We start from the raw sequence: 71,564 nt of genomic DNA, 5'->3' as shown, positions 1-71,564 counted from the left end.
CTAGCAAATAAGAGTTGTCCTCAGCGTATTCTGTATATATACTCGAGGTATAATCTATTTTCATTATACATACTAGTATATAAAACAAATGTACACAACATCTATTTACGTAAATGTTGCGTAGGCATGTTACATTTGATAACGAAATGAATATCCCTGACCCTTTTGCTGTTGCCGGTATCACGAGTCAAACTGTTTGGCTTTGTGTTAAAATATCCGACCCCCACACACATTAACATCCTTACAGACAAAAGCATTTCTTGACGTTTCAAGGTCTCCAATACAAAAATGTAAAAATCTTAAGGAGGGAGTAATTCTTTGATACATATTAGTATGGAGATGGATCGAAATTACAGCTTCTAATATTAAATGTCACGCAAATCGAGACGTCACAATTGGTTTATTTGTTTACGTCAACTCGATCCGTGAGCGATCTGCCTACCGGGAAGAATTTTCTAAACCCCTATTTACATGTTACGCGAATAAAACCCGGAAAACTTCACGTGGTCAGCCCGTTGCCATGAGAGAACCTACGACCAGTGTTCAATAGTTTTATCTATTCGGGCACTGGTAAGCCATCCGGACGAGCTGCTTCGAGAATCTTTCACGGACAATAAGACGAGGATATGTCGGATCCCATCCCTCATTATCACAGTACTCCGAACGGATATGGATAAAAGATCATCTTAGTGCCCAGATGGGATAAAAATTTAAAAAGTAGGGCAGTGTGCCGTTCAGCAGCAAAGGAAAAATTGAAGTGCTCACTACTGGACCTTCTTACACTCTAACCCGATGTGAACGTGCTTAACTGAAGTTGTAGACAAAGACGACAAAGGTCAAAGGTACCGGGTCGCCTGACCAGGTCAAGGAGCAATTCGGTGTAAGTTATCGCTTAGCTGTATACATACGCGACAGGATGCTAATGGTTCCGTTACTCTCTTGCCAACGATATAGAGACATCGTGCTTCCCTCAGTCCGATGATGCGGCTCTCATCAAATTACGTTAGCAACGCGTGATGTCTTTGATTATGTCGTACAGGCATACCTGATAATTCGAAAATTTCCAAACAATAGGCGTATTGAAAACCTAAACACAGTTAGCTTCTCCATCCTTTTTATAGGATACTGGGGTAGCGATATTATGGAATTCTGATGGCATTATCTGGCCTACAATACTGTAATCATTTACATACCTAATAGAATGTAAGTCGAATTTTGTAGTATTATCATTCTTTCTATCATAGCTATCTCGTCTCATCTCTATTTACAAGTCGAATATTTTTCCTCTTAACAACTAGTTCTCAAGGTTTCTTTAACAGTAATTGAGAATTAACCCCTGTCTTATAAATTTCGGCTTTAACTTCCTCCTCGTCTATAATAATTCCTTATGATCTCATCTCTTATATAAAACGATCATCTGTATATAAATTATGGTGACTATTGTCATAATTATAAGCAGGTCCGTCGAGAGGGTGATCAGGAAATTTTTCCTGTACCCGGAGATAAATTAAGGGCACGTGATGGTTCCTATCTAATGTATCCTGAGCCCCAAACAAGCGTATGGGGCTCAGGATAGTCATTCAGTTGTAAGAGACACGGGTAGAGTAATACACTTGTATGGGACCCGAGGTGAAGTCGTACATTTTTATGAGGCCCCGGGCTGGATTAGGAACCATTTGCCATGTCATATATAATATAGAATAGTTAACAAACGTTATTACCTATTTTAAAACACTACTTATACCCTTATATTCTATACTCTAGTCAACGTTAAATGTTTATTTTGGATAAAATTCTTAGTTTAATTTACCTAAAGAATTTAATATTGTATTTGTTAATTTTATTATCTAAAATCTTGACTGGTTTTAATTTATACATTAGACCTACATTACGTAAAGTAAAAGCCTGTTATTACACAAATTCGGGGAAACAGATACCCATTGTCTTACCGTCGGGTAAGTGGTTTCGTAAATATCTATTAAAATTTTTCGTTTTTTTTTAAATATTTAATCGGAAAAGTAATACAGTACTTGTTTTCAGGATGTCACGTATTTGGCAATTGTGTCCCTAGTCATCCGTGGGAAAAACTTGGAGCTGCTAAAAAGAAATTCGCGGAGGTCCTACATCGACATGGTAAAATAACCAGTAAAGAATCACTTATTCAGGATTTGTTCGAGATGCTGAAAGATGACACTCAGTACGTTGTTTAATAAGATATATCAATGGAGATTTTAGGCACAAGCGACATCACCAATAGAGTAAGACAATACATTCAATGGAGAACGTTGGCAACGCTTTCCATTGAAAGAAATGGAGGACGTTGGCAACAGTCGTAATGGTTGCCAACGTCCTCCGTTGAATGCATTGTCTTCCCATCCTCTTTTCATCAATATTGTACAATAAAGGAAGGCGTTGTATTTTTTTTTTTTTTATGCAAGACAATTGGCAACATGTACGAAGACTGCTTGCCAACTTGCCACTTCGAGCACCCGTGCCATAAGGTTGATTGCAAAGATGACATTTACCCGAATCCACACAATGGACTCGCTACCAAGAAACCTTCTTAATTTAGACGAAAAAGTTTTAAAGAATAAAAAGGTGCTATACTTATTAATTATTAGAATATATTTAATTTTTTAGTTAGTCCCCCATTGGGTACTTGCGGATTCGCCATTGGAATCTACTAAATCGTGTATGGACAACTTACGGCAAACTGGAAGTGGTTATGTAGCATATGATCGTATTAAGTAAACACTATTGGTGATCAGCCTGTGAAATGCACTCGTACAGTACATTTAATGTATTAAAGCATATTATCTAATTCTATTCTCCGAGTCTCCGAGTCCAAACAAATAATCCAATCCATATAATAATCACAAATGTATTTAATTTATATATTAAGGTATGGACCCGACGAACAACTAATAAGCGATGCCGAAGGAAGAACGGAAGAAACATTAAGGCAACTAAGTTCCATTTTTGTCAAGGATATGGACAGTTGGTACGGAACGAGGTAAAATTTCGTTAAATTTCGAATATCGTTCATGTTTTACAGCGTTAAACATTACAATTTACAATTTACAGGACACATACAGTGATTATCGTCGATCGAGATGGCAATGTGGATTACATAGAGAAGACCATGCAAGAGCCAATTACCATTTCACGCGAGCCATCGTGGATAACGACTCGGATGTATTTTACTATGAAAGAACAATACATGATAAATTCTCATCTTTAATGTAACTTTAATTAATTATTTCTCTTGAAATTTTGAAATAATTGTAAATAGATAGTATATAGTCCAAACTCCAATAACGGCCACATCTAAAACAGCGGCCATTTATATAACCGTTGTTCGTAGGTTTGACTGTAGTTGTATTATTTACTAAAATATCGCGTAATTCTAATAGTTCTTTAATAATAATTAAATTACTGTTAAATTTCTAATTGGTTATCGGTATTTTTTAATGTTATTATAATCAATAAATTGTAGAATTGTAGCAGAAATGATAATAATTGCCTTGAGTGTCTCTGAAATTTTAAGTTATAGATTATAAATATTGGCAAGATCTCTTTTGCGCCTTTAATAATGTTAATACTGTACAGTCAAATTTCAATATAAACCCACCGTTTGTTTGCCCCTGAAATTCGCTATAAATCTAATGTGGACCCAAACCGAAGATTCTCTCGCGATAAAAATTATTTAAAGTACAGTCGACCCCCCATAACACTGTTGATAATTCCGTTTTATGTGAATTTCATGTTGTACGAGTCACTTAAATTTTACAAATAAGTATGCCGGGCTGTGAACGGCTCAAGTATTTGTAAAATCTAAGTGAATCGTACAACATGGAATTCATATAAAACCGAATTATCAACAGTGTTATAGGGGAGTCGACTGTAAAATGCTACACAAAACTTTGAGGTTTTTGAGAATTACACGATTTATTGGTAAAAATGACCTTTTCAGTACTAAGGTAAAAGTGCGAAACTTAGGCATAATCGAAGATAAAAAGATGGGAACAATGGGAACAATGTCCTTTGAAATGCAAAGTCTTACATTAGTTAATTCAGAGATTACGAAAAATACTACTATTTAACAGTATTAGGTAGCGCTATATCGTACCTAGTTTACCGGCAGTTATGGAAGTATGTTAGTATTAAGCAGGCTTAAAGCCTTCAATTCCAATTTGACGGGCCATACGTGAGGCCCGTCAAAAAACCTATAAAGTTCACTATAAGTTTTTGACGGGGCAGCAACCAGAAAAGGTCCATCTGGCTGCCCCATTGTGGGCCTGGCCGAACACATGATGGGCTTGCTAAAAGAAGCCCCACAGGACGGAAAGAGTTACAAAAAAAACACAAGAAATTTCGCTCATCTCTGCTATAGTACAATAGACATATTAGAGTGCGGACTAAGGAACAACACGACATAATACAATAGAGTAAACGGATACAAATTAAACATTTTACACATTGTAACATCTTTTCTATTTAAATTGCTAAAGGCGAGGGGTTAAACTCCCAAAACTCCAGTTGTACGGTCTTGACCTATATATACATCGTTTTTTAATCTAACGAGTTTCTAGAACACAGTCGTAATGTTTCTATAAATGTTCACGATTGTAACATTTTAAAATGTTTTTGTTAGCATTATTAGCATTTTTCCGGGTTTTGCAGTTCAAGGATTTTCGAGATAACCATAATTTTCATATTACAAATAAAAGAGAGAAGATTTAAGAGCATCTCTTGTCGTTAAAAGGTCGTTAAAAGTGACCTTGAGAATCAAAGACCTTGAGAAAATTCATTCCCCTTCTTTAATGATAAAAACATTCAAGTAAACACTAGAAATTAGCATATAATAACGGTTATTTGGAGCTACTTTCAAAGGATAATTACAGTATCATCATTGATATCATCGGAAAAATTTTAATATTTATCCTCCCCATAATTAGAGAGGATAAATATTAATATTTTAATTTATAATTTTATAATTCGGAATAAGTAAAGTAAAAATGGTATGCAGAGGGACACTTTTTAATCAAGTTACATAATCTAGGGCAGGGAGGAGCCTCAAAAAAATAGTCGACTCTGCCAGTGTTAATTGCGGTCCTGTGGGTGTAAGCACCTTATGTAAGGCCATAGTCATTCGTTAATGTGTTGGTGTAAAGAATGTAAGAAACAGAAAATTATATAAACATGTTTTAATTTACATTTGTCCTTTAGTAGCTTACACCCCTATAATATCGTCTCGAATTTAACTTGTGAGACTATATTGTAAATTTCAAGCCTCAATTGTTTTAATGTATATAAATACCGCGTTGGGCCATTTAGTATCCATAAACACCGATGGGAATTCCGAATGGAGAAGATAAATTAATATTTCGAATAATTTTTATATAAGGGCATTAAGAAATAAATTAAGAATAGAGTTATTCGAAAAACAATGGTGTTTGTCAGGCGAGAGAAATAATTAAAGTTATTATATGTAACTAGGACCAGAGATGGCACCAGGGCCTGCAAAACGCACTAAGCAGCCTATGTAAGGCGTAGGAGCGATCTGCCAAGGGCGTCAACGACAGGGGGCACCTCGACACACAAAAGGAGAAATTTTTAATTTTCTCTAAACGAGTTCTGAGAAACCGAAATATGTTGTTTATAAACATTATAAGTTACATCGGTGGTGACCAAAGGCTAAGTGGAAAAACACCAAAGAGTGGTACTTGATGGTTGGTTTGTGTGGATTTTTCTGGGTTTTATTCACGTTTGTAACATGTAAATAGGGGTCAGTTTCCCATAGAAAGTCCTGAGGGAGTCATCTCTTGTCAGATCGCTCGTGTATCGCTTTGCCGTAAACAAATAAACCTGGACTTAATCCCCAAGGGGTCCCAATTTCCATTATCAACAAATGACAGAAAATTCATGACTTCTAGCCTATTCTGCAAATATAAAAGAAACTAATGAACGATTTTCTTCCATTGCCCCGTGCAACTTCGTTGGATGTTGATCGAAACCTTATTCCAAGGCCAAGTTACTCGCCATGTGCGAGCGCTGATCCGACATTGAAGTTTGATGTTTGTTTGTTAAGTTATAGCAACGCAACACCTGGGCAATCTGCCTAGGAGAATGTCTTCCGGGAAGTCATTTTAAGGGAAATTGGCCCCTATTTAGGAGTTACAGGCGTGGAAAAAGCCCTCTTGACCATCCTGTCCTAGCGCGACCAAACTCACAGTGTTCAGGGATGGAACCGCTTGGCCACTGGTGGGCGATTGAAATTTGAAGTAGAGTTTGAAGCTTCTTGCATAATGTCCTGTTTTGTAGCTTGTGCTCTCAGTTTTTTAAAGTATGGCCGAGTGGTCAAGATGACAGCCTACCGCTCTGGGGGCCCGGAATTGAATCCGAATGGGTCCAAAAAAGCTTCGTAATTTTTCACGTAGTGGTATGTCCAGACAAGTCGGGCACCTTCTTTCACCATTCGGTAGCCCCATTTTGAACCTGGCCAAATCCATATAATGAGCTTGCTAACAAGAGGCCCTCTTAGTGCCCACACAGCAGAGAGAGTTAAAAAAGGGTAACATCTAGTTATATCTCCTTGCAGGGAGACAAACTAAACGAGTGTTAAATAATAATCATTATTTCAAATACCAAACGAGTAGCCGGATTCTTTATCGTGCTATAAGGATAAATTTATTACTAAGCAATTTGGCAAAAGACATGTCGCCGGGCCGCCATCTCTTATTAAACAACAGTACTACTCCAATTTTATTTTTGTATTTAAGTATTTTATTTTTCTATATAAGACACAGCAAATAAATATATTTCTTAATTACCAATTCTTAATATTATCGAATATTATAGAGGAATTTCGCACCGTCACAATCGCGATTCCACTCTTCTATCGTCTTGAATAGTAAAATGCAATCGGGTGGTTATCCATGATTCTTCAGCCGACACATCTATCGGTTCTTGCATAGTTTTTTCCACATAATCCACTTTACCCGATCGATCCACTAAAATTACTGTATGTGTCCTGAAATATATAACTTATAGTTATACAATCGACCATGCAAAGAAATCAAACTATGGATTCAAACCGACATGGCCGCCCAGAAGGTAATGGGAGCTAAGGCAAATTATATATTAGGACTATATAACAAATTAAATTATTATATTAAAGGAAGTAAGCAGAAAATATTTCGTTGAGAGTTCTAATTCCTGGGGCCCACCAGTAGCCGAGTGGATAAAAAAATTGGTTCGTGCCTCGTCAATGGGCGGTCTATAATGAGTTTTCTGTGTTTTTCTTTAATTTAGTAACACTTAAATTGGAGCTAGTTTCTTGTTAAAGACTTCCGGAAGGCATCCCACTCGACAGAATCATCCACGTGTCACTTTGCCGTATACGAATAAAACTAAATCCAGGGCAATTAGCACCTTTCCCCCTCATCTCTGGGCATCCCTGTAAGCGGAATAGGCAAAAATACACAATTTATTCTAAAATACCTCGATCCGTATAAATTTTCATGATCTTTAAAGTAAATTGCGCTGAAATGCCTTAGAAAACTTTCAGACAATCCTTCTCCATCTTTAATTAATTGTTCGTCCGGATAGTATCTTCAAGAAAATATATAAATATATATTATAGAAAAATGTAGACAGGAAGATAAATTCTATATACATACTGTTTATTATCTCTTAACATTTTGAAGAGATCGTCGATAAGTAAATCCTTAGAGCGACTCTTATTCCTGAGTAATACTTCTTTGAATTTCTTTCGAGCCACTTTCAATTTCTTCCAAGGAGCTTTCGGAGCGCTGTTGCCGAAAATGTGAATGCCTAAAGAGCAATTATGCTAAATTAATTCATGCTCAAACTTCATATAAAACATATTTTAAGAGCAGCAAAGTATTTTACCTGAGTGCAAAGTGGAGGGAGGATCATCCTCGCAGTTTGTGTAGTACGATCCTGTCACTTTACCGAACGAGGGCCTGCAAATTATATGATTAATACGTAATTCTTCGCTATAAAAATACTTTAAAGTATTTTTTCTACCTTATATCTACAGTTACCATAACAAAATTGTTGTATTGGTCGGATTGTTTTTGTAAATTTCGGAGATAATTCGGTCCACTCATTTGACTTTTCAGATAATCCACAACTAGAAAACCTTCAAGCGGATAGTTTGCAATATAAGAATTAAATTCGTACATTTAATAACTGATATTTATTTTACCTCTTGATGTTTTCTCTGTAATAAAATTTTCAATTGGTTTAATCTGATTCAAAATGCAGGCCATCTTTCCGTGAATGTCCATGGCTAGCCACGTTCCTCCTTCGTTACCTTCTTTGAAATCCATTCCTGAATTATAGAGTTTTTGTAAACAAAATTTATTAAGTAGTACAGGATGGTCCTAAAAGTCAGTTAACCGTGTTTTCTTGCAAGAAATTCGACAGTTTTTCCACGTGTGTGGAAGCAAGGATCTCATTTTCGGCAATCCTTGCAAAGTTTGTGAGTAATTGAAATAGTTATGCGAGATAGCGAGTTCTTACAATGGTTAACTGACTTTTGAGAATCCCGTATTTGTAGATAGGACATTCACAAAATGTCAGAATGAATTAGATAACTTCTAATCGCTGTTCAATGACTGAACAGTTCGTTAAGCTCGGTATTAATAGAATTTGTTCTACTTTCTAAACTACTAAATAATTAATAACAACAGGGGTTATTTGATGATGTAGATTGCTTGATGGTGATGAGTAAGCAATCATCTCAAGCAATCTAATCATGTTAAACAGAGGCAGAATCACACAATCCACGGGGGATACCTCGCTTGTTTGGATGTTTATATCCAAGCAGCCAGTCATAAGATATAGTTTTCACGCAATATAAAGAAAGGCCCATTGCTGTTTGTACTTTCTTACATTGGTAGGGCCTTAAAATGTTTTAGGGGGCCTTAAAGATACAATTAAACCATTGCAACTGAAGAGTTAAGCACTGTAGGGTTATAAATACCATTCTAAATCATCCTAACGATCCTAAAATAAAATTATTTATTAAAAATCATGTCTTACCTCCGACAATTTCCGGATTTTTCTCCCAAAAATGGCAACATCTGCTTGGTCTTTCATAGTATTCGTCCCTGTTGAAGGCTAATATAACTAAATATTCGTCTTTTTCCTTAATTTCTTGATTCAAATAAAGGAACAGCAGGCACATGATGTAAATGCACTTCTAAATAACATCACTCTCGCTAGTCTATAAAAATAGGGCGAAAATTCGTGACGTCAGAGTCGAATTATTTCGTGATAGGCGGTTGAAAAAGAAAATTCAGAAATACGTCACTCTTTTCGTATTGTTTTAAGTTCAAGGATATTAAATAAGGAAAATTTACGTATTAATTATAATTAAATAATTAATTAACTTTTCTTGTCTATCGGATTATCAATGAACATCCTTAATAGAAAGGCTGTGGAGGCCCTAACCTGTAGGTTAGTACTTGTTCTCCATCCCGTAATTTTATTATATACTACGTAATTTACGTAATTTACGTAATTTTCTCTAATTGCTTGGATCCAATGACTTTAAAGATGGTTCGCGATTCACTGGTTGAGTAACGACGACGTTGAGGAATATAAGATTATTTCGCAAGGTAATTCTGGTGAAATGGCAATGTAATACGTGACATAAAATCTATATTATGAAATGTAAAATATAATAATAATATTCATAAAAATCGATAAATGTTTCATTTATATTTAAGGAAAATTCTTTTATTCTCAATTGTTTCCTGTGTATTTATTTTATGAGGTATAATAATAGTAAAATTTTCCTGTGGGATTGTGTAATAGTTAAATGATCAATTAATAAAAAAAGAAATGTTTAATTAAATGGTTGTAAAGATCATTTAATTCATCCTTCAATTAACTTTAATTCCTTTAATTCAAAATGCAGCCTTCATATATTCAGTTAACCTTTATATATTTATTTAAATCATTATACAGCAAATTTCAGCCTTGATATACCTGACTAAGCCTTTATAAAGCACAGTGTAGCCTTTGTGTTATGGGTTAAGCTTATATAAGGCATAGTTCCATCTTAACTTTTTGTAAACAACGATTAAATTATACGAAAATAGAATTTTAAATAATCTATTTTATACGAAAAATAGAAAATTCAAATTAGTGCGTGCCAATTATATAAAATATATATATATATATATATATATATATTCCAACGACATTATATATATATATATATATACAATGACGTTGGAATTATTAAGAATATAGAAAATTCATAAGTAAAAACTCTCAACTTCAAGGTGAAATATTCGAGTTTACAATAGAGAAAAATTAATTTAAAAATATTTAAAAATTAAAAAAACGAATTAAATTATGTTTTCAAAACAATTTAAAGTTTAAAAAATAAAATAAAATAAAATAAAGCATAAAAAGCCTGTTAAGGTGTTTTTCACGCCAGCATCCTTTTATCCAGCATCGATTCATCCAGCATCCATTCATCCAGCATCCATTCATCCAGCATCCTCTCATCCAGCATCCATTCATCCAGCATCCTCTCATCCAGCATCCTCTCATCCAGTATCATCCTATCCTGCATCCATTCATCCAGTATCCTCCCATCCAGCATTCATTCATCCTTTCAATATACAACTCTATAATGATATAAATTATATAAAATTACATTATAAAATTAATTATTATATTAAGAAATATATAATTTATTTTAAAAAATACACGCCAGTTTGAAAAAAAAAAAACAATTTTAAAAACGCAGAATTAAAGGAAAAACGTACAAAAATGAAATTTCTAAGAAGATATTCAATAGATTTTCACTTTAAAAACCATTTTAAAAAAAGTAATTAAAATTTAAAAAAAAAATCTGTATAAAATCATAAAAGAACGAATTTAGAACTTAAAAAAATGTAAAATAAAATTTTAAAACTTCGTTAAAAACCCAATTAATTCGGCGCCATTTTATATATAAAAACGCAATTAAGCAATGGCCAAAAAAAAAAATAATACAGAATTGTATTTTAAAATAATTGTTAAGTTTTATTGTTAATAATTTAACGAAATTCAAAATAAAGTGAGTTATCGGGGTCAATAACTGTAATTCCCTGTATGGGAGGAATTAATTAATGGAACCGCGCGATTTAAGAATAGAAGCGTAAAGTTGATCGAACTTAATTAAAATAAAATAAATTTTTTATAAAAAACAGAGCGTGATCTACCCTATAAAATTAGTAACACGTTTTTAAAAAGTACTTTCTAGGAAATACATTTTTATTTATTTATTACGAGTGTCATAAAATATTTTATGGCATTTGCGTAATAAATAAAGGAATAATAAATATTTTTATGTAATAATTTGTATTAGATCCTTCCTTATTCGATCCCGGGTCCTCCAGAAGGGTAAGATAGTTGGTGTGCACCTGACAGATGGGAGGACAGTTACCTATATAAAACCAAACCGAAACCCTACCCCCATCGAGAGAGCGATAGAGCACACTTTGGGAATCACAATTAATGTATTATTTAACGTGGCTTAATTCCATTCAACAAAGGATGGGAAGGGAGAAGGTCAGTGAGATCGATACTAAAATTTAGGACCCGGGTGGTTTTTAATCCGCTACTGGTGTAGAGGTGAAGAACCTGTGGATGGGTCCTTATTTATAAAGATTCACTCCCCTGCCTTAGACGTGTTTTCATTAAATTATACAAGAATTGTGTTCTTATTCTATCCTTTCAACAATGACATTGATTAATTTAATAAAGGACAAAGTTGAAACAAGTTAAAATTAGAATATTCAACTGTTATCCCCCATTATATTTTAGCAATAAGAAATATAAATTATAATTTTAGTGTTTTTATTTGTCATTATAACGAAGTTTAGTCTTTTAAACTCATATTTTCTAGGGGAGGTCTCTATTTAGGTGTTACACTCGTAAACCCCACGTGGCCAACGTATTAATCTCTGACTAATACGTTGGCCCGAAAGTCAATAAATCGGTTTATTTATAATGGATACAGTTTACGGATAGACCCGTTACAATTGGGCCAAGGAATTCAAGGATAAAGATTTCTTGGGGCAACGACCACACCATTGATGTCAACATTATCTCACAACGATAGACGATAATACATTGACAAAGTGTGATACAACCACACAAAGCGCCAGCACATAGAGCAAAGAGGACATTCAGAAGCTAACTAGGCCGTGCCTCATCCACCTTACAGCTTAGACTTGGCGCCCTGCAGAACCATTTTGTTTGTTTAAGTTACGGCAACCAATGTTATAACTGCTCATTTTATAATTATAGAGTATTTACAATTCTAATAAATGATCCTATTTGAACACAGAAATGTGATGAATAGTCCTAAATATGTTTGATTCCGTGAATGGGAACATTCTGAAAATTATAAAACTGTATGAAGAATCACTATAATAATCGGTACAATGGGCGTGTAAATCTCTACTATAGATAATAGCGAAGAAAAATCACTTGGAGTTAATCGGGTTTCACTGTATCTATCAATAAAAATGACTTCGTAATAAAGAAGATTGGAAGAAATTGCTGCTGTGTAACAACTCGTCATCAACCACACTCTTTAAGCAACGATATCGTAATGACTTCCAACACCTAATTCACGTGGTAATTTAAACAGACAAAGGAAAACAAAGAAATTACGAAGTATAGCAGTATAATATACACAAAACTAACTTAAAAATATACATATACTATAATATAGATTACACACTAGCAGAATCGATAGATATACTAGTCCTTGAGAGTAGAGTTAATGTGACGGGTTGCCGATAGCTGGCGTTAGAGTCGCACAACGGCGAGAACTTGGTTTATCTATTTGGTATTTTTACCGTTTTCAAGCATTTTTGTAACTTTTTTTCTACTGTTTTTTGAAAAAACTTATTCGTAATTACATTTTTTTAAATTTTATATCATGTATAAAGAAAGAAAAAGTATACTTGATTCAATATAGTGAGAAATAGTATTTGGGATAAAATGGTTTTGTATTTTTCACATGAGAAATTACATCTCTTATGACACACACATCGAATTTACACATTTTAGTAATTGGGAAAAGAATCCGGATATAATCGGAGGAAAGTATATATTTTTGTATTAAGTCTACCATTATCGAACACGTATTGAAAAATGTTGAATTAATATTATATTATTATCTCTATTATCGTTCATTAGGTATGGATTTAGAAGAAGGTAAAGAAGGAAGAACATGGTTAGCTATGAACACCGAAGGAAAAATTTCTCATATTCTTAATTACAGCGACAGTATATGGTACTTGCCACTGGAATTTTTGTATTTCTGAATGATACTTTCTTAATAAGTGTCCTTAATGGTAAAACCACCGAACACCTGTAGTTAGTTTGTCCTGGGTTCGGACATGGCCAATGGGCTGGCCACGTAGAGTAACGCCTAAATAGGGTCCAGCTTCCCATAAAAGTCTTTCGGGTATACATCCTCCTCTGCAGATCGCTCACGTGTCGCGTTGCGGTAACCAAATAAACCAAACTAATTCTAACTAGCGATTATTTATTGTGAAGTCGTCAAAATGCCGGGCTGCAACTTTTCGTCAAAGGTGTTCTCGATTCTTTTAGTGGTGCATTTCCCTTGTAAATCATACTTTTCCTGTTAGCAGTAGAATCGTGTGGGTCATCTATTTAACTCCGTTCAAGGAAAATTTTCGGATCGGAGTAACGTGACTTCCGTTCCAAACCAAAAGTTTGTATATGGTTAAGCATTATGGAATTATGATAATTACAAATATCAGAATGCATATTAGTATATTTTTCTAAATTATTGCAGCAAGGTTGCGTAACGTGAAAACCGGGATACATTTCCTCATTATAGTACTTTCCGGCGTATGGGCCATGATAAGCATTGTTTTTAAATCTCTGTCCGTCCTGTGAGAAGTAGTGTTTTCCCATGCCCATTAGAGGCTGTCTATAAACAAAGTATTCAGGTATACCACGCCTAAGCTTTAAGTGAAATTTTTGTTTTCTCTTATATTCATCACATTTATTCGGATCCTTTAAGATAAAATGTAACGTTAAATCTGACAATGCTTAGTAATAATTTCTTTATTTATACTGTAGCCAACACTACTGGTGGATTGCATTGAAATTAGATCAATCAACACATCCTGAATATAATTATTCAGTTCTCTCACACTAAAATAAACATAAAATTATTTTCCAACTTCATCATTTCGTCTAGGTTCTTTGGTTGGGAATTTGTCAAATGTACTAGTGAAACTAGCATCATTTTCGTCACAATTTGTCTGTAAATCGAATAATTGTTTGTAACAGAATTAGGTAAATTATGGGTAATCCCCTAAAGCTGACAATGGCTGCGTTCGGCAGAGTCAACAATTGTAACTGAGAAATGCTATTATATAGTTACATATACGTTTGAAAAGGGGAGGAGCCATCATTGGTCAGTTGCTGTAGCGTAAATGAAAGACGCTACCGAATGTGACATCAAAACACCAACAATGTTCCTAAACACAGCTACTGTAGATTAGCAGAACAATGCCAAACAGCTCCGAAACTTTTGAGTCTGCCGAACGCAGCCATTAGCGAGGTTAAGGCCGAACTTTTAAACGCGAAAACGTGTACGTCGGACGTTCAGCGCCGCTTTCCTGTAAGCCTAGAAGTTTGACAATGGTATTTGAAATGTCGAGCATGATTCCATTGACTATCCAAACACCATTTTCAAACTTCTAGGCTTACAGGAAAGCGGCGCCTGAACGTCCGATGTACACGTTTTCGCGTTTAAAACTTCGGCCTCAACCTCGCTATTATAAGTGCATAAAATTTTTTTAAATTTTCAATTAAGTATATTCGGTATATTCCACAATATACATATATAATTTTAACACCTTCCGGCGTATGGCCATAAAAGTAACTTTTCGCGTCCATCATGATATCGGCCATGTCAGAAACGAAGCGGGAGCAGGACCGATTCGTCAATTGAATCGCATTCAATTTGAATTATTATATTATATTTTTCTAAATAATTAATTTAAATGTATTTAAAAAGTAATAATTTCAAATTATATTTATATTTTATTTTACAAAAATAATAATTTCCTCCGTGAATCATTTCGACATTTGTAGATGGCGCATTATGGCGACGTGCTATTTAGAGTCGAAAGTCAAAAATCGTTTACCGATCGTCAATTCTATAAAATCCGTAAATAAATAAAAAGGTAATTGTTGAATTTTACGTATTTTAAAACTCGCATATAATCTTTTATATAAAGCAATTAAGGGAAGTATCCGTAATTGCGGGAAATTGTCACGTGCAATGAATTTTATCAATGTAATTAGCGGGAAAATTCATAAACGTGTGCGTAAATTTGCTAATGCGTGACGTAAAATCGGATTTAATTTCATCAATTGGATTGAATAATTATTTAAAAATCGATATTGTTTTAATGACAATTTATAAGTTAAAACACAACAAAATATATATATAATTTTATATGGTTTCTTGCACATAAAAATTCATAAACGTTAAATGTAGCACGAACATTGAAAACTGGAGGCTCAAACGAGGCGGTTCGGAGCCTTAGACCGTGCCCGTGTCGCGCCATCCCATCGGCTTCTTTCGCTCTTTTACTCCCGTCGGCACGGTCTACGGCTCCGACGAGATTCCGACTGCGTCGTTCGGAGCTGCATTTGTATCGACTTTGCCCCGTGTGTAAAAAAGTCGTTGCCAGACTTTTCCGCCGAGGTGTCTGTAATGATGTGTGTGCAAAATGGAGTGACGAAATTTATCCCCGCTTTGTCAAACTCTCGACCGCACGTCCGTGTGGCTTTTTCCGACGGTAAAGTCATAGGTAGATGACGGCCCGAGTAATAACCGACTACCGGAAAGACGGATGAACTGGCGAGTTTGCCAGACAAAGACTAATGATGTTCGACTTGCACTTTGTCTCCTTATCTCTGTCGAAAAATATATAGGTTGGGTCGCGCTGTGATGGCCTCTGCTCTATGCTGGCATTCTTTGTTTTTGTCCTACTAATTTCTACTATTATCTTTAACTCTTCAGATTTACACAACATTTCTGATACGAATGATTACTCGTAAAGTAGTGGTCATTTAACTGTTTTAAAAATATTGTCCTCTTCCATCTCTTCAACATATAAATATCTTTTGGTCTAATTTCCGTGGAAAATATGATTAATAACAGAAAACGATATTTATCTCAAATAATTTTGTAATAAAATTAGTTATTTATTCTTTTATCGACCCGAAGTTGGGGAAAAACTGTTTCATTAATAAAGTTAGAACTCAATTGGTCTATTCTATCAAAACTTATTTTAAAACACATCAAAAAAGCATTAATATTGGGAGTAGGGTAATTGTTGAAAACATTTTCAAAACACCTTTACTTTTTAATGAAGTAAAAACATTTATGAGTTAAAAAGTTTCGTAATTTTGAGATGTGGCCCTCATTTACTTAATTAATATCTCCCAAACTAATGGTCCAGTTTTCCTGAAAATTTATAGAAACATTTTCCTCTAATATACAAACCACCCTGCAAAATTTCAGAAATTTTTGACAAAAGGCAGAGGAAGATATATACATCTTTTTTTACAGAAAGTGAAAAAATAGATCATTGAAGATTGTAAATTATGTAGGTTTGTTTTGACAGCTGGCATTGTTTGTAGGTTTGCTTTGATGCCTGACATTGTTAATTTTAAGTAACAAAGAGAACAGTTGTCAAAATTTGTTGTTTATCCTATTGTCCTGAATTGTATGAAGTCTTTTTGAGTATAGAAAAGTCAAAAGATAGCTTTGTAAATGAGAAATAATTGCAGTATTGTAAAATGTGGTGCATTCTGTTTAGCTACAAACATTGTGCCCTTTGTTGTTTTTAAGCTTGCTTATAATTCCTGACACAATATTACCTACCTACAATCTTTAACACAATTAATTTATTGTACATTTGATTAAAATTTTTCAGATATATTCATTTCTTCACATAGTTATTTTTATGGTTCTATACTCTGCAAACTGGACTGTTTGGCATTCTCTAACACACTTCTAAACTTAAATTCTGTCCGGTGACAAAATTAAACGCATCTACAAACATTGTTGATCTGAGATCTGCATCTGGATTTAAAGTTTTATAATGGAACATTTCTATCCAAATGTTGGCAGAATACAAATGTAAAATATCATTGAGCCAATCGGTCATTCATACTTTCATGCTCTTGGTTGGTTAAATGATGATTTAATTTTCGTATTCCACTGACATTTGGATTGAAACATTCCATTATAGTTCAGCTTTAAATCCAGATGCAGGTCTCAGAAGGAGATCGAAAATGTTTGCAGATGCATTTAATTTTGTTATTGGATGGAATTTAGGTTTGGTGGTATGTTAAATGTTATTTTTATCTCAAAATATTGTTTATATTCCCGACATCTTAAATAATTTACAAGCATTTGAGTATCACATGCACGTGGCTGATTTTTATTATTTTTGATCCCCTCACTCGTATAACAATTAAAAGCATTGCATTGATCCATTTTAAATAATACTATAACGTGAGTTTGAATGTTTGAATAAATGGCATGGGCTAAAAGTACAGTTCAGAAGTTCAGATATCAAATTAAAACTCATATCCTACAGATAATGCTGCTAAAGACAGATTGAGTATGTGCAATGGTTCAGGCAGAAGTGGCAAAGGTGCAATGTTAAGTCTATGGGACAAACATGTCGGGGTCCCACTTCCCTGTTATCTTTAGTCTGAGCAATTTTTTTGTGTTATGCAGTTTCATTATTGTAAATACTGAGGTCAATAAATGTACATTTTAGACCATTATTATTAAGACCATTGTTTTTATCACTCTCTCCCAGCTCAATCTCACCAATTCCCACCTCTGAAAAGCTCATTCAACACTGGGCACATGTATCTATTTTAATTTAACTGAGTAACTGAGCGAGAACATTGTATTATTGTAAGTTATAATTTCTCAATTATTTTGATGTTATTTAATTATTGTTTGTATACTTATAACAGCACTTGCTTTGCCGAACATTGTAGTCACGTTAAGCAGTGTCGTTATCTTCAACTATCACAATATATGCACGGTATGGTAACTGTTGTATAATATGGTAATTGTATTCCTATAAAGTCTTGTTTAGTGCAAAATCATGTTATTTAAGAGTAAGAAAAAATACATTCTAAAAGTAACAAAAATATATGACATTTAATTTTATAACTATTGGAAACTTAATTTTTATTGAAAATACTGGCAACTGAACAACAATTGTCTTGCAAACTGTCATATAAACTATGAATATAAAAATATACATCAATCGAAACCCGATATCTTAAGCAAATACACCTACAACTGCCGTAAATGATCGGGCTAATATATATATAATAATAATATATACTATATATTCAGAATTTAGCCTAATCATTTATGGCAGTCGTAGTTATATAAACTATGACTTGGAAGAATAAGAATCAATGCACTTGACATTGACTCTTCTTCTTCCAAGCTATCTGTCAGATAACGTATGTGTATTTAATGCTTCTATGCTTTTACTTGATAGATCTTTGCAAACTTTGTGATATTGCAAACTCACGTGATAATAAATCTTCAATAACATTCAATGTCTTTCTTCAGGTAAGCTTTCTGTATCATAATTTAAGTTTTCAATGATCTCCCAATCTAGAAGTTTCAATCTACAAGTTACATTTGATGGTAAAATATTAAACTGTTATAGCTGTCAGAGCACTAATTGTTGAATGTCCACCACAGTTTTGATAAAAAGAATAATTTTTCTGTTTACAACAATTGTGCAAATGTCTAATTCTTTTGGCTAGTGAGAAAAAAAGCTACATCATTCATGCTATCTTATTTTCAGTATATTTTATCCGTAATGTCTTAGCATTAAGGAAACACTGAGGCATTGTTATAAATTGGAGAAATCTTTTAAAGCAGTGTTTCTCAACCTCTAATGAATTGTCGCCCCCTTCAATGTAGTATCGCCCTTTTCACTATAAAATTCCGATGCCGAGGGACAAGGCTATCGCCAAATTCGTACTGCATTGAATAGACTAGTATAATGTTATTTGTTTAATTATTGTACGATATAGCGAATAAAATATCTAATTATTCTTAATATAATGTTTTACTATATCGCCCAGAAAATTGTTTTTTGTCCCCCCAAAATATAAATTGTTACAAATCCCCTGAACACGGAAAAACGCCCACATGGGGGTGATATTACCCCCGTTGAGAAACACTGTTTTAAAGATTTCTTAAAATTTATAACATTTAACATTTATAACAATGGTAGTTTCTCATTTTTTTTATCTTTGTTCCATAAAGAACAGTTATATGTTCTTTGCTTTTTTTTTTTTTTTCATCTGTGAAACCGTTTTAAATATGTCATTCTGTCTGAAAGACATTTAAAAAATAAGCCATTTTTGTGTGTGTCAAAAACATCAAATTCACTGGCATAATTAGAAATTCCTTTACAAATACAACATATCCTTTGTTGTCGTATTATTAGATTGAACTAATGAAATAAGGTGATTGAAGTCACAGGAAATCTGCCAAGGGGAGTGCATCTCGGGAGAGCTTTTTATGAAAGTTGGATTTCTATTTAGGTGTTAGACATGTGAAAAAAACTGAAAAACTTTGTACCACCTGCCTCTCGATGAGGCTCAAACCCTCAACAACTACCGGAGTTCGACTGTTTTATCCGCTTAGTCACTGATGGTCTATCATATTATTGGCTAACTATATACAGTTTTTCATAATTTTTTATTATTATTATTATTTATGTAATATACTGTTATAGTATTGTATAACGTAAAGTGTTATTTTGCATACCAATTACACTTACCATATTGGTAAGTGTAATTGGTATGCAAGTTAAGTGTAATTGGGGAAAAAAACCTGTTTAAAGTAAGTAGTATAAATTTATTTAAAATTAATTGTTTCTAGTCAGAACAAACACAAAAAATATTAATACTTTTTAATAAAATTTTCATATTTATGCTGTTCTTTATAAACTGTGCCTAGGACCCTGTCTGGGTTTCCTTACATCATTCATTAAGCGCCACTTAACGGTACTTAATAGCAGTTATCACACTGTCCAAGTTATACTTTCGTATAGTCTATGATAAACTTTTTAATCAATCACTTGCTTTCTGCACTTTGCCACAGAATTTGTTGAAAACTATTCTGTGCCACCTCTTAAATTTATCAGGTCACTTGCTGCTTCATTTGATTCTGTTAAATCTTATTTGTTGTTTGAATTATTCAATATTTTTCTCTTAAGTTTTTCGTCGATGGCGACATTCTTGTCTCTATGCTGTACAGAACACTTCGGCACATACTGTACTTTCTTTGCATCTCAACACTGGCATTTATGCTTACTTTTCTCTTCTGTCTGATTCTGCCTTCCAAAATTCTCTCCTTGTTTTTCAAAAATGTAAAATATTCAATGGAATGTTAAATTCTTTGACAATTTGTGTTTTTTCTTTTTGCTTTCATTTATGGCCTTCATGGTGTATACCTTTCCTGATTGCAAAATCTTTAGTTTTCTGTTGTTTGCCATTTGTCTACTTCATAACAAAACTGTCGATTAACTGGTCACTGTCCATAACGAAACCATCAACATGCAATTTAAACTTTACAGTGAAAATTATAGAATACGAATGTTTAGTTTAAGTAAGAATCTGCATATAGATAAACTTATAAATTAAATTTACCGATAATTTGCTTTATGCTGTTCAATTGGAGGTTATGTCTATACAGTACAATTTTCAACTGTGATAATATTGTCCATATCCTCTAAAACATAAAAGAAAACACACAAAATTAGACATAAAATAGTCTCAAGATCACATTTTTCTGTTTTTACTTATAGGAACACAGAATGCATTAAATGTATGGGAGTTAGATTGGGATAAAAATAAATTTCGAGTTAAGGAAATTTACTAAGAGGCTACCATATATATATTATAACATTTATAAATGTTTGTACATACACATAATTTATTTTATTTATAAGAAAAATAATATATAAATGCATATTTTGAAAATGATCGCAAGCCAGATTACATACATTTGTGTACCAGAATTGGTCCTCGGGCCATAGGTTGCCTGTCCTAATTTAGAAAACCAAACAGTTTGAGCTACTGTTTAATTCTCTGCTCTCGATAGATAGCCTACGTTTTTCTCATCGTCTCTGCAAACGAGTCTATATTACTAAAGTTTAAAGGCAGAATAATAACTGTTAAGCTTAATAAAATTAATATTAAAATCTCTAAAACTATTTGTTTAAATTGCTAATCAGTAAAGATTGAAGATACGACTATAAAAGAATGCCAATATATTTAACGAAACTCAAACCTTTACAACAAAGTTAAATGGTTTTTCTGAATAAACAAATTTCTGTTAAATCGCCACATGTAATTAAATATATAAAATTTTATTGCATAAAACACAGAAAAAATGTTAGCTAACGGAATAAAGACGGTAAAATAAGTTTCAAAATTAACAATATATTCTATAAATAGTGATATTTGGATAATATTACACAAAGTAATAAAATTTACTGTTCATTGGCAGCATATAAGCTTGTTAGTGCCAGACGCCAAAAAGCATAGTAAACAATTAATTTGCCAATGTTAAATAAAAACAAATCCGAAGAAAGTAATGCAGTTTCTTGTTTAAATAAGAAATGTTTTAAGTCAGTTTATTTTAAAAGAATTTAAAGAGAATTTATTTGTATACGGATATATTATCTAAACCACTTAAAGTAGGTCATTGGTAATTTATTTAATTATTTTATTAAATGAGAATTTAATATCTTAAATATATACATACCCTACATATATTTCAAAAGTATAAGGACATAATATAAAGTTTGAAACATGGAATATAAACTCTGAAAGAAATTATTGTAATTAAAAGTTTTTGTTTGTGTTACATATCAAATGCAGCCAGCCGCTCTACACACAAGTTTAAGCTGGTTTGGATCCTCAGGATTTTTTATAGGTTGTTTGACTCCAATGTATCAGGATCCACCTGTTGATTTCTATTCATCCTGCTGTGGATCCGGCCAAATATATAACGAGCATTAAAACAGCTCCATAATACTTGTGGAACAGTGTAAATTATTATTAACATGTTGACCATCATCCGATGCGCTGGTGGTCATGCTGGTTAGGGCCATACAGAGCCATTCAACCGCCCGACTTCACTATAACCTATATAGTTTCACTCAAGGTTAAATTATCCTGGCTTCGTAAGATGTTCTTTTACATCCTCTCGCGGATATCTATAAAGTTGGCTCCGACCGCCGGCGGTTGTATGGCTGTTTGCAGGCCTGATTGGTACGACCTCCGGTGCATCGGATGGCAGTTAATGTGTTAAATAGATGATTGGTTGAAAATTTGTGATTCTTAATTTGCTGTGACATAGACAACATGGAGAATATTAAGGATTGGTTTAAATATTTTGATAGACCTTTTTTGATACTGTGCATAACAATTTTTAGATCAAGCATGAGATGAAAAAAGTTAAGCACAAACGTAGAACAAAAGTATGCAATGATGACACAGTGCATCAAAGTAAGAATGGCAGAAGTGCTAACCATCTCTGCTTCCACGTACAGGAATCTTATAAATAAATGAAGGAAGGTGTCATGCTTTGAAGAACACTGTAAATCATAGTAGATAAGAATTTATAGCATTAGTTGTAATCCATTTTACTACACGTTATGATTGATAATTCTGAATTTAAAGTAAATTTAATATTTCTAGATAACAACATGAACGATCCCGATTTTGAAAAACAGTTAGAATACGAAGCGTTAGAGAAACAGAAACAAGAACATGGAGAATGGCAGGGCGATTCTTGCGTTTACACGGATCCAAAGGACGGAACCGTTTACGAATGGAACACGGAAAAACAGGCGTGGTTTCCAAAGGTAAGAACCATAAGAGAATAAAAATTATTTTGAATTGTGCAACATCGTTTATTAAATTATTTTACAGATCGACGACAATTTTATAGCGGCCTATCAGGCCAATTACGGTTACGAAAACACCGCCACGTCCTGCACTTCGAAAGAGGAGACTGCCAGTTCGGCCGTTCTTAAACAACCTCAAAAAGGAGAAAAAAGAAAAGTGAACAGTGAACCTGGTAACTTATTAATTCTTAAAATGAGAAATCAAAGTAGAAAAAGACAAATGCCATTAATTGAAGTCGACTTGAAAATAATTTATCAATGAATTTAATAGTAGAGATAAGTAAAGGGAATCTGTTTCTAGATTTTCTGAATTAGTTAATTAAGATGCCAAGATAATTCCATTTAATGAAGTTATCATCAGATTGCACTTCCATTTTACTTTCTAGTGTTAAATTCGTTAATAAATTTAAAATTAACTCGGAAAATGTCTTACTAAGATATCCAGTAATTTGGCTTACGTTAAATGTAGGCTTGGATAATAAAAGACCAAAGAGAAAATTGACAAAAACATTAATGCATTATTATAAAATAATAATTTAGTGAGTTTATTTTTTTATATTGTGAGAAACTAAACACTGGGTCCATATTTGAAGTCCAGAACGAGTGTTAGGTTTCCCACAACCTAACAATAAAGAAAAAAACACAATGTGTTTCCAGAAGAAAAGAGATAAAAGAAAATTTTGTAATAGGTTATTTATAGCAAATTATTAATTAGTTAAATTATTGTAGCAAATTGTTAATTAGACTATGTATTGTGTAATTTGCGTTATTTTAAAACAAAATATAAATGGCCGTTTTTGCAAAACTAAATTAAGTTGCCGTCGTTAATTCCGGTACTTTTCTTTCGTCAAATATAATTAGACTATAATAGATGGATATAAATGTTTATTTCAAAGTTATGTTGTATTTATTCATAATTCCGGACTTAAAGTAGTGATGGTGGCTTAAATTCGAGTACACTTTTACTATTTACCGAAAGGTTGTGACGAAATTTGTCATTGTCAGATCAATCTTTCAACTGTATTTATTATTTATTCAAAAATGTTGCGCTTTTTCCAGGATTCACTTTGTTTTCAAGATAGTAATTATGTCGATTATTATCCGAGAAATATGTGATGTATGCAGATTGATCGAGTAATTGCCCAAGGATTTTGTCTTCCATCCACATTCGAACATCTCGTAATCTACTAACTATCTAAAACAAAATGGCAACTACACCACAAACTTTGCATTGTGTGGTTTGCAAAGTTGGAGTCAGTTGTCTTTGCATGACACGTGTAATCTGTGGAGCCTTAGAATTGTGGCCATTGCGGGAGAAGCGACAACAGATACGCCACGGCGAGCATAGGAAGAATTTGAGTGTCGGTCGGAGGAATGCTGCATGAAGAAACATAACTGGCAAACATAAAACTCGGATGGTTTTCAGANAATTCGTCGAACTCATGAGTAAATGCGGACTGGTCATGAAAGATCCGGATTCTGGTCAGTTCAAAATTAAATTATATCGCAATCCGGATGGGAGTATGAAAGGAGACGGGCGTTGCTGCTACATAAAGGTCGGTTGCATTGTCATTTATTTTGGATGCAAAATTTACGTGTAATCTGTGGAGCCTTAGAATTGTGGCCATCGCGGGAGAAGCGACAAGGATATGCCACGGCGAGCATAGGAAGAATTTGAGTGTCGGTCGGAGGAATGCTGCACGAAGAAACATAACTGGCAAACATAAAACTCGGATGGTTTTCAGATGTTTTAATTTACTTTACGACATTCTTGGATAATAATTAGCATAATATACAATAATGGAAATGGTAACATTTTTTTCGGAAGTCCTGTATTTTAAATACATAAGTAAAAAGAATTTATTTAAGAGCAAACTGTTTAGTTATTAGTTCTAATTATGATTTAATTTTCTTCTGAAAATCTCTTTTTAAATCATGAGTGTGTCTTAAATTTAAAACATTATAATACCTCTGAATTTTAATTTTTCTGCATCGTGTTAAAAAATTTTATCTATTATATAATTTTGTTTAGAGGTAAGTAGAATGTGTTTCTAAAAAAATCTGGCTATATTTATTTATTTATCTGATTAAAGTCAGAGTTTATTCAGTTGTTATGTTATAGTTCGGGCAGATAGTTTGAGTAACAAGGTGTTATCCTGTCGTCAAGCTACAGACCGTGGAGTATGATTTTGAATCCGTGGTGTCTACGTAAATATCGAAATATTTGAATCAGTGTCATGCATAAATATATCGTTCATTAGTCTCTTGGCCATAACGTGCAAGTTCAATGTTTGAACATGCGGTGCGAGCCTCTTGTTGTCATTAGATACCGAAACTTTGGTGTTATCGAAAGTAGTTGAGACTTAGATCTTTCATTAAGGATTTTCATAATTTATCGAGATACGATACAAGTTGGGATATGATTTTTCACCATTATTCGTGCCACTTGGCCTTATTGCAAATCTGTCGGGTCCACCCGTAATAGATGTAACAGCATATTTAGTCGACAATGTGCCAACATTTCGTATTAGTTTAGCAATCGAGCAGTTATGCTCTAGTTATTATTATTTTTAGTTTTATTCAGATAATTTATTATATGATTACTACTAATTTGCCGAAAGGAGACAATTATATTTTAACTTGCATTTTTCTTTTGCCGTGCGATCATCTTGGTATTTCGAATTCCAGCCGTGTCCTTTCGTTTAAAATTAGCTTCTGGAAATAAATTGTTATGAGAAATATTCAAAACCAATTTCTATTTGAGGAACAAGCACTTACTTAGACACACTAGTTTATAAAATTTTTGCCAATTATTATTTTGAAAATTAAGTTTCGGTTACACTTTACGCGACAGTCGAACAATTATTCGAAAAAGTAAAACGTAGATTAGTATTTATTTAAAAAAATTAAAACAATTGAGAGTTGTATGGAAGAAAGTAAAATTTAGTTTAATCTTCAGTTAATTCATTAATTGTATGTAGATTTTAGTCCAAGTTACTTAGTTTTGATGGTTAAAGTTTAGTCAAAATATAGTCCAGTGTGATCCAACTTAAACGTCAACATTTAAGTTGGATTATTTATAACAGCACCTGTTCTTTTTGCTTTAATCTCTTACTTCATATTTATAAAAATTAAGAAATTTCAGCTTTCTTTTAAGAAGTCGTAAATATTTTTGGAATTTTTTGGTTCCGGTGCCAGATTGGATTTTGAAATCAAATATAAAGGTCTAAGCATAAATAATCAGATTACTTTTGGTTATAAGAGTGGTCGAACTAACGAATGTTGTTTAAGGGTAGGTGATTGATTATTTCAATCTATAACAATAGAGCATAAATTGATAAGTTAGTCAATTAAGAAAGTCAGGCTTTGTATTTGATATATGTTGAGTATAAAGATCTAATTACTGAAACAAAACCTTGATTTTGATTCAGTTAGTTGTTGGATCAAAATACATTTTGATTCAACTAATCTCTTTGTGTTTAATTTTAAAATCTGACGTTGTCCGCCAGCGCCCAAGTGGATAAAACTGCTAAACGCCGATGGTCAGTCTCGGGTTCTCATATCACCAAGCTGGCTGTCGAGAGTTTTCTGGGTTATTTTCACGTGTCTAATGTCCAAACAGGAGCCCGTTTTCTGAAGAAAGACCTTCTGGAAGATACGCCCCATTGGTAGATTGCCCAAGTGTTGTGTTGTCTTATTTTGTCAACTTTTAAAATCCGATCCAATGCTAAAACGAAGTTCCAGAAGTATTTATTTCCAAGTTTTCCCATTTTACAAGTAGATATTTATTAATCGTTACTAGATGATTTACTAATTTTCATTTTAAATAAATCCTATAAAATTTTTCTTGCATGTTAGTTTACATCGAATCATCCCCAAATATATTACTGTCGATTTAAATAATAAAATATTAGTTTATGTTTTGCAGGTTTTACATCTTTCTGTGATTGTCTAACCAAATCTGTTTGATTGGATGCCATTTAATTATTTTTGTTATTATTAAGTGTATTACTTTTACTTCTTTAAGGTTGGTTCGAAGTCGACGATGCACACAACACGAACGTTTACGTATCGAACTTGCCGCTGAGCATGACAGACGAAGAATTCGTCGAACTCATGAGTAAATGCGGACTGGTCATGAAAGATCCGGATTCTGGTCAGTTCAAAATTAAATTATATCGCAATCCGGACGGGAGTATGAAAGGAGACGGGCGTTGCTGCTACATAAAGGTCGGTTGCATTGTCATTTATTTTGGATGCAATATTTCGTATCATGTAAAGAATCACATTTAGCTACAAGCAAGGTGCATTTTTTCATTAGGTAGAATCCGTCGATCTTGCTTTGAACATTTTAGACGGGTATATTTATAAAGATAAGGTGATACACGTCGAAAGGGCAAAATTCGAATTGAAAGGAGCGTATGATCCGAGCAAAAAACCAAGAAAGAAAAAGGGGAAGGAAAAGGAGAAAATGAAAAAGAAAATAGAAAAGTTGGTAATTGTAAGATTCAAAAATAAAATAATAACTTATTTTGTAAATTTTTAATTTTATTTTATTAGGTTATTTGATTGGAGACCAGAGAAACTTAGAGGAATGAGGGGAAAGCACGAGAATGTTGTAATTATATACAATATGTTTGATCCCATCGAATTTGAGGTGAGATTTTTATTATTATATAATCAATTTTTTTAAGTATAATACCATAAGCTTGGAGATCAATCATACTAATTTTTAACCACTTTACATCATTTGTAAAGTGGTTAAAAATTAGTATGATTGATCTCCTTAGATTAGTATGATTGATCACTTTACATCATTTGTAAAGTGGTTTGTCTTAATTTTACTTGTGCTATGGGGGTTTTCTACAACATGTTTTCACTTCATTCTGGTCAATAACAAGAAGTCCAAAGTCTTTCATAAGTTAAATCTATCGTTCAAAGTCGTCCTTGGTCTTCCTCTTCTTTTGTCCATTTAATCCCAGTTTTGGAGGTTGTATTGATATATATTCTGTCAGACATTCTTGGTGCTTGGTGATAATGCCTCGGAGTGTGAATTTGATCATTTGATTGTTAAATTGCATAAGTAATAATATCATGCAATGAAATGCCATTATTACATGTTCCATTTTGAACTATCTTCAAAACACAACTCTCGACTTTATTTTTACTTTTCCTATTGTTACGTACATAACAAGGGAAAGTATTGGAATTGCGTCAAATTTAACCCTCTGAATTTTTTGTTCTCCATGTGTTGAGATCTGAATCCAAAAAAGTGAAAAAATTGCAAAAATACTTCCATGGATTTGTGTGTGTGTGTTGGCTTAAATCTATTTCACTTAATAGTGGCTTGTATATAAGGGGCATTGATGCTTTAAATTTTGGTGGTGTGAAAGGTCAAGGGGGTGGTGAAAGGTTAAACTTAATGATGATTTTACTCGTTATTAACATTTATACTTTTTTATAAAATTCATCTCTACCCTCAGAATTAAGCTTTTTGTTATTTTATAGTAATTATAAATATAAAAAGTTTTATAGCGTTAAAACCTCCTAATAAAATCATATGCGGCGCTATCTGTTAAGTTATATTGTAGAGAATCGCACCTCAATACAAAATTTCCAGCAAAGGAATTCAATATTTTAACGTTTTCAGCCGCTATTTTATTGGCCCTCTTCAGGAACCATAAAGCGGAAAAACCGTTCTATAAATAGAATGCAGCTGCATTCTAATTTTAAAAGTTTCAAATAAGTTCAAATAAAGGCTGTGACATGTCTTATATTTCCTATAGTTTATGAGTCTACATACTATTTTCATGCATTTGGTAGATGAATGGCGTCAGTGTTGATGCAGGCTCCACTCCTGTCCACCCTGTAGATCTCTACAGCTTCTAACATTCTAATGTTTTGTCAGTCGAAGACACTGTGTATTAGGGTAGCTTGGTTCCAACAGGAAAATCCCCAGATCGCTGGAGTAACGTGCCAGAACTGTATTAATGTTTCCTTTTTTGTATGTCATATTTGTGATCTTTTAACCTGGCTTGCTGCAATCTGTACATGGATCTTATATATGTTACTATTCTGTGGAACCTGTCGTCCTGTGTGGGATGCAATAAACCACTGGTGCTCTTGTGTCCTCAGTGCCATCTTTGCATTAGACAGAAGGTGGAAAACGTTGGGTTTCCTTTTGTACGTTATGTGTATGCTTAAATCTTTTGCAATCCTTCTTTATGAGTGATGAAGGAATGGATCATAGCTTAGGACTCCCAATAAAGATTGGCTTTGACTACCGTAACTTTTCATTAGCCTCGAGCAATTGGAAAGTCTTTACTACTGCTTAAAAATTAATAACAATAGAATATGATTTTATAAAATCAAAAGCATATTTGAACAGAAAATAATGTTTAGATGTTGAAATTGCAACATTAGTTGTTGATTCCGAAGCAAATTGGAAGCAATAAAAAGTTTTTAAAAAATGGAAATTTCCAGTATTTATTTATTAGAAATCCTGACATACTTATTAGTAGCAATTTATTTGGCAATTCTAGCCAAATAAATACTTCTTACTCACAAGTTTAAAAACTCAATTGATGATTAAAGTAAAACCATTCCATCTTACTAGATAATAGACAGATCTGTCATATTCTCAATGTACGACTAAAATGATGAAGAAACTTCGTAATGTTCGCCTGTCGTCTTACATGCGGATAATGTCTCCTCGCAATTTGCCCTTTGGCAGTTTAAAATTTACCGAAGAGGTAATTGAACTTTTGACTTCAAATGTAAAATGGATTTGGTTTTGGAGACGTTAAAATATGAAAAATATGTGGTTTAGAATTGAAGAAATACGGTAAATGTGATCAAATTTCAAGTTTAAAGTCAGTGACATCGGACTTAGGAACCCAATCCAACACCTTGCAAAGAGTATATTGTGCCAAAGTAGTTTGTTGACATTGTTTTTCGAATCGGATTACAGACCGAGTGAATAATATGCGAAATAGTATCGAGAGACAAGTGTATTGTTTATCGATTTTTTGATAATGCCAATACTGTAACAATTTGCTCGAGAGAAATAATCATGAAGTAAGGACTTCATAATAAAATAAAATAGTAGTAGATGACGCTAATTACCAAAAAGTTAATTTTCTTGCGATAAAATCTTTGTATACATGAACAATACTTCATTAATTAATATGTGACATTGATTGATATTGTCTAGAGATTAATATTGTGGAAAAGTGGTTCTGTCATGGTAAAGCCGAGTTGATTAATTACTCAATATTGTAATCAATTTTAATGAAATTAAAAACACTTGTCCTTTGATTTTTTCACTTATACACTGTTGAGCTTGATGTAATGGACTAATAGGGGAGCGTGATGATCTGATAATGCTGATTGTCTGTTGTATTTGATGTCATAATCAACTACAAAATTGACTGTCTATGAGATATGAGGAATAATCTATTTTCTGGCAAATATGAGAGAAGCAAGGACCATATTTTCAAGCAGGGTGTAAACAATAGCTACTAATACATTGGCATCCATCTCATATCTAACAATTCTAGTCTGGCGTTCCAATATGTTGTACTTTGACTACAATGCTTCAGAATGAGTGGATTTGGTCCACCGTTTCTAAACATATTCAATCGAAATACCTATTTTTTATGTCCATTGTGAGGTTGACTTAGCTCGTAATAGTGTTCGACGTATCTAGACCGACTTACCCAAAAAAATTTCCAAGCCACCCGAACTCAAACCTCGGTCTTACAGAGAAGAAAGGCCTATTCTATGCTTTCTCAGTCGTCCAGCTACTAATATTATATATTTATAACAAAGTTCTGTTTAAAAAAATAAAATAAATAATTTTTAAATGGTTTTCTTTCTGTTTAGCAGAATCATATTGAATATGTGTAGTTTTAACAACTGAAATATAATAAAATGGATTCATTTTTAATGTGAGAACAATTAATTAATTTATTCATTGCTATTATATATTATGATCTGTTAATTATAATATATGACAGTGATATTATCATTACCTCTATGTATATTAGTCATAGCTAAGCATTTTTGTTTGACTATTCTGTCTTCCCACCAAATTAATTGAAAGTTATTATGTTTGCTGCTTCCTTGCTAAGTAGTAATTTCACCTCACTTTAATTAATTAATATTAGTATGTTGCATTAATATACTAAAATCGTGCAGATAAACAAATATTTTCTTTCCGAATGATTAAATCTACCTTACTTTGCAATAATCTGGCAATCTCCTTAAGCCAATTCTGTTATGGTTCCTTATATGTCGGATTATTGAGATTGTACCGAATATAGTAGTGGTAATTTAGTAATTATAAGAAATATTTCAATTTTCCTAGATTACTAGAATATTAATTGACAGTGGTATCAACAAAATATGCATTCTAACATTACATTATAGCATGTCGTAGTTGCATAAGTTCAGATTTTGGTTTATAATTCCTTTCTCGATTTAACAGTGTGTTCATTTGTATGTAATAATGCTTGACTACACTCATTTGACACTTCGTTTGCCTCTACTTCTTTATTGTAGACAATGCTTATAAAATGAATGCACTGTTGAAGACAAAATGTATTTCCATGCAACTCAGTGTTTAAGTAAATGTGATGTGTTTATAATTATATCTGAAAAGTTTTTAGTTTGTTATCCTTTGCTCAACTTCTTGCAAATTGATGCAGTATTTCAGAATTATTTTCTCAAGTGAAATGATTTTTAAGAATTCCACGAAAATGAATTAGTAGTTTAATAATTCAAATAATAAAAAACACACAATTAAACATTATATAAAAAACTTTTATTGAATTTTATCAGAGAGATCCATCACTTATTATGGAGTACCAGAAGGATGTGAGAGAGGAATGTTCGAAGTGCGGAGAAGTTAAGAAAGTCGTAGTCTACGACGTAAGCCAAATTTTTAATTCTTTTATTGTAATGAAACATTAATTTAATTTTTTAATGTTAATTATTCTATTTTAGAGGCATCCCGAGGGGATCGTATCCGTTTCGTTCAAGGAAGTAGAACAGGCCGACGAATGCGTCGTCCTGATGAACGGCCGCTGGTTCGCCGGTAGACAGCTGAGAGCTGAAACTTGGGACGGGAGAACAAAATACAAAATCGAAGAGTCTGCAGAAGACAGGGAAAAGAGACTGGCGCAATGGGACAAGTTCTTAGACGGAGAGGAAGGAGAACCAAAATCTGCTTCCGCCAATCCCACATTGTCTAACACAAAAACGGAGAAGAATCCTGCTTTCGGTACCGTCGCGGTAGAAAATTCTAAAAAGAAAATTACTTCCAAAGGAACCATGTCAAAAGACGAGGCAGAGACCGAAAGTTCCGGCGATTCAGAACCGGATCTAGACGACTCGGAACAGAATCTGAACGGAAAGTCGAGCACGGCAAACCGGAAAAACTGAGCGCTTCCTCCTCGTGGAATGTTTAACCATTATTTAAAAACATACCAGCAGTCCTCCCACGCTTTTATAGACTAAAGTCGGCTGCCAGACCATTAATTAGACTCGCGCTGCCATTCAAGTTACCATATCCACTAATAAATAATAAAGTGTTATGTCAAAATATGCCAGATACACGCCACGCATCTCGGAAACTGTACAGAAGCACTCCTCAAACTCTAAAGCATTTTACACTACAACAATAATTCCATTTATTGTATGGGAGCAAAATTATTTTATTGAAATTGTGCAAAAATTCTTTTGTTTTTATTCTCCACATCATTTTTTTTTTTTTTTTGTAAAGAAGAGATTCAGCATATATATTTTTCCCTTTCAAATTATTAATGGAATGTCTACATTGTAAATAAACCTGGTATGTTAAATTCTGTTTTGTATATTGTTTTCAGCGTTTAAAATATATAAATAAATGTTTTAACCAGAAATCAGCTTTGTATTTTCATATTTCTTCCACCTTCCCATTTTAATTAACACACAAAATATACAGCTGTAGTTCTTAATTTCTTCGACAGATAGCGCTGATGTCTCGTGGAAATTTAAATCTAACGCACACGTCACAATTTGAATTCCGTCACGGTTTCCGAGTGTTTATTTTAAATGCCGACACCGGATTGGCATTTTTCTTTGGGGGGTAAGCACTAAAATTTATTAATTAATCTATGGATTATTTACTACTATCATCGCATGATTTAATATTAAGCACTACAATTATAGCTGCGTGTGACGTCGGTACGGTTTAAAATTTAAAAATCGTGATAAAATCCGATAACAGATGGCGCTAATCGGTACGGAGCAATTCAAAATTGTTTACTAATTATTTTTCTCCGAAAAGTTTTCGTACCGACTTTTGCCACCAGGGTCATAAATTAATTTCCAGTTTAGTGTTGCCAACTCGCCGACGAGTACAGGAACGGGCGAAATGCGATTTTTGATCGCTAGCCGAGAGCAAGAATGGAACGGAGGAAAGAGTTTAACAATCGAAACGAACTACTAGCCGAAAAAATCGATTATGCCGAGTAAAAAAAGGCCCCATCGACTTCAATAAAGTGGGGCCCTCAAAGATATTATCCGTTAAAAGGTACGCGTTTCGATTTAGCCAACTTAAAATACCGTTTTTTTTTTTTTTTTACCCGCTTAAAGCGACTGTTTTTTTATATATATATACGGTTTATTTTCTCCTGTGTTTTATAGTGTTATAAACTATGAAACGAAACAGGTAGGTAGACGGCCTTATTGCTATATATAAACGTGAGCAATTATGACTGTACTAAATTTGTATCCGTTGGATTATATTTAGATTTGATGTGTAACCCTATCGCTCTCAGACGCTAATCACGGTCTGTAAAGTCGCTAAGAATTTTTGCCCGCTTACGAAATTTTAATTAAGCATAAAATCATTTTAGCGACGGTTATGCCGATTTTTATAAAGTATTAAGGGGAAATACATATATATATATATTTTTTTTTCAGCGGGTGTAACTTTATACCTGTGCAATGCTCGAAGCAATTCCTGGAGAAAAGTTGATGTAAGTGGAATCTGTGTTTAACTATGTTAAAAGGATAAGAACTAGGTTACTTGTTTTAGAGGGGGATCGACGTAAGGATGCTGTATGAATGAATGAATGAATTATGAGGCCCCCCGACGTGGTTAAAATTATTGCTGAGCATCGCATCGATGTTGCAATAAGTTTAATTAATGACGGGTATGCACGGAATTAGAATTTTAAATTGGGTTTTTAAGCTTGGTTCCTCTTTATTGGACTAACCTGTGTTAAATTTGCGTGTTAATTGCTACTGTTATAACGTTAATTGTCTTTTAAATTATGCATAAATATGTTAATTTCGAGGAGCCCAGTAAGAGTTATTTAATTGCAATTAATTTAGAGCATTTTTAAATCGATTAGTCAGTAAATCTCGAGGTAATATTGATGAAATTTAGCACGTTAACGTCCCTGCTTACGTGAAAATTAATAAATTATAATAACACAAAACATTTCGCGCTATAAAACCGGATTTATAACCCCCCCAAAAAAACACGAGGTTTCGAGTCGAGTTCGGTTGAGTTAGAGAGCGTGGCAGCGATAAATTTGGAAGAAGAACAGTTTAGATTTGAGATAGAGCCGAACCGGATTTAAAATCATGCAGGAAAAATTATTTAAACAGAAGAGGGAAGTCGAAAAGAAGGAAGAAGGAAAGGAAAGGAAAAAAAACGGCGCGCACATCCACCTGCTCCTGGCGATGCCAGACACTTTGGCATTAAATAAATTCCATCAATCATCCTCTGCATATTGAACCTATCCCTCATCCAACAAACCGAATGCACATCTCCCTCTTGGCCCTCTTCAACACAACGCTTCTTGTGCTCTTGTTAGATGGCGCGTAGCTAATGCGGACGGTAGCGCAAGCAGGCAGAAAAGTTGTTGCAGGTGCCTCTGCAATAAAGCATCCCTATGTTCTACCTCAAATTTTGTAAATTTTGTTCGGTCTTCTTTCCCCCCGTTCCTAGTCTTCCTCCTCCTCTCCCGACTCGCCGGATAGCAGCCACGCATCTGTTCTCGATTGATATAGGGGGTGATCTCGATGCGGTTGACACCCCGTAGAGTAACAATAGTACAGTACATCAAGGCTTATCAGTTGCAGTCTTACCTGCTTATGGGCTCTACGGGGAAGCCATCTTTGGCCTCCCACGTCGTACAATACAGACGTCTTAGCTATCTAGCCCCATGTAAATATTTTCTGCCAGTATGACGTATGGATTCGTAACACACAAGGGAAACATTGTGCATCCTGACCCCACCGCACATCGCGTGTATATTTAGGTAACAATAACCGAAAACTCCCGTACGAATTATAGGTACCAGGTGGTCCGACACACGTCATACCAAATCGCCCAATGGGGGACGTCCGATACGAGAGGATAAATCATATTTAAGCAACTCTTAAAGGGTGATTAACATATTACCAGTCGGTGGAGGCGGCCACACCCTCCGACGCCACGTGACCGGCTCGGGCGTGGCTCTCTTTACGGATAACCAATCAATAGGCTCCGAACGGGGTGGGGAATGATGACGCGTTCGCACCGATTATAAGAATGAAAAATGCTCTCCGTGGCCATTTTTTAATATATTGCCCGTTTTTGTATAGGATATTAATTATTTTTAAGCGAATTTTTTTACGTTTATACGGCCGATTTACTTACGAATCGAAAGCCGAAAGCGGGCTAACAACTCCAGAATCTTGTATAATATTTTACACCGCCATATTTCAGGATAATTTTAAGAAAAGCACACACATATACACACACACAGACACATACGTGAACTACCACACCGGCGTAGAAGTTAATAATTTTTAATATTTATATCCAAAATACTTTAACTTTCGCATCTATCGAGAGAGACGAACCTCGTTAATTTATAGAGAGAGCCTGGGATATTTTTATTTAAAAAGAAAAGGGGGGAAGGAAGCCGAGAGAGAGCAAATTAGTGGTGGCAATTTTAAGAGAATTCGAGCCTAGGAATGGGAAGGCAAAGCTGATTAAAATCGTAATGAGGTTATTACGATTTCTGAGGATATTTAGATGAAAACAAAAATGAGAAATGCATTCGAGACGACTTAATTAAGTTGTATTAATCACGAACAAAGAATTTGTTTATCAAAAGTAGCGAAAAATGGCGACACTTACATCTGACCTTCCGACTGCATATTTCCGGCCTTCTTTTCTTTAAAACGAGCCGCTCAACAGGCTAGGAATGAACCTCACATCATGCCGGAAATACCAAAAGTGCAATTTCTCCTTAACTGCTGCAGCAGCCGCCTTCAGAATCCCAATTATCACAAAGAGGGTACCTTCTCTCTCTCTCTCTCTCCCTTTAATGAATTGCCTTCCACTATGTAATAAGGGTTATACTTCGAAGGCAAGCTAAAGCCTGTTTCGGTCTCGATAAGTACTACTAAGACGCTTTATCTAATTAGAAATAATGCATTTTTCTAACCTCGTATCTAAATCATAAGCAGACTGTTTGAATGTTATTCCGATTCGTTCTTAGTTTTGCCTTAAGGAAGCGGCTTTAAGCCTACCAAATCGGGCCTTTTATATAAATTACACCTTTGTAAATACACGCTAGGCCTAGTTTTAAAGTTATCCTAAACATCCTACAGGTAAAGGCTTTGATTTTACAATCATTTACTCATTCTTAAAGCCTTGGAACATGTACAAGAGCTTATAAAATTAATTTCTAATAGTAATTACGCAGGCCTAATCTATCTTAGCCTTAATATCCCGTGTTAAAACTCCTGTTTGTGTCCTTAAAGTATTGTCTGCTTATGTTTATGTATGCAATGCTTTACGCATTCAAATTAGAGGCTTTGAAAGTTATTAATTTATAACCAAAACTCTATAAATATATAATTAAAGTCCTATTTAAGTGGAAATTATGATGTATTTATACCGTATATTTACATGTGTAGACAAGGAGTTTCTACCCTAAGCATATGTCTTACAGACAACATAAGTAAATCAAACACTGTATGTTATATAGGTTATACTTACTATACATAAATGCATACCTTTATACATACAATTAGATTCTATATTAGGATCTACGGGTGTGGAATGTAAAGTATAAGTCTGTAGCTTGTACAGACTTGTGTTTTAGAACCTGCACACGCTCATAAATGTATAAGGGGATAAATGTAATTAATTTTCAGGGTTTAATTTGTAAAAAAAGAGTGCAGAAGAGGCACAGTTTACAGCAGGCCTATACGAAATATGCGTTTAAGATCTATTTTAAAACTGATATCGCTACCTCCTGGGCTACAAATAGGCCTACTATAGTACAGCTAGCGCCTAGACTATTTATTCGCTCGTGCACAATACTCGAGACGGAATTAATTTAAAAAGAACAGCGATAAATTGGAAATTAAGACGAAAGAATGGTGTTGCGCATCATAAAATGCAAAGAATTTCTTTAATATTTATAGAAGGCCCGAATCGGATTAATGTGGCCTCAGTTAAATAGACATAGGGCCCACAATAGGCTTGTTTGGTAACCGCAAGGAGTCGCCACTAAAAATAGAGGCCGTAGTTTAATTTAAAGGAGCTTTTTTCGAAGGTGTTAAGTAGAAATTAGATGTTTGAAATCGGGTGAAGCCTGCTACCTCCCCACGTCTTTATTATGGATTTAGAAGGTATAAGGTTACCGAGAAGCGCACGTGAAAAAGCAAAGCTGTAGCACGTTCCATTAACTTTAAGACAAGTCTGGCGAATCCTATCCATCAGCACAGTAAGCCTAATCTTGCCAACTCAGCCAAGTGTAGCGTAAAAGGTTATAAATCACCGTCGTTTATACAGAGATTCGCTATAGAAACCAAGATGCCGACTGTACTCACCGTAGCAATCATGTCCACCAAAACCCGGCATGAGATGGGCAATGACGCTTCACCACCATCATTCAGGCAGCACCTCTTCTCTATTCCCCTATTGGTCGACTGTCACGGGTGGGCGGATCCCCCGACGGGCGGAGAACGAAGCGGCCCCCAAGAGGCGAGGGGGGCATCGATCAAGTCTGTCGGAGGGGTGGGGAGACCCTTGGAGGGAAGGTAGAGGACCAGGGTCTGCAGTGTAGTTGACATCACTGCAGGATGACCTGCATCGACATTATGTATCAGCCGTACGCGCAGTACTTCCCTTACCAGAGGCCGACTATCCAGCCGTCGCTAGCGGATACCAAGGTAGGTGGCAAAGGAAGCAACCATTCTAACAACGCTCTGCTGACAGTGCCTTAGATACAGGCACTTCATTCAAAAATTTCATTACTTGCCGGCTTCACATCTCTGGCCACATTCTGGACGCTGAATTGCTCGCATAGTTGACGTGCCTGGCATTACATTCTCGACTATACGACGTGGATTTCCAACCACGCCGAAAAACAATTGACTCCCCTTTGCATGTACATAGTTTTTCGTCCCTCCCCGGACATTGTTTTCATACTCTCCTCCCTCGATTATTTCAGAAATACGGAGACCCAATGACAACGGATTATTCCGAGTCCAACCAAAGTAAGGACAGAAAGTATTGCGGCGATACCCATTTTCTTTCTGCCAATTGCATGGTCGTCACTTACTACAAGGGCGACATATCTTCCGTCGTGGACGAACACTTTACACGGGCATTGAGTCAGACTGGCAGCTACGCACCCGATCCGGGCAAAGGATACTGCAAAGGTAAGCCCTTCTTTACTTTCTCCCACTTACACTAACACGTCGGCATCCTCTGTAACGGTAGTTACCGACCCACCACACGTATCGGTAATTGTAAACCTGTCTCGATATTCGATACCCGCACAGGTTGTACTCGTCGACATAGATAAATGCCCCCTCTTTCCACGCAAACTACACTCTACAAACATTAACAGACTGCTAAGAAAACAATCCTTGTACTTTGTATCGTGCCACAACTTTTACCTAAATTATTAACGTTAAACACTTCTCGGTAACCTTTCTACGTAAATTAACCTGTAAAATTCGCCTACGGATCTCCAATCACACTAAATTAAGTGTTAGAAAATTCAATTCTTTTCGCCATAAACACGTGAAAATGAAATACATTGTTAAAATTACGTAACAAACATTACAATGAATCGGTTCCCGTGTTTACTGTTAAATTACGTATTAAAATTTCAATCAGCTGGTTGAAATAGAACATTGAAATGAAATGTACAGCTGATACAGATGAAATTTTGCATCCGAAATACAAGTCGACCCCCCTATAACACTGTAGATAATTCCGTGTTATATGAATTCCATGCTGTACGAATCACTTAGATTTTACAAATACGTGTGCCGGGCTGTGAACGGCTCGCGTATTTGTAAAATCTAAGTGATTCGTACAGCATGGAATTCATATAACACGGAATTATCTACAGTGTTATAGGGGGGTCTACTGGATAGGTTTAAAAGGTAACTGAAAAAGTACATTTAAAGATTTTAATTTCCTTACGTAAATTACAACAGCTGATTAAAAAATCGAGTATTTTCCTCCCGAAATTTAAATGAAATATGAATATTTTAAAGGAATTAACAATAGGTTTTATCACAGCCGATTTAAACGTAATTAAAATAGAATTTCGTCTCTCCGAAATGGAACACGTAGGCCGTTTAAATCCTCAAAAAATGGGAGGATTTTTGAGGATTTAAACGACCAAATTTTAAAACAAAACACTGTACGAATTAAACGAGCCTACAAGATACACATTGTCAATTTATTAGAGGTTTAATAACCGACTTTATCGTAATGTTTTTTTGGGGGGTGGTGGAGGGAAGAAGGGTATTTACGGAAAGGACCTTATTTAATTCTCGAATTGGCCAACATAGCGTTGCTATTTCTTTAATCGTAAGTGTGAAAATTGCCGTCTAACACTTCATTATTATTCTTGTCTCGCTCAAAAATCGCATATTTCACAAGAAGTGACAAAGTGATGAAAAAAAGAGGTTTCTTTGTTGTCCTGTCTCACTTTAAATTCACTCAATTCTCATAAATCACTCAGTATAATTACTTCTGTTGTTTTACAAGTATATCCATTTTTAGACGTTAACCGATAGATTAACCTTTCGGCCTCTCGCTTGTCTATAAATTATGGATGATTAGTTGGGCTTTTTTTTTTATTTCTTTCTTTTTTTTTACCGACTCGTTCTTTTTAACATTCCTTAGGCGTGTTTTTTAACGGGTTACTTGTCATAACAAATTGATTGTTTAATAAAGTTAGCACACACACACACACACTCCTGACGGAAGTGTTTCGGTATAAGGGCGGTCGAGAGAGAGAGATAGAGAGACACACTCCATTTAGCGACCTTTCTTTTGCTCTAGGCTATTTGTAACCGTTGAAAGTTATAACAGGTTAAATAAGTTTAAAGAATTCTATCGGCCTGTAGGCCACCACCACCCCTATAATGACTCTTTTCGGGACATCTCCTGCCAACTCCACCATCTTCGTTTTATTCGCTCCAATGCTAAAATTAGGACAGGGTCTACGTTTTCTATCGAATCTTTTCATAAAGTTGGGTCTTTCCCCCGTATTTTTTTTCACCCGAATCAGTTTTTAAAACCGTTAAACGTCAAAGTTCGTTGGCCTAAGCCACAGAGGAGGAGAAGGAGGGAGATTCGCCTTCTTACGAGACGTTTCTCGATTTAAATTTCGGAGGATTTCACCGGGGGAAAAATTCGGAGGATTTCAACGGTCATTTCGGAGGATTTCGACGTTGAATTTCGGAGGATTTTATGGAGTAAATAGGAGTTTTTTTTAAAGGTGCTGGCCTATTAATATACGAGAATGGTGATAATTTGTTAAGATGAGGCGAGGAACAATAGTTTTTTTGTTATCACTTATCTCTGATGCTGTCACGAAACTAGAAGGTCTACCGCACACTGTTGACTCAATGATATAACGACTGTTAAAAAGAGTAGGGGTTTTTCTCTCTTTGTTTACCTTTTCTCTTAACTGAAATAGAAGCTGGTCCACAAAAGCAGTACGAAAGAAGATTGGGTTTCGGGCCAAAGTGAAGAACGTCAATCAAAGGGCAAAAGATAAGCATATCTCTTTACTAGGTTCGGTTTTCATTGCTTGTCATAAAACACAGTTTAAAGTACTAAAGTGGAGTTGACATTTTCTCTCTCTCTCTCTCTCTTCCTTAATTGTTTATTTCGGTGTTTATTTCTGTCGCCCCTTCCTTCTCCTACTGCTAGAATTATGGGATTAAAGATTACATCTGTAACGGATTACGTATAGGGTAAACAAGCGATTAGTAATGGAGGATTTAGATTTATTTTATGAGCTAAAGTATAATGAGGCTATAAAACAACAAAGGTGAGTTATAGGCTAGTATAATTTATGTTACGGCAGATCATTTTTTTAAGTTAGGCGGTAGGTGAATTATCGAATATAGAATTTAGAGCAAGTTAAATGATTAATTATCCTACGTTAATTAGTGAGCATTAATTCTAAATAATGAAATTTAAAAAAAAGAAAAAGACTGTAGAGTTATAAAAGAAGTTTTCTCTTGTACAGTACAAAGGGTGTATTTTAAGTATAGAATAAAAGAAACTAAAAAGGTATGCGAGAGTTTTATCTCTAGTTAATTTTTCATTAAACGTTAATCAGAAAAGAAATGGCGTTTTTCTCCCCCCCCCTTCGTCTGCGTCATTAGAAAGGTATTTTGTCGCAGAGGTTCCAACAGATTTACATCTCTTACCGACGAGAAACGAGCAGATCAAGCGAGACTTATGCCAAAAACTTTCTAATCTGTAACAATGCCAACAAAAAAACGAAAAGGGCATTTAATGGCATTTTCTTTTGTTGATTCTACCACTCGATATCGGTTTATCGATAAATGTAGCAATGCGACTCTACTGCACTTTTGTACTTTGATACAGAGAAAATGGCAGAAAGGATGTCGAATTATGGACGATTTCCTATTGTAAACGACTTTCGAAAAGTGTAAAGTTCTAATCGAAACCGTAAAACGAGTCTATCGATTAAAGTTTAAATCGTAAAACTTGGTATATAAATTAACCCCCCCTAGCTAATGTAAATAGGGGGGTGGAAAAAGTCGGTGTAATTAGCATAAGCGTAGTGTTAAAACACGTAGCAAATGTATCGTGTACTAAACTCTTCTAAATTAACCACACTCGTAACCAACTTTAGTAACAATCAGCTCTAAAAATGAAGATGCCAAGACGTTTGAAAATTTCAACAATTGTCAAGCAGACAACTTTCTGTTCTGCTTGATTAAAAACATCATACTGAAAATACCATTGACAAGAAGCCAATGATACGGGCGAAGAAAGAAACGATACATAAGTAAAAAAGAAAAAATACAAAATAAATAAAAGAAAAACCACTTGCTATAAACGGAACGGAGGGATTAAAAATAAATAAAAATGAAAAAGTAGAAAAGAAGAAGAAGAAGAAGAAGGAGGAGGAGGAGGAGGAGGAGGAGGAGAAAGTCAGATCATAGCTGTACCTTAAGGCCTGTCACCTGGGCTAATCCTCCGCTTATTTTAGTTTGCTTTAACAAACAATGCAGACAGCAAAAGTCAGTCTTCTATTAATAGACATACTCCCAGACTCTGTTTTGGTCTATTAGAAATTGCATATTGCAAGAGAGATGCTTCCAAATATGGGAGGATGGCTGGTTATATTATGGTACCAGTCGACCCCCCCTATAATACTGCTAATTATTCCGTTCTATATGAATTTCGTGTTGTACGAGTCACTTAGATTTTACAAATACACGAGCCGTTCACAGCCCGGCACACATATTTGTAAAATCTAAGCGACTCGTACAACATGAAATTCATATAAAACGGAATAATCAACAGTGTTATAGAGGGGTCGACTTGTATTTTTTTTTTTAAATCGATTCCGTTAGTTTAGCGGGTTAAGAATTTAACCTTTTGTGTTAAATTTCCGTTAAGGTGTTTTGGTACCGCGGCAAAAATGATAAATTCCAAAAGGTATTTATTGGCTTAACGGGCCTAAAACTTTGGGAGATTTATAACGGATTCTATCGGTACAAAAATTGTTTTAAGTGGGGGAAATATGCTATTTTACGTGATTAGAGAGATGCTAATGTGCTTCTAATTAGCATTCTGTAGTAAATTCCGACATCCGGTGGAATCTTCGACCGCATTTACGCTTCATTGGTTTGCAAATGATTGGATTCTCTACCAGTCGCTTCACTGCTAAACACGAATAGAACAGGAGAAGTTCACCTTTGTTTATCGCCATCTTAGAAAAATTTCCACCCTTTTTAAATCATTAATTTTAGATAAATTTCGCATTTCTCCACCCGAAAACTGTAAGAAATGTCCACAAAGTAAGAGTTAAAAGGATTGTTTTTTCGAATGGAACCTCTAAAAATAAGATTTTAATTCATAAAAAATCCATTTGTATCTATTCGAAAAAGCCTTCTACTACTTACCGAAAAAACTCCATCCCTCTTCTAGTTATATTCGTTAGATTTATGAGAAACAATTAGACTTGGTTTTCTCTAATCCAGATGTCGGCTTTCATAAAGATATACTGACTTATAAATACATCCTCAAAAAACATTTAGCTTGACCTAATTGAGGGAAATTTACTCGAAATAGCATTAGGGGTGTCGGTTTTAAACATCCTAAACACAACAAATATACTGTTTTTAACCCGTGGAATCTCTTTATGATGGGAACCATATGGTAAACTCTAATGAGTAGACACACTTCGAAAATTAGTGGCTCTTAAAGACGTTTCGAGGTGGTGTCAAACGGGCTATTATTATTGTCTAATTTGGTAGGTATTTTTTTTATACATTTAGTCTATAAATGTGTGGTGTATCTTAATACAGCTTACGCTTTAATATATTTTATAGAGAAAGGTGTGTTATAAACTAATTTATCTAAGAGTAATTCATACTTACATTTCAAGTGTTCTCTCTGTGTAACCGATAACTAAGAACAATTCTTAATGGTTTTTCCTATAGAATTCTTGAATTAATGGCTTGGATTCTGTAATATATTTTACATAATAGTTATAAGAAAATGCTTTATAGTAAACACTAGATTTTCAGTTAAGGTATAGAGCGTATTGATAGGCCTAAGTTACGGCTAAAAACATATGAAATTTTTAACTAGAATTCACAGAATAATTGAATAAGATACTCATTAAGTATATTAAAAACCCTTAAAAGACAATAAGTTTTATGTATACAAGCTAATCTTACGTAGAAGGCCCGCGCCGTGTGGTGGAAAAACGGTTATTTATTCGATTTTAAAATAGACTATAACCTACACTACCCGTTTACAAATTGAAAAAAATAAAAATAAAATAAATAAATAAATAAATATATATATGTGTGTGTCCAACAACACATCCCACGTTAAAGTAGAAGCGAAGAAAGGGCGAACTATTTGTCAGGCGGTGAGTGTAATTTGTGTATGAAAACCTCAACATCTTAGGAAGCATCTTCACATCATTTTATTCAAATATACAAGAATGGAATTGGATATCTGACAAAATTCCAGTCACGAACTGTAAAGTCCAGCTGCAAAAAAACATTCGTAAAACGGTTTTTTTTTATTTTATTTTTTATTTTTTGTATAGAATTGCTCGGGCCTTTTCAGAAAACTTGTACAGTACGTCCCTCTTTGTTGATAAAATTCGTGCCTTTTTTGCTTCTTCTCCTCTACCAAAACGCCAGCTTTTTCTATTACTAGAAAAGACAGGATAGAAGTACTATTGTCTTGTAGTTTTGCAGCCGTGAAAGTGATAAAGATGCTTCTATAAGGATGAAGATGCCGCCTACTGAACAATCCTTGTCTATGCGGCAAGTCTAGGGCCACTAATTATACAACTTGGGCATTCCTTTCCTCGTAAACATCTATCGTTTGTGTGCGCTCCACCATTTATTATACTCTCTCTCGCTTATTCTTTATGCAATCTTTTCTTCTTCCTAAAGCCTTTTAAAGCAGTCAGACGTTGTATACACCTCGGTATAACGCTAATTTTATTAACTTAGCTCATAAAATAGTAAAAGGACTTATAAAATATTCCAAATTTATTAATTTTTTAGCCCTTATAAATGCCTAATTGCCGTAGACCTCATTAGGCTTTCCACACACAATCTCATACCTTCAATAGAACGTCTTTAAGTCCTTTATCTTCTTCTTCTTCTTCTTCCCTCCGAATATATTAATTTATGGCTCCTATTTTTGTAAATGGCCTTCTATTAATTATGTAAGCCGTCATATATCAGGTTAGAGTTATGGATTTAATAAAACCGAGACTTAAATTCTTCCCGAAATAACCCGCGTAGGTTGGGGTATGGTTTTATTCGCTAAGAGAGATAAAACTGTAGAAATATTCCGTGTATAAATCGAATATAAATACATAAAATCATGCAATTATACCATAGTACAGGGCCTGATGTACCAGTAGATCCCTCTATAACACTGTTGATAATTCCGTTTTATATGAATTCCGTGTTGTACGAGTCACTTAGATTTTACAAATACGTGTGCAGGGCTGTGAACGGCTCACGTATTTGTAAAAACTAAGTGACTCGTACAACATGGAATTCATATAATACAGAATTATCAACAGTGTTATAGGGGGAGGTCTACTTTGTATTTAGGCTTTTCTAGATAGAAATCTAACCATAGGCCTTGTATAATTTAGGATTTTTTTACAGTTATTACTAGCAATTTCACCCGAATTTCGGGCTAGACGTGGGTTCGGATCCCGGGTGTGGATGTTTTCCCGTGTTATTTCTTGATGAATTTTCGTTTGGTAGGCATAAGCGCGAGTTGATAATAGAGGTATATCTTAAAAGGATAAATGAAGGGTGGCACGAGACCTACGCCTGTCCTATCCTGTTCCGTAACTCCTTAAGAACTATAATCCTGGGTGACAGCTAGGGTAACATCTATCTCCGAGATGATTTAACGCATCGTATCTGGTTGGTAGCTTGATGAAGGAGGCAGAGAAAGCAACCCAGGCTGAACACATTCCAGGTCGCTACACGCATGCAAAAGCAAATAATAAGATGATTGCAGCAGTTGCGTCATGCTTGGTGATTTCACCTTTTTTTTTATATTTTTTTTAATACCTCTTTCTTGTACATATGGGTGTTTTATTTTACTAACCTCTATGTGTGAGGTCCTCGGATGCAGACGGATGCTGTTTTAAATCTGACCCTCGGGCCGTCTGCGTTATGTCGACATATTTTTCTACGTTTATGCATTTCTTCTTCTTGCGTAACGCGCCTTTTTTTCGACTGGCGGATACCAGAAACGTTTCGCGAAGAATTTGAAGGAGCGCGCCTTAAAAAAAAAAAAAGAAGTAAAATAATAATCAAGTAATCGATCTAACAAGGCCTTTTAAAACCACGCTCCCACACCGTTAAAGGTTTTTAAAAATTAGGCCCTAAATTAAATAGGAACCGTAAAGATAAAGGCATTTAGAACGATGATAGGCCTACTAAATGCTCCTTTTATATCAACGGTCACGAAGCTATTAAAGTATTCTCATTATTCAATAATAAAAAAAAAGACACCCTTCTAGATGACTTTCTACCGGGACTTGTTCAGGTTTTATGATAAAAATTAATTATTCTCTAATTTCGGTCCTTAATTGCAAAACTTCTTTAGATCGAGTAAAGCTTAATGAGTATAATTAAATAGATTAAATTAATTATAATAGCCTCTTAGCTCATAACTTAAAACCTTCTTTTATGTATATATATGTATGTGTGTGTGTGTCTCCAGGCTAAAATTTTCCGGATAAACAGCTTATTATGCCGTCTTTTTTCGGCTTTTATAGGGTCGTGGGGATATTTTTACACGTTAAGATTATAAACTTTAAAAAAATTAAATTTTTTAGGGGGGAAAAAAGCCTCCAAATTAAACACCGAATGATTCATGGCTTCGGTAGCTTATGTTTATTTTACTTAAGCGTAAATTTGTTTCCCTTTCCATCAAATTTGTTTACAGTTAAACTCAATCTGTTTCTTACTTTACGTGACCCAAAGAGGCCTCCCTCTGGGCGTTTAATAGCACGTAATAAAGGCCTAGGAGACAAATATTATGATGGATGATATTATTATTACAGGTTTGCGGTTTAAGACACACAAACAGGCACGCAACCGTTTAATTATACAGGCTATCCGTCTACTTTATTTGCATTTCGGGGATCGGTACTACTGTAATTGAGTTAAGAGAGGTTCCTAATGAGTCAACCCCCCCTCCTTCATTAATAAACCGTTAAAAAGTATATAATAGTTCGGGCTTTAAATTCTACTCTGGGATAAATTTAAAGTGTAGCTGCTTAAATGGGATTTGTTGTAAGGATTCCAGGATGCATTTCTAGGCCGTGACGTTTAGTTTATCGGGATGAAAACAGTTTAGAAACTCAGTGTAGGTATACTAGATGTATTCTTATCTCGTCGAGTAATTGGAGAAGTGTTTCGTCTTCAGTAGAACAAACGATAAAACTCCCGAAGAGAGATAACCTAAACACTCTTAACAGATCATTCTTGCTTGCTTACACATGTAATTACTGCAGAAAACGGGGAGATAGGAAGTAGAGGGAGGGTGGAAGGAAGAAAAAAAAAAGTTATATTTAGTCCGGACTAATGTGGACATAGATAGATTAACGGGAACAAAGAACTTTTGTCTATCCACAGATGGGCCGCCAATGTCACAGAGGAACTTCCCACCGTCTTTCTGGAATCAACCAGCCACCCAGGCTCTGGGAAGTGCTGGTCATCCCCCGGACCTTTCCTACACCGACCCTTATCACGCGGGGACCCTACACACGTCGCTTCACCAAGGAGATCCCTGGCACTACACCCTATCGGCACCACCGACTTCTGCCTACCGTCCCGAGTTGACCTATCCTTCTGCAAACAGATTCAGCCCGCAGTATGGATCGTTCCTCCTTCAACCTTCGGTCAGGACCACTAGATTGAATCCCGTAGCCGGAAGTTGCACCGCACTCGATAAATCTACCGACACCTGGGGTGCAGCCAGGTATACGGACACCTTGACACACAACCTGGGACACATGGAGACAAATTACGGTGCTGCTTACAGCCCTATGGGAACCATGTCAGGCAAGTGTTCTTCTATCTTCGCTCTTTAAAACAATAAAAATAAAATAAATATATGTTTCAATCTTAAAGTATCTTGCAGGGGCGAAATGGTAGCTCGTCTAGTCTTCCGTAATGACCTTTAACCTTTTTTTTATTGTTATTCGATACGTGTCCCTCCTGTTTTTTTTTAATTCTCTGGCTCGACCAGCTGCTATTTTGACCCGTTTTCAATGTTTTAAGTTTTGTAATAATGAAACTCCTCTGTAGATGCAACTAGTGGCAACTACATGTTTGAACTGTACAAGATGCACGCGCCACGTTCGTGTCGATGAATTCGAACCCATCGGGGCAAATCAGTACGTCATTTCATCTTTTATCTAGTCGCGTGGTGGTGGTGGCACTAACTAACATGCATGACTAGTTTAGGGGTTCCGTTGTTAGGATTTTAACATTGCTTGCCTGTTTTTTACTCTTTTTAAGCCACTCGGAGGGTGACTTTTACCCATTTATGAGGTCTAAATAATTATTATAAACCTTATATACGCCTATTTTACGTTACAAGTGCTTCTTCGAATACCATTTTACAGGATCGGTTTAAGCGTATTTGCTCTCTCTGATCGTTTCGCATGCACTTTTTAAACCTAATTCGAGCCTCCAGGCTTAATTTTATATTAAAAAAAAAGAAAAAAAACCTCCGATTTTGTAGGAATAAATTCGTTGAAAATCATCAGATTTTGTTCTGCTGTAATCCTTACGTTCGCCCCCGTAACTTATTGCTAACGCATTTTACACACAAAAGAGCCTGCGCCTTAAGCTTATATAGATTAAATAAAAGTTCCAACTACAAATTTAACCCAAGCAGAAGGCTTTCAATCAAGATTCGCTACAATCAGAGCAGTTAAAGTGCGATTCCTTTCATCCGTTTTTATTGAGAGCCTCCAAAGCAATAGAGGTCCTCCTATCGATCCGAACATGTCTGACAGTAGGGGGTCTTGTAATTAATTATCATCCCTCCCGCCAGAGAAGGAGAGAGAGAGAGAAAGAGAGAACGAGAGAGAGAGAGAGAACGAGAGAGAGTTTGGAGGGTTGTTTTTAATTACGACACATTCCTGCCTTCATATACTATAGAGTGTTTCCATGGGTAGTACTCGGATACTACCACATTATTAATGCAGCTGTAATGATTGGAGTCGGCTCGACTGCACTTTTACTCACACATAATCCTACCACTTATCTTAAAATCCGCAAAAAAAAAAGATAGCCTTTCGGGGTTAAAATTGCGAACAAGTAGGCTTAAAATGAATATTCTAAAGGCCTCATAAATGCTTCTAACCTAATTTATTTGCCTTAATATAAATACACCCCCCAGAAAAATGAGGCCTACAGAGAAATTTAGTAACTAATCTTTCTCCTTTTAGATGATTTACACACGCTTTAAGCAAAATGCCACAACTATAAGCTATAAAAGCTCGCTAAATTTTAATTTTTTGATTAAAATTTTAACTTTTAGATCAAACTAACTATTAAAACTAACAATACTCGACTCAGTTTAAACTGAACGGAAATCCTTTTCAGGTCTAGAAAGTCAAGTAGCGGATGCCAGTAAGGACTTATATTGGTTCTAGTGAAAACACCAAAGACTTAAAACAGGGATTTAAATGGTAAGATTAAAAGAAAAAACAAGCTTTGGATGGAAAATTCTATATTTCTACAGCCGTCAGTTGTATATAGTTGCTACTATTATGTGTTTTACTTATATACATTAAGTGCAATGCCACCGTTTGGCATCACACTAGTGATATTTCTACAGGGATCCGAACCCAGTGTTGTGAATAGTGTAGTCTTTTAGTGTCGTAGACTTTAGTGAGTTACGTGTTAATTCTTTCAGTTTTTGTACAGTTCTACCTCAATCTTTGTAAATACGTGTCTCTTCGTGTGTGTGTATGTATGCGAATAATACTATATAAAAAAAAAATCAATAAAAGTGCAGTTAGTATAGCAAATAGTGGTGTTGCTCTCCACTTTCTATACTTTTATTGAATTATTAGAAGTCTGACACTAGATCTTAAATAATAAAACACGGTTTATAGACAATTGTTTCCAATGTTATAAGATGGATAGCGTGTTATGTGGGTTGTAAACCCCTTATATATTTGCAGAGCGACAAGATTTTTTGGGGGCATTATGCACTATATTTATGTCATCCACATAAAAAAAAAATAATCTCCCACTAAGCTGGTCTCAGCTGTCTTTTAGACCTTATAAAAACTTGACGTACTTCGCTTGGTCACACGATAAATATTAAACAGAGTCGACTTTATAACACGAAAATTGTCCACGAATTAAATTTTACAGTAGGAATTACGCTTTACAACGTCGTCCCCTCCTGTTTAATGAAATTCGCACCGAAGATAAATTCGTATTTAGAAAGAAATTATGAGATAAAATAACTGAAAAACTGTCTTCGAAAGCAGGACTTATAATAACCCAAACACAAGGTTTAATTGTTTAACTCGACATACTTCTATACCCTCTTCTGGGAAGTTGCAGACCCCTCCGCAACGTCTCCCGCATCGTTCGTTCGACTTATCCAGCAAAACACAACTTTTCCGCACTACTGTTATAGTAATAAAGCTGAAAAATGTTTCGGTAACGGATCCTTCGTGGAAAAGAGTAATAAATCACGCGATTAGAACTTCAACTAAACTCAGATCTTAACAGATAGCAAAGTTTTTGACGTAATACCAGCGGCTGGTGTATATATGATCCTTCTTATCTCCCACTGGTGGAGGAGGGGGGAAGGAATTAATTACCGCAGAACCATCGTACCTGGCTACCACATGACTATGGCCCGTCCTGCAACGAAACGAAAAAGTTTTATAAGTATAAAAATGGTAGAAGACGAGACCTATATATAGGAGTGTAAGTATGTGCCGAGTGCGACTTCTGCTCTCCCCCCCTTGACAGATGAAGCAAGCTCTTGGTGACAAATGAGCCATGCTATTGCTCTGGACAGCCAACATGGGTACACCCTCCGCATTACGGTTATTCTGAGTAGTGTATACTCGCCAAGACTCGTTTGGATACGAGAAACACAGAAAGATAGAGGAAAAAAAAAGAGGAAGAAAGGAGGAAGGGGGAGAAGAATCGATAGCGCTAACTCCACTTTAACTTAAGCTATAGGTGTCATCGAATTCTTAAAATTCTTTAAACTTTTAAACCCCCTCTTTCATTTCCTCCGATTCCACCTTTTAAAATGCATTGATGGAGCTTGAATAGAAAGGGGTCCTTTTCCAAAAGTAGATTGCAAGTGAAGACAGTGAGACACGACAGTATGATTGATATAGGAAGAAAGTACAAGGATAACATCATCCTGGTGTTATTCGTCAGGAGGACAAACGGATTTTTGTTTTACTTGTTTTGTTGTCGAGTCTCGGGTTTTACGAAAATGGTGTGCCCTTTATATATAATGTCTCTTGTCTGTTTCGTTCGCGGTGGATGTTTCCAGACAGGTTCCAAGATAAATTTATACTTGAGCTGATAAATGAAAGCCTTCCTGATAAAGATAGCATGCGATATCGTTCCTTTTAAATAGTAGAATATGGCGACAAGAAAATGCTAAATTTCGATTTAAACATATTTTAAATGTAATCGGTAATAAATCAAATTAATTTAGTTTCGTTATAACTCGGAAATTTAACGGCGAAATTCATCAAAATTCCAATTATTTGGCCGCTTATTAACCGGATTGCCCCTCGAATTGAAATAGACATGCACGTATATTTACTGTATTTGCATGTAATGTTTTGTTTTCTTAATAATGTAGAACATAAACTAGATTTCTTTATTGTTTTATTTGTATTTAATTATGTACAGTACACTCGTACATAACATGGTGTTGAATAGGGTAAAATTGGAATATTTTAAGCAAAAAATCCGATTATCCGGACGGCCCGAGGTTCCCGATTAATTCGGATAATTGCAGTTTTATTGTGTACACGTTTCTTTTGCTGTGAGTTTATTATATTTCAGTATAAAAGAAAAACCGGAAATAATGTTTAAAATGAAATAAATCTATGAAAAATACAAGAAATTTTATTTATTGTAATTGAAAATAATCGATTACCGAATCCGCTAATAAAAAATAATCGATTACTTTTCTGTTAAGATAATCGATTATTGTAACTGAATCTTTTATTAACGTAATCGATTATTTCGATTATTTATCGAAATTTCTTCAATAAATAATCGATTATTTTATTTAATCGAGTATTGTAATCGATTTATCTATTGAACTCGATTATTAAAGCTAGGTTTTTTTAAAGCAAATCGTTAAAGCTTAATGGAAATAAAAATAAATCGCTCGAATGTAATCGATTCTCTTCGAAAAAAATATATATTTTTAATCGATTTTTTTTTTATTAATTAATGCATATTTAACAACATTCTAACGTTTCTACCCTCCCGAATAATCGCCTAGTCGGTCGGCATGGTCGATTTTTGAGTTAAAACATTAATCGCCAGACCGACAGATCCACTTTCATTTTTACGAGGAGGAAGAAGTTGAAAAAAAGGACAAATCAATCCAAATATTCACCAACAGTCCACGCCGTCTAACGGGTAATCAACGAACTACTATTGTCTGAAAGGGATGGAACAATAAACGCAGGAATGTATAGCATGTTCCTTCTGCTACGATTTATGACATTGCCGACCTAATATTATCTGTGCTTTGTTTGATGTGTCTGTTCCTATTGGTCAGATAACAATGACATTATCCATCCCATTTGTTAAGGGGAAATGAACACCTGCTTGGAGAGAGTGAAAGCCACTTTCTCGCATATCAGATCAGGTGAATTATTAAAGGAAATATTTAATTAAACATACGGTGTCAGATAAACGATGAGACGATAACAGACGAGCTTGGATGACCTGATTAACTTCTATAATTAGTGAATGACTAGTCCCGATTAAGTAAAGTAAATTAAAATTATATAAAAATATTCGTCCCCGTGATTAAGTAAAATATGAGTAAGAAATTATTATTTTTGCTAGATTAAAACACTAGTTCTGTAGACAGAACGATGGGGTGTATGGAGTGGGAAACACGTGCAGTCGTAGCGTGAAATGAAACGCCTGAAAAGGACAGTCTCGTACGTGAAACGAAGCTTTAAAAGTAGAGGGGGGAAAAAGTGAATTGAAACAGATAAGCGTGAAATAATGGGCATAAAATGGGTTAAATTAATTTCTAGAGCACGGAAAGATTACGAGAGATTGTTTTAGTGCATTGTTTCAATTGTCCACAGTATTCACTCCTCGAAAACAGGAATGAACAAGAACAGAACCGAAATAACCCCCCTCTACCATGTTCTATAGAGAAAAATGTGCAATAACGGCAGATTTGTACGGTGTTTCTAGGAATTAATCGTTCAGAAAAATTACGAACAAGAGAAAGGAGACGTGCCGAAGAACGTATCGAACATGAATACATAAATCACACGAAACGAAGCGACTAAAACATGATTTAAACACGCGAAAATAGATAGAGGTACGGGTGAAATGAAGCATTGAAAAAAGGAAAAAAAAAAAAAAGAAGCAAGAGGGGAGGGGAAAAAGTCACGAAAAATATAATTTGCAAGGATATTTTTCCGACAGACATTTAACGTATTCTAACAGAGTTACAGGTATTTGAATCGGTTAACAATATATAAAACGAGACCACCGCCACGACAGTCATTAAAGTGATACTACTTTCTTGATCTTTTAGGACCACCAACGAAGCATCGAGTGTCGGAATTGTTAGCAGCAACTAGTTCGACATAATGAAAGTAAAAAGAGAAGCTTTTCCCGATACAGGATGGCCTCCTCTTTAATGGAGGAGGAGACCTTTGAGACAATCGTGATTGGAATAGATGCGAGGGACGAGATAAGATCTCGGTAAAAACCAGTTAAGTCGCGCGAGCTTTTTCGGGATTACGTCCGGGTAAACGGGGGGGGGGAGCGGAATGGAAGCGTTTTTAGGAATTTTTTAAAAGTTCCGGATGATAGATCAGAGAGTAATTTCGTAATTCTCCATCAATTTTTTCTTGTTCTATGCCGGCTATTTCAATGAACCATAATCAAACGCATCGCTGCTCCTTCTACCACGTGGTAATAAATGGTCCAATCGTGTGACTTCATGAATACATATTGGATTTGATGACACGTGACACGTACTTGTGACCAACACGTGCAACCGCCACTATTGTTGTCTTCATAGCAATTATGACGACATAGTTGTCCGATTAGCGCACGTGCTTGGTGAAACTAATCGGATTAGTAACGCTGCTGACGTCATCGATCAGTAACGTTTCGTCCATTTTACTGAAGGTGAACAAACAAGAAGCGAAAATATTAAAAAGTTAAATGTGCATTTTAAGCGGTGTTTTTGATTTATCGTCCGTCTTAACGAGGTTTGATTGATTCTTAGTAACGTTTATTAACGCTAGATGGCGGTAGACCTCCGGTTGAGGCTGTTATTAATTTTTATATTGTACCACGTGTACTTTATTTCTGTCAGATTTTACTAAGAATTTGAATTATTCTTATCATTTGTAAAATAAAACGTTGTTGTTCGTGATAAAAAAAATTATATTAATTAATTTATTATTACTCAGTTTTATCAACAAAACTGTTATATAATTGTCACATGTACAGTACAGGCCCGTATATTGTCTGTCACATGTAATTCTCTATAGAGATGTAGGCTATATATAATTATCACATGTATGGGCCTAGATATGGCCTGTAACATATAGTCTCGTATTGACATGTACAGGCCTTTATATGGTAGTTACAGTCGACCCCCCATAACACTGTTGATTATTCCGTTTTATATGAATTCCACGTTGTACGAGTCACTTAGATTTTACAAATACGTGAGCCGTTCACAGCCCGGCACACGTATTTGTAAAATCTAAGTGACTCGTACAACATGGAATTCATATAAAACGGAAAAACCAACAATGTTATAGGGGGGTCGACTTGTATGTATAGAAACACAGAAATATAGGCCTATGTATATATACATACATAATCGTCATATGTATGACCTGCCATATATAATCCCGTATAGACATATACAATATAGTCTTATTTATGATATGGCCTGTCATATGTAGACCTGTATAGACATGTATAACTTATATAATTGTCACATTTATATAGGCCTATATAAACGTTTCGCTTATTTAATTAATTACTAATAGAGATGTATAATTGATAATAAATTAATTAATTAACTTGCGAAATTTACTTTTAAATTGGAGACCTATAAATTCCCACTGTCGTCCGTCCGTCCGTCCTTCTTTAATCTCGAGAACTGAGTTAGATAGACGCAAATCGCGAGCAGATACGGAAAGGTTAGAGGTCAAAGAACCCGATTAATTATATAAGAACTTCCGGCAGAGATCGGAAGTCACGTGATTCTTTTAAAATTAAAAGTACGATTGAAATTTTCAGCCCGGTATTACGACCGTGTCACAGTAATTAATTGCTCGTTAAAGTTTAAAAGAAATAAAGGTAAAAGGTAAAACCAAGTTTAAAGTGTTAAAATAGTAGCGACGTTTGTAGATTCAAATTTCAATTTCTCTATTGTTTTTTTCTTCCACGAGAAGAATGTCATCAAGATGTCTGTCTTCACGCATAATTTCACTAGATCTGTATCTACGTGCAGGCATAATTTTTGTAGAAAAAAAGAAACTAAAAAAAGGTGTGCATGTATGTCTATGTCTGCGTGTGTGTGTGTAAAAGAGAGAGAAAGAGAGAAGGTTAATTGTATTTAACAGACGAAAACGGAGGAGGTAAAAAGAAAAAAACGTGTTAAGTAAAAATTAACAGATCAGTTTTAGGATGTTAATTAGTTAGTTTCGGCGATGTAATCTCTTAATATTGGAGACAAACCAAATGTTGTAGATCCATCAAACTATTTTCATTGCATAGTCTGACATTTAACTGTCTTATGACTTCATCTGTTTGCTTGGCATATATATTTTAACTAAGGTGTGCTTGGAATGTGTATTTAATCGGCGGTATTTGTCGGCTAACTACAAAGAGCAAATTCTTGAAATTTTAAGACTAATTACTATATTTTAAGGTCCTGAAGGATCGTTCAAATCTGTCTTTTCTTCTCTAACTCTCCGAGATACTTCAGTAATAACTCTTTCTAGATGATAATTTCGATAACAGGACTATAACGGATAGCGGGTGTTAACGTCCTAAACGATAATTACATAAAACACAATTAAAAAAACATGCTAAAAAGTAAAAAATAATTTTAAAAAAAAGAAAAGGAAACTCCTTAGCAATTTTAAGAATGCTTAATGGGAATTTTATTCTTTGTACGTATTCATTGTTCCTTACTTAACAAAACAATTGTTAACTTTCACAGCCAACTCCTTCTTAGTCTATAATTTATTGATATTTGTATTTTTTACAGCATCGTTATAAAATAAAATGTATTAAAATTAGTTTTAACCTCATTAAAATTTTTTAAATAAATTTTTTTCAAACGATAAATTTCGTTTCTAACGTTAAGAATGGCTTGGATCTTCTAAGTTTAGGACAACGTCACCTCTTTTAAAAACCCGAATTGTCTTCTCTGCTTTCGCTAAATACAAACTACCGGATACAAAGGAACTTGCGAAGACAGAAAAACCAAAACAAAAGGGTCTAACTACACAAGGATTTTACAGTAAAACAAGGAGACAAACACTTAAACAAGAGAAAGGAAATTCAAGTGGATAACGCAAACACTGCCAACAATTGTTATCTAACAACGCACCCTTTCATTGGTCGAATTGATCTGAATAAGGTAACCAATTGTCACACTTCCTTAACTGACGTAAAAACAGATAATAATAATAAAGACTCACAGAGAAAATAGAAAATTGTCTACCGGGAATCTCTCTCTTAAACGTCACAAAGCTAATTGAATTTCGAATATTAGACGTGGGCTATTTTTATTTTCGATTAGTTTTTAAGTTGAAATTCCACTTCCAATTTAACCTACAGACTTAATTCAATATTACACTTGTATTTTAAGAAGAATTGACAATAAATTAGATTCATTTTTTTCTTGTGGAATTGTTTAAAATGTTATATACGAAAATTGTTGAAGTTATAAATTATACGCGTGAATATTTGTTTACTCATTCCTCCAAGACAGAACTCGGTGTCAAGTTTTGACCTATGACAGTATTAAGTTGGTGTTAATTCCCTCGAATGGTCTCTTTGAGTGTAGTAAACTAAAATATAACCGAATTATTAACGAATGCGAATATATTAAAGGGGTTAGAAGCGAGTTAAATCCATCTCTTTATAGTTTAACATTAAGTAACCCATTAATATCATAAGTCCAAGCTAAAATTGGAATAGTTTAAATAACTTTATCGCTGAATTAGATGCCGAATTTCGTTGGGGAAAAAAACGTTTTCGACTGTTAATTATTTGTAGTATTTTCAGTAAAAATACTTCTCGTCGTCCAATGACTATTTTCGAAACAATAGATTGTAAAGAAAGGTAAAGGGGGAGTAAAAAAGCCAGACAGGAGAATGATAAATTGCTACAAGAAAATGACGAAAGGGACATCAACAAAAATAGTTTTATCCTCACTCGACTCGTTGTTTACGTAACTTTTTGGTGATTGGTGCCTGTGACTAATGTTGAAACGGTGTGTCGACAGCAACAGGATACTCTGCATTTCCTTCGAATGCTTTTTATTTGTAAACTTAACACCAAACAAAAAGATATCGTTTACAAAACTGTACTGTTTAATTAATTATCTAGACATGTCTTAAAGCTGTACTTTCACTGTAGTATTTATGTCTAAATATTAATTCTCAACACCTTTAAAAAAAATCCGGCGACGAGTTGCGTAACTTTCCCGGAAAAAAGTTTAAAATTGTGCGTGGCGCCATCTGTTACGATATTTTGTATATATATATATATTTAAGTTTTTATATTATTAATTATTATAAAATGGCAAAAAGCTTAATTTTGAGGGTAGAGACGGGTTTTTCTTAAATTGTACATGATAATAAGCGAGTGAAATCTTCGTTAACCGCTCGAGATACGATATGTGACCTCCTCTATCTCCCCACCGACTGGACCTTCAACCACCGAAATTTAATAGCATCGATGTCCCTAATATGCGAACCTCCCTGCAAAATTTCAGAAATTTTCGACTAAAGGTACAGGAGTTATTAAGCTTCAAAGCGGGTGAACAATATCGTGCCCCTCATACACATTATCATCCGTACATGAAGGAAGAAACCCCAATTTTTTTTAAATTTCTCGATATTTCAAGCTCCGCTGAATCCAAAAATGCAAAAATCTTGGGGGAGAAAAAGCACCCCCTTCAAAAAAAGCCAAAATACACCAAGCACAATTTACTGTGTCCTCTAGTTAATAAATATGCCAAAAATATATAAATAAAAATTTAATTTTTTACCTATGTTGTAGCATTTACATCCAAGAATTCACCCATTACATGCACCTACAAAAATCAAAAAAAAATTTTTATTAATGTAATTATCTAGAAGCCCAATAAAGAATTATAGCATTGTCGATTAGTGTTTACATTTAAATTTTAATACTAAATTTAAAAAATAAAAAATAAATAAATAATAATAATTAAGTTTCAAATTTCGTTAAAAAAATTATTTTAAAATTTACAAATTCTTGAAAAAAGTTTCTCAAGAATTCGTTCATCGTGATCTATTAATTTCATATTGGTAGTATGTGGCGCCATCTAGGTGTGGTTAATTAAATTATTATATTAATTACAATTGAATTCATATTATGATTTAAAAAATAACTAAAAAATAAAATAATAAAGAATTTTCTTTAATATAATTAATATTAAATTAAGTAAAATAGTTTAGGAAATAACATTTAATATATAAATGACATATTTTTGTGATATTAATGAAATTATTTACACCAGTTGCGTTATTTAATTATAATTTTAATTAACTTCGAATATTAAAGCAATATTGTAGAAAATAAATAAATATATATATATAAATTATATAAATCGAACCTACAAAATGGCCGTCTTTCGAGGTTATTTTGTATGTATTTTTGCTTAAAAAAACAATTTCCGAAAAAGTTGCCGATGTTTAAGGTGGCCGTTGTTCGGAGGTGGCCGTTATTAGAGGTTCCATTGTACATTTATATATACAATATGTAGCTAGAAATTTCTGAATACGGCATGGCTGGTGGCTTGTGTAGACTTAATATAGGTACGTAGGCTACAGTAAAAAGGCAATAGCTTACAGACACCAGCAACATATTGTGCAAGAGGCTGCCATATAAATATAGATGCTCATGTCACACGCAAATCTTTGATACACATGACAACGCTCAACAAAAGAAACAGGATGAACACGAACAAGTAGTATGCCTATATTCGTTTATTTTGATTTACCGCGTGATTGTTCATGCAGCCTAGAATTTGAGTATAATACGCATGTTTTTTCTGTTTCATGCGAGTGGAGCAGCAGCAATGGGGCTGGAAAAGAGGTGTAGTGTGGGAGACGTCGCTCCTTATAGCGTGTGGTTAATATTTTTAACCTATAATAACGATAATCTTAATTCTACTTACAGAAACTCAATGTTTATATATTCCTTAAACTTCATAACGTTAGTTGATGACATTTTCCTTATTTTGATGCATCTCTTCCGTAACAAAATGGCAACTGTTTTTATAAAAATACTAAAATACATTGATTTAAAATACAGTAGTTATATTTCATCAATTGTAAATTAAAGAATTATTGTATAAAATCTTGAAAATAATCACTCAGGTGTAAGGTATTAAGTTCGAATATAATTCAAAAACATTTTAAAGAATTAGGAAATGGCTTTTGTAATAATATAATCCACATGATCGACATATTTTAAATTATAAATTATTAAATTATACACTTACTTTTCAGTTAGATGCAACATACGATTCACTTCTTAACATGAACTTTATTCTTGGACTCTGTTCTGTTCATAAATATTTTTAAAAATTAAACAATTTGATGTATACTTAATTTTAAAAGTCTTTTTAATATTAAAGTTTACTTTAAAATGTTATAAGATTAACTTACTTACTATGTGATTCGCTAATGATAAAATTGTGAAAATATGTTTAAAAAATAAATAGAGCGGCCATAAAGATCATACGTAGGAGAATGTATCCTGGTTAATTGATTATTTTTTTATAGAACTTCAGCGTGTTAATATACAATAGAGAGGATGGGTGCTTCTATTTTAAATGCAAGACTGAATAACATGACTTTGAGGCATTGTGGAATGTTCTGAACTCCATCTTGCAATCATTATGGTAAATGAAGACCCATTCTAACTTTTTAGAATGGATCTCTAATTACTGGGCTTGTAAAAAAACCCATAATGGGGCAGCCGGGTGGTGAGGGATGGGTCCGACAGTAGAACACGAAGAAAAACATTTTTGCAAAGAATAGAGAACATCATACAGATAACTTCTAAATCCCATGTTAGGGAGGACTGTGGCCATTTTATATATTTAAATAAACAGCTTTTCGGGGCATAACTTCTCGATGGCTCCGAAGAGCTGTTTATTTAACTCTATTCGAGATGAAGATTTTTCTCGGCCCGAAGGAAACTTACAGGTCCTACGTATTTCATTTATTAAAATAAATGGCAAAATGGACTGGGTTAGAGTAAGCCTCTTTTCCTCGACTCGAGCTCCTGTAGCTCTTCTAAAAGGACTTCAATGAGTAGTATTCTTGCAAAGAACAGCGTGTTTACCCGGAAAACTTCTTTTTTTCCTCCACACCCCAATCTATTTTTCTTTTTCTAACATTTAAATCGGGTAAGGATGAAGTGCTTAGATCCTATAAAAAACATTATTTTAATTAATTTGAGATAATATATTATCATTATTAGCTAATTTAAATCACTTATAACTCCTAATCACATTACTTTTTTAAATCACAAAAAGTCCTTTGATAAAATTTAACTATTGCATCATAAATACAGTTTAATTCACCAAAATGGCGGAAGATTTAAAGCAGACGATGAATTTCTACAGCGCGCGCTGTATAGTATTATAGTTTGAACATAGATGGCGCGACTAAAGTTGAATCGTTATTAATTTAATAGTAAAGGAATTAACTTGACGGTTTATTTAAAATTAATAAAATTTAATTAATTTAATTAATAACACAATCTTGTGTTCAACAGTAAACAAAAAATTATTTAAAATTATTTAAATTTTTCAAATAAAAGCACATTAATAAAAGAAAAATTATTACGAAATAAAACAAAAATTAAAAATATATGCTTATGTATTAAAGTTTTTGATTGGTTGAGATAGTGTGCATTTTTTTAGTGACGTAATCTCTTCGATCTTACGGTAAGAAGCGTTAAAAACTGACGTCGGATTTACGTAATAATATTCACTATCTTAACCAATAGAATAAATGTTGTTAACGTGGCGCCATCTGATTTTACTTAAAATATTTAAATATACAACTTAATGTATATGTTATGGACAAAGTGATTAAACTCGTTGAATATAGGTAATATAAATTTAAAAAATAAACATGTGAATTCTGCATTTGATTAAAAATAAACTGACATTGTTCGTTTTTTTCTTCCAAATTCTGAGACTCGAAAAACTTCAGCAACACATCCGTATGTAATGATGAATGATCTGTTTTCTTCATTTCTTTGCGACAAAAACATGGAATGAAGAAATAGTCATCGTTTGTTCTCAAACCTCTCGTCTGTTGTTGTCGTCTTGACATTATTGTTTTCCTTACTTAGTGAGTAATTAGTACAGTAGAGCGTCGATTTTCCGAATCAATTGGGGACTGGGGTTGTCCGGATAACTGATATTTCGGATAACTGATTTACGTACGAAAAAATAGTTTCTCCGTTGCGCGTTGCTTCGCGTCGAATTTTCGTCGATGTTAAGCCTAACAAAGACTATTGTATCGTTAAAAATCAATTTTTATTTTGTACAAACAAAATAAACATATTGAAAAATATAAAAATAATAAAAAAATTATACTTCAGATGTTAATTTAGTATCAAAAACGTAAAATATTTGAGTAGCCCAAGACATAGCCAAAGATTGAAGCGACACAGCAGTGGCGAAAATTTAAGTTTGTCGACTGGAATTTTTTCGGATGATTGACGTTTCGGAAAATCGACGCTCTACTGTATTACGTTTTTGTATAATTTGTTTTGTAAAACACTCAATTAAATATGTTTTTAATCTATTGTATGTAGTACACGTGGCTGATGTGTGTTCTTTTGAAACTTTGTAGTGCGATAAAATAACTAATTAACCTCCAATTTTGCAAACCCATTATTAATTTAGACTTTGTTGTTGAAAATAGTTTGCAAAGGTAGCAGTAAACACTTTGGCTGATATTTTCATAAAGAAGCAAATCTCTCTCTTCCATAATTTTATTTGATTTCTTTCTGTAAAAATAATCATAAGAAAGTCTTTTGTAATACACTTCATCTCTCTTTACAAACTGATTTGAAATTCTGTATATTCCGAATACTTTTTGGTTTGTTTTTAAGATTATGGTCAATAATAGCATATGTTAAAAATTTTGTTGGCCATAAAGCTGTATCATTTGTCTATATCGAAACGTCTATCTGGATTATCTATATCTTGTGTGTTTTCGCAATCCCTTTTTTCAGTAGCATTTTAAAGATCTCGTGGGGGGGGGTCCTTTGTGTTGCGGGACCCTAAGTGGCAGCTTACCACTTAATCCTCCACTGAGGTATATACCACAAATGCTACTACTAAAAAGCAAAAAATTATGTCATAGAACTCTGTTAACCTTTATGCTATCAATCGTAATAAATATAATAAATTGTGTGAGATGCCATCTCTTATGAGATTTTTATCAATTACTAACAGATGAGCCCAGTGTTGCTCGGGAAAAAAGTAATGACAGCGACGATTAAGATTATAGCCATTTTCATTAGGTACAAGAAACCTTAACTCTCCTGAGGGAGGAATTTTGAAAAATCCATTCTTAGTGTACCAAATTTCAACTTTTAACAGTTTGGGTTCTGCGCTTATTATTATCAAACCATCTCGACTATTAGATTAGTAAATGGCAGAAAGCTTAATTTTGAGGGTTCAGATGAATTTCATAAAAATAACCTGAGGGGTGCTCATATTTAAAAATGTTTTTAGTTGCACTTTCTGCCAATTTTTAAGGCTTACCTTGAACACCACACTTATTTTTAGTCGCGTACTACCAAAATTAGTGTAAAAGCTGAAAAAAAATAAATGTACTAAAAAGTGAAAAAAAAACATTACTTGAATAGAAGAGTTTTTTTTTCATATTTCATATGCATATTATTTTTCCATTATATTGAGGGTCAACAATTAACTGATATTGTTGTAATTGGGAAATTATTGAACTGGCGAACATGCTGCTCGTCTTCATTTTTATTATTCTGTCAACTCCTCTCGATGTTACTAATTACCAATCAAATTGGAATATGGAAAAGATGCCAATGCTCAATTCGATTTTACCTAATGAAAATAGAAAATGGCAATTTACCCGCAGTAAAAGACAAAGGAGAGACAACAAAAATGTTACTCGTGATAATGGAAACAATAGACATAGCATGAATGACGTTCGTATCTCTTCTAATAAATATGTGTTAGAATATTACGCAGGCTCGAGAGTCAACAGGAACGAAAGGAAGACTGTTAGATAAGCAAGGCATTAATAACGAAACCACCGATAGTCTCATGGGTGAAACTAATGAAAACACCGTCATGGTGGATGCTTATCTGTCATCCTACCTTACAAGTTCGTTCTCTCTGTTTACAGTTATATTAGGTTGTTACTACTTCCTCGAGCGATTTTGTACACCAGATGTCAATTTTAAAAAGAACTGCTCTTCGGAATGTGTGCTTAAAATCCTGAAATTCTGAGGAGATGAGAAACGGAGCAAGAACGTGGAGTGAAAAAAGATATATCTAGCATCTCTGGATGGATCTGATTATGATGATTAAATTAAACATGTTGCAAAATGTTTGCCTTACTTTAATTAATGAAAGCAAGAAATAGCTCAAATCCCATTCAATCTATGCACTTAATCTCAAAACAAAAAAAAAAAAAACAGTATTTAAAAATTCTGGTTAGAAACAAATAAAAACTTACTGTTTCTTAAGGAATGTGTTAACAGGAATTTCGAAACCTTCTATATAATTTGATTCTAAGAAAATTTTAGAGGGGTGTTTTTAAATTTAAAGTCAGGTTTACACAAAACAATGTAATACTTTATAATTAATGAAAAAGATAAAGGCATTAAACTATACACTTTTTCACAATATGTTTTTATTCAGTCTCAATAAATCATTAAACTTATTTCCTTAGATTACAAAAATAAGAGATTTAAACATAGACTGAGACTTGCTTAACAAGTATCAATAACAAAATACAGTATACTGAACTTAATAAATAACAATTAACAGTATACGTTACATCATTACAAGGAAATTCGGTTTAAGGAAGAAGTAAATTTATCACATGTCGAAGTTTCTGTCCTCGACACAATAAGGATTACTGAAGTCTTCCTTTCACAAATCCAAGTTAAGATAAATAGTGATTAAGCTTTCGTTTGAGAAAACCATGGAATGACTAACAATACACGACCATTCAAACGTCCATTGAGTCCCATTATTAAAAAGAATCAGTGCCAGTCGGAGGTCAGAAGTTGACGATCAAATAAATATTTAGACCCGATTTGGGTGACGTATGCTTCGGCCTGAAGGAACTTCTGTATTAATGAGGCGTAGGTAACAAAGTGTGAGCATAGTCTATCGCTTTGTAGATAGCCCCGCAAATCGAACGATGGCATAAGGCATTCGAGAGTAGCTACGCTTATCTTGGTCACTTTAGACAATTTATACAGGAACACTTTACTCAAATGCATTTGCGAACAATCACGCATCTTGACTCCTGATCCTGAAACATTATCAGTACGTTATTGTCAATTTCTCAAAAAATTATAAACATCTTTATTTACTTCTATATTAAAATAATAGGATTTCCAGTAATTCTAGTCTTATTCCTTTAGTGTATGTAACAACTTAGTTTTCGACCATTCCTTCTATATATGTAGAAGGGATTGCCATTTGTGAACCCGTTCTAACTGACAAAATGTCTTCTGTGTTTTTTAGTGATGTTAAAACAGTAGTCAGTATATTTAAACACAATGGAATTGACAAGTTGTGAACTACGATAGTGAAACAAAACTAACATTGCAAAGATATCAGATAAAAGAGAATTTCCACAACCCTAGCTCAAACGCCATTCTGCCTTAAATTATTTGTGCAAAAGTCATCTTTGTGGAATTCCTAGAATTCGCTGAAGATATATCTTAAAAAATTAGTTCCTACAACCTTATGTTCTGTCTGTTCGTTGATTATTTAATTATTACTAATTTATAGATTCAATTGTACGAAGATTCACAAGGCATCTATATAAACATAATTCCAAATTAGATATGAAGATTATCTAGTAATAAAACAAATGGTCTTAAAAATACATTAGCAAGTAAGCATGTTTCCTGTACAAAAGAATAATAAACATTAAAGTTTCTGTAATAATTTAAGAAAACGATGTAATTTTTATTCTTGAAGACTCTGAAAATTAGTGCATTGCAATTTATGGCTAAAGTTCCGAAGTAGGAAAGAGATTCAGTACTAGTTACATAAGTTTTCAATGTATTTTTGTTTTAGTAAACCTAGTATCAGCTATGTTGCATGACAAACTCCAGTTTTTTCCTTTTTAGTTAATTTCTGCAATCCATGACTTTTAGGACATCCTGTGGGAAAAAATTAAGAAGGGAATCCATGTTCTGGATATGGTCTACAGACACAACAAATACAAACCTTAATAAAAGAAAACGAAGGATTCGCGTGTTATCTCTTCACCTTTTCATACTCTTCCCATCCAAATTCCCAGTGTGTGGCAACTCTTTTAGTACGTTGTAATGGCATGCAAATGGGCATAGCTGAGGCTTAGACATAATTATAAACAGAATATGTTAATGCTGAAGCAAATTGCTTACAGAATCTTATGGGAGAAATCATAATTGACTAGGAAATAAAACTGTTAAATTATGAGAGATTAAAAGCTATAAAGAATGGTTTATGAACTCATTAGAAGACTGAAGAACTAATTTAACACTGATACAATGTAGTGCACGTGTATGTCAATTGGATAAATTTTCCACCTCATCAAAGAAATCTTTTCTATTTATGAACAGAATTTAAGGATTTCAAAAAGTCCATTTAATAGAGTGATACGTTTCACCACTTTCTTTACAAATTCCGTTAGAAAGCAAAATATATTTGTGCTATTTGTAACATTAAACACAGTGATTTCAATTTAGTCAACTTTGAAATCTCTCGAAAATAATTCTCTACTCACCTGGATCCATCAACAACACAGCTTTGGTTGGTACTATTGAATTTCTATCATGTATTCCCATTCGACAGGCAGTGTCTTTTATATTTTGAATCATATACTTCAATTTTGAGGCGATTTCGTCATCGTAGGGCGACGATTCTGGAATATCACTCATTGCGCGAATAAACAGCACCACTTTGATTATATTGGCTTGAATCAAGCTTCGAGAATCGTGAATAGTAAAGTGACACCAGAGGTACCTCCCTGTTTTCAACAGACAATGAGCGAAGCTTTCATTTATGAAGCGATATGGAATACCTTCGTCTCCGAGTGGACGCTAAAATAAGAAAACATGTGTTGAATTAGTGAAAATTTACAACAAAGACTTCATTAGACAGAATAATTTTGATAAGTCCGAGATTACAGAAAAGTTTAAATTGTTACATCGCAAAAAACAAAACTGGTAAGTTGAGTCGATTTAAAGTGTATATTTGATAAACCTGAATGACGAATGATCTTGAAATTCTTGAAGAATCATCAGAAAAATTAGTTTCGGATTTGAATCCCTGGAGATATAAAAATGTGTTGAAGTGAGGGGCTCCCGTAGAAAGGGACACGTGCCCCCATTTTCGTCTCGATTGCCCTTTTCCTAATCCCCAAAACAGAAAATTCGCGAAAAGAAACTAATGAACAATATTTGTCCATTGACCCATGCAACTTCATATGTTGACCAAAACCCATTCGTTAATTTCGAGTGAAACAAGTTCCACCTTGTGAGAGCGTTGATCTGGCTTTGAAGCTCTTTGCATAACGTACAGTACGATGCCCTCTTTAATAGCTTGTTTCCCCTTTTCATAGTCTGCAATCCACTGCTTTAAGTACAATTTTCTAATAGAATAATATACAAATCGAAAAAGTTACTTACTGGAGGTTGAAAACTGATCTTTCCTCGATTTTCCTCCACTAAAAATTAAAGTATTTCATTAGACTCGAAAAAAAACCAAAACCACCAAAAAAAATAATAGAGAAACGATTGTCATCCTACTTACATAAATCCTCGATATGTCTTTCCACTGTCTTACTGTTTTTATCTCTGATGGTCAGTTGCTTGTCAAGGGACTGTACCAAACTCATAACTTCTTCGACTGTTTCCACTTGCTCTTTTTCTTCACATATTTTCTTTAATAAGATCGAATATTCTTTAGCTAATATCGTTGCTTCTGGATGAGCGATACACGCTCCGCTTGCTGTCTCGTCTAGAGATAATAGACAAGATTGAAATATATTTTGATCAAAGGGAGAATAATGAGGACTGAGCACTTACCTAACTCGAAGAAACAAAGCAACTTTAGGAGGTACAAATGGTAAAATGTAAATTCAAAATCGAACATCTGTCTGGCTGCTTTTAGGATAGAAAAGAGCAAGCATCTGTGCTTGTGGGATTTTATGTCATCTGGATTGATGTATCCCCCGTCCACTTTGAAAGCTGGCCCTTTGCCTACCTGATCGGCTATTGCTGTTAGGTACTTTCCTTTGTTGCCATTTGCTTTTAAAAGAACGATCTGAAACAAAAACAAATCTTCGTTTAGAATCATAATGAATCTCCGGCCTAAACTAGAATTGTGAAATACTACACTAAACTGGGAGCCCATTAAGTCTTTCGCTAAAATCGAACTTTGACTTACAGCACCAACTACAAAGTGTCTCTCCTTCTTCAGAGATCTAGCCAAGTGTTGCTTTCAATAATCCTTATTCAACAGTTCAACAGGACTTTAAAATCCTTTTAAGTTGTAGAAAGTATTGTAAGTGTAATAAGCAGAAGAACTTTGAAATCCTTCTTTCTTCCCCTTCTGATTATCCCAGATGACCATTCATCAATATACTCACTTAGTATCTTAAGTGGTATGAGTCCTAAACCTTTCTAGAGGGTAGAACTTGAAATTTCATCCTTCATTTCATCTTAGTGTAATTGTACTTCAATCCAACCACCCAGAGTATGTATAAAAAAACGATGACTGAATCACCTAATTATACGTAAGTGCTGGAAGAATGCTAATTTTTTAATGACGACTTCAAATACAATTCATAATTAAACATACTATGTCACCAACGGAAGAATCATTGCATCTACACATTCTGCTGTTGTGTTTAAGAATTGAAACAAATGTAAATAAATTTTAAATGCAAATAAATAAGTGCATGGTCAGTAAAAACGTCTATATATTGAGGAAAATTTAGTTCCATTTAAAAATTTTTTTTTGATTTTTTGCACTTCTGTTAACAATTAAGTCTTTTTTCAGGCTCAAAATAGAGACTATTATTATTGTTAATTGTCTACTTGGACATTATGTATTAATAGGACTTAATACTGGTGTTTAAAGATTGACACAGCAATGAGAGTTAGTTCAGGAAAGAGCAAAATTTCTTTATTATATCATCTGTAGTAATAGTTTCTGTGTCCTATTAATAAATAATGTCCAAGTAGACAATTAACAATAATATTAAAATTTAAAAAGACAGTAAGGCTTTTGCAATTTCATAATAGAGACATTTTCAGAACAGACCGTCCATATAAAACACTTGAGAAAGTGAACCCCAAAAGACTTAATGGGCAGAGAGGATGCTAACATAACCTTATATATGTCAGTCTTATGAGGATGTTAAATCTGAAGGTCACTTACCACTTGGTCGACGTTCAGTTGAAAGATGTCTTTCTGCTCCCAGATCCATTGAACATATCGATCCCAACACCGATCCAAGTATTTGGCAAAGTGAGCATCGGCACCTTTTTCTTCCAAAGACTGTTTTTCATATAAAAATATTTAGTTTCTTGTATATTGACATGTATCATCGCGTATCTTGTGGATTCCACACATGAAATGGGATATCCAATTGAATAATCTATCATATTGAATTAAAATTCCATTTTGTAACGAGAACTCTTCATGAATCTACTATTATAAATCGATACTAATTCAAGAGAGGACTTACCTCGTCTCTCGATCCTGCACCCACATACTGTATCATTAATTTCAAATTGTAATCGATTTCTTCATATGCTGGGTATGAAATAAATAAATTTTAAAAAGAAATAAGACAATCTCTAAGTAATAAAAACACTTACTAAAAAAATTATTCACCTCCAAGTATTGGAAAACGATAGAAAGAAGACAGGAAGAACAATTTTTGGGACATCCAACACGGCAGAAAACTGTTTGCGCCTTTTTAACCAGTTCATTCATTTTTGACTGGCACTCGTTACATAAGAATATGCTGAAGTAAACTCGACCTATTTCTTCACAAACACAACATTTTCCGACATTTGATAGGAAAAGTTTTGCTGCGTGCATTTCTCTTCTTTCTTCTGCCTCTGTTTTTTCACCATCTGTTTTTACTTGAACTGTTTCTTCTTCATCCATTCTTTCTAAAATATTAAATAGATTAAAGAGAGTTTCCATTCAGGTAAGATCTCGTATATGCACCATACTTTGTTTTTTTAAATTAAGAATTTTTTATGCCCATTACAAAGTTAAGATTTTTTCATTATTCTAAGAATTTTAAACATTGTCAAAACTTTTCATTACTTTTCTTAATTCAATGTTCCACGTAAATTTGGGAAATTCGTGTGGGTTGTCAAATCAAAAATTAAAATTTTTAAACAAATCCATATACAATCGCCACCATAGATGGTCACTAGGTTACGCAGGGTCTTACTAAATACGATTCGACGTGCGTAGCTGCGTATAGATGAAACAGGTGATAATTTACAATATATATGTCTCTAATAACAACAGTTAGCTTCTGTGCTTATTACTGTGCTAAGCTACACACTGTGGCTACTTTCTCGTGCATCACCCCATATAATAATAATAATAATAATTTAAACGTAACAACTGCGTCTACTTGTATAATATGTAGTAATTAGTAACACGTAAAATAATAAAAGTTCTATGAATAAACTTATGAATTGATTGGTTACCTTCTTCTTCTTCTTCTTCTTCAGTGATAATCAATTGATCACTATCTTGATCACCTACAAAAGAAAAAAAAGGGCAAAAAATTAATAGAGTGACATCAAATAAACGTATTTTAAAAAGTTTGATCAAATTTATGGTTATAAAATCATAACTATGTAGCGGCTTAGTGTACAAAGTACTGCAGATGTATATGGTTGCAATGCGTGGGAATGGGCAAAATATCTAAAAAAGTGTCACTATGCTAGTGGCTTAATCCTTGGGTAACAATAAAATGTTGAATAGCGAGCTCCATTTACGCACTCGACGTTATACACTTAATAAATAACAGAATGTTCTATGGCTTTCGGAGTGTAATGGATGAAGGATGGTTGTTTAAAAAGTGTAAAAAATAACTTTACATAGTTTATGGATGATCCCAAACATTATTACAGGTGAAAAGCTTTATTTTGGAGGTAGAGGAGTGTTTTTAAAATAAGTATAAATGCAAGATGTACTGCTACCTGATGAAATGTGAACGTTACTCAAGGTTTCACTTGAGCTATCGTTTTCCAAATTTGACAATGGGAAGTGTTGCTTGTGCAGTGTTATAAACTTTGCCTACTTTGGTGATGTAAAGATCTGTTGCCAAGTAGTTTGGAAAATTTTATATTGAAGGAAAGAGGTGTAAAAGCGAGTGCCATGCGGGGACTTTTTCTTTTTTGTACTTGCATCTAGACGTTACCATGTGATTCAATACGTTTTGCCTTAATTAATATTAAACTATATATGAACCTTCATAAGTGAAAGTTATTTTTAACCTCCAACAAGATCGGGTTTGTCCCTTCCGGAAAGAAATGTTACTGGTCTCTTCTACACATTAATCGGTTCCCTCCACCCAATAGCCAACTGGAAGTGTTCGTAGCGCCCTA

At 34.1% G+C, this 71,564-nt stretch overlaps 6 protein-coding genes and 1 long non-coding RNA gene across 13 annotated transcripts in view; 3 read left to right on the top strand and 4 right to left on the bottom strand.

Annotated features, from left to right (window-relative positions):
* The window catches only part of LOC111640022 (transport and Golgi organization protein 2 homolog), a 4,590-nt gene extending 1,179 nt beyond the window's left edge, over nt 1-3,411 (top strand). The window contains exons 4-7 of the mRNA XM_023386026.1: nt 1,882-1,955; nt 2,041-2,197; nt 2,903-3,013; nt 3,085-3,411. Coding sequence (XP_023241794.1) covers nt 1,882-1,955; nt 2,041-2,197; nt 2,903-3,013; nt 3,085-3,241 — 499 coding nt within the window. The 3' untranslated portion in view covers nt 3,242-3,411. The remainder of the gene's footprint in view (nt 1-1,881; nt 1,956-2,040; nt 2,198-2,902; nt 3,014-3,084) is intronic.
* Nucleotides 3,412-6,862: 3,451 nt separating this feature from the next.
* Nucleotides 6,863-9,363, bottom strand: LOC111640024 (transport and Golgi organization 2 homolog). Its single transcript, XM_023386029.1, has 7 exons — nt 9,073-9,363; nt 8,234-8,359; nt 8,053-8,167; nt 7,915-7,988; nt 7,683-7,836; nt 7,504-7,614; nt 6,863-7,033 (listed from the first exon to the last, which is right to left on the bottom strand). The coding sequence occupies exons 1-7, from the start codon at nt 9,215-9,217 to the stop codon at nt 6,877-6,879; spliced, it is 882 nt and encodes a 293-aa protein (XP_023241797.1). The 5' UTR covers nt 9,218-9,363; the 3' UTR covers nt 6,863-6,876.
* Nucleotides 9,364-15,168: 5,805 nt separating this feature from the next.
* Nucleotides 15,169-32,938, top strand: LOC111640025 (HIV Tat-specific factor 1 homolog). The gene is made up of 8 exons (XM_023386030.1): nt 15,169-15,272; nt 22,870-23,036; nt 23,104-23,251; nt 27,106-27,308; nt 27,400-27,569; nt 27,639-27,735; nt 31,920-32,009; nt 32,085-32,938. The coding sequence occupies exons 2-8, from the start codon at nt 22,878-22,880 to the stop codon at nt 32,520-32,522; spliced, it is 1,305 nt and encodes a 434-aa protein (XP_023241798.1). The 5' UTR covers nt 15,169-15,272; nt 22,870-22,877; the 3' UTR covers nt 32,523-32,938.
* Nucleotides 32,939-33,033: 95 nt separating this feature from the next.
* LOC111640026 (transcription cofactor vestigial-like protein 2) lies at nt 33,034-52,555 on the top strand. 5 transcript variants are annotated; one of them, XM_023386032.1, is made up of 6 exons: nt 33,034-33,207; nt 34,047-34,102; nt 38,591-38,801; nt 47,799-48,227; nt 48,474-48,562; nt 49,782-52,554. In XM_023386032.1, exons 1-5 carry the CDS (start codon nt 33,174-33,176, stop codon nt 48,536-48,538), a joined length of 795 nt encoding a protein of 264 aa, XP_023241800.1. In that variant the 5' UTR covers nt 33,034-33,173; the 3' UTR covers nt 48,539-48,562; nt 49,782-52,554. The 5 variants fall into 5 exon arrangements, with proteins under 5 accessions (XP_023241800.1, XP_023241802.1, XP_023241803.1 ...); XM_023386034.1 differs by lacking the exon at nt 33,034-33,207 and adding an exon at nt 33,511-33,654 and having other exon boundaries at nt 49,782-52,553; XM_023386035.1 differs by lacking the exons at nt 33,034-33,207; nt 34,047-34,102 and adding an exon at nt 33,515-33,654 and having other exon boundaries at nt 49,782-52,553.
* LOC111640027 lies at nt 44,037-61,325 on the bottom strand. 3 transcript variants are annotated; one of them, XR_002759202.1, is made up of 6 exons: nt 61,200-61,325; nt 60,348-61,111; nt 60,178-60,239; nt 59,851-59,961; nt 58,696-58,740; nt 44,037-44,124 (listed from the first exon to the last, which is right to left on the bottom strand). It is a non-coding gene; the product is annotated as an uncharacterized LOC111640027 (long non-coding RNA). The 3 variants fall into 3 exon arrangements; XR_002759201.1 differs by lacking the exon at nt 44,037-44,124 and adding an exon at nt 58,262-58,405 and having other exon boundaries at nt 60,344-61,111; XR_002759200.1 differs by lacking the exon at nt 44,037-44,124 and adding an exon at nt 58,262-58,405.
* Nucleotides 61,326-64,819: 3,494 nt separating this feature from the next.
* LOC111640014 lies at nt 64,820-66,929 on the bottom strand. The gene is made up of 2 exons (XM_023386018.1): nt 66,701-66,929; nt 64,820-65,230 (listed from the first exon to the last, which is right to left on the bottom strand). The coding sequence occupies exons 1-2, from the start codon at nt 66,852-66,854 to the stop codon at nt 64,956-64,958; spliced, it is 429 nt and encodes a 142-aa protein (XP_023241786.1). The 5' UTR covers nt 66,855-66,929; the 3' UTR covers nt 64,820-64,955.
* A 469-nt stretch (nt 66,930-67,398) lies between these two features.
* Nucleotides 67,399-70,084, bottom strand: LOC111640021. The gene is made up of 6 exons (XM_023386025.1): nt 69,671-70,084; nt 69,361-69,480; nt 68,004-68,241; nt 67,729-67,935; nt 67,605-67,642; nt 67,399-67,551 (listed from the first exon to the last, which is right to left on the bottom strand). Exons 1-6 carry the CDS (start codon nt 69,704-69,706, stop codon nt 67,399-67,401), a joined length of 792 nt encoding a protein of 263 aa, XP_023241793.1. The 5' UTR covers nt 69,707-70,084.
* Nucleotides 70,085-71,564: the final 1,480 nt, after the last annotated feature.

Source organism: Centruroides sculpturatus, unplaced genomic scaffold, assembly GCF_000671375.1.
Source record: "Centruroides sculpturatus isolate CEXI.00-Female unplaced genomic scaffold, Cexi_2.0 scaffold1413, whole genome shotgun sequence".
NCBI classification, from domain to species: domain Eukaryota; kingdom Metazoa; phylum Arthropoda; class Arachnida; order Scorpiones; family Buthidae; genus Centruroides; species Centruroides sculpturatus.
The sequence above is the reverse complement of the archived record's forward strand: the minus strand, read 5'-3'. Positions and strand labels throughout refer to the sequence as shown.

Excerpts from the sequence above, each read along its gene's own strand:
- LOC111640024 (XM_023386029.1), bottom strand. The coding sequence starts at position 9,217 with ATGTGCCTGCTGTTCCTTTATTTGAATCAAGAAATTAAGGAAAAAGAC. Across the intron at positions 8,360-9,072 it reads AAATCCGGAAATTGTCGGAG|GAATGGATTTCAAAGAAGGT; the intron begins GTAAGACATGAT and ends TCTATAATTCAG. Across the intron at positions 7,615-7,682 it reads ATGTTAAGAGATAATAAACA|ATACTATCCGGACGAACAAT; the intron begins GTATGTATATAG and ends ATTTTCTTGAAG.
- LOC111640025 (XM_023386030.1), top strand. The coding sequence starts at position 22,878 with ATGAACGATCCCGATTTTGAAAAACAGTTAGAATACGAAGCGTTAGAG. Across the intron at positions 23,252-27,105 it reads AAAAGTGAACAGTGAACCTG|GTTGGTTCGAAGTCGACGAT; the intron begins GTAACTTATTAA and ends TACTTCTTTAAG. Across the intron at positions 27,570-27,638 it reads ATGAAAAAGAAAATAGAAAA|GTTATTTGATTGGAGACCAG; the intron begins GTTGGTAATTGT and ends TTATTTTATTAG.
- LOC111640026 (XM_023386032.1), top strand. The coding sequence starts at position 33,174 with ATGCCGACACCGGATTGGCATTTTTCTTTGGGGG. Across the intron at positions 33,208-34,046 it reads TTGGCATTTTTCTTTGGGGG|CGGGTGTAACTTTATACCTG; the intron begins GTAAGCACTAAA and ends TTTTTTTTTCAG. Across the intron at positions 34,103-38,590 it reads ATTCCTGGAGAAAAGTTGAT|AAATACGGAGACCCAATGAC; the intron begins GTAAGTGGAATC and ends CGATTATTTCAG.
- LOC111640014 (XM_023386018.1), bottom strand. The coding sequence starts at position 66,854 with ATGAGTGATATTCCAGAATCGTCGCCCTACGATGACGAAATCGCCTCA. Across the intron at positions 65,231-66,700 it reads TGTGTTGTTGATGGATCCAG|GATCAGGAGTCAAGATGCGT; the intron begins GTGAGTAGAGAA and ends ATAATGTTTCAG.
- LOC111640021 (XM_023386025.1), bottom strand. The coding sequence starts at position 69,706 with ATGATACAGTATGTGGGTGCAGGATCGAGAGACGAG. Across the intron at positions 69,481-69,670 it reads GTGCAGGATCGAGAGACGAG|TCTTTGGAAGAAAAAGGTGC; the intron begins GTAAGTCCTCTC and ends TATGAAAAACAG. Across the intron at positions 67,552-67,604 it reads AGATCAGTTTTCAACCTCCA|CAGTGGATTGCAGACTATGA; the intron begins GTAAGTAACTTT and ends TTGTACTTAAAG.